This window comes from Uranotaenia lowii, chromosome 2, assembly GCF_029784155.1.
Source record: "Uranotaenia lowii strain MFRU-FL chromosome 2, ASM2978415v1, whole genome shotgun sequence".
Lineage (NCBI taxonomy): Eukaryota > Metazoa > Arthropoda > Insecta > Diptera > Culicidae > Uranotaenia > Uranotaenia lowii.
Genome location: NC_073692.1, coordinates 2,198,369 through 2,269,466, shown reverse-complemented (window position 1 = coordinate 2,269,466; position 71,098 = coordinate 2,198,369). Strand labels below are relative to the sequence as shown.

General features: G+C 36.6%; 6 protein-coding genes across 7 annotated transcripts; 3 read left to right on the top strand and 3 right to left on the bottom strand.

The window, feature by feature from the left end:
- The first annotated feature begins 17,585 nt into the window (after nucleotides 1-17,585).
- Nucleotides 17,586-18,717, top strand: LOC129746480 (protein FRG1 homolog). Its single transcript, XM_055740138.1, has 3 exons — nucleotides 17,586-17,768; nucleotides 17,853-18,443; nucleotides 18,513-18,717. The coding sequence occupies exons 1-3, from the start codon at nucleotides 17,710-17,712 to the stop codon at nucleotides 18,658-18,660; spliced, it is 798 nt and encodes a 265-aa protein (XP_055596113.1). The 5' UTR covers nucleotides 17,586-17,709; the 3' UTR covers nucleotides 18,661-18,717.
- Nucleotides 18,718-19,582: 865 nt separating this feature from the next.
- On the bottom strand, nucleotides 19,583-34,616 carry LOC129746481 (DCN1-like protein 4). Of its 2 annotated transcripts, XM_055740139.1 has the most exons (7): nucleotides 34,495-34,616; nucleotides 34,222-34,418; nucleotides 33,536-33,847; nucleotides 21,616-21,713; nucleotides 21,301-21,554; nucleotides 20,983-21,190; nucleotides 19,583-20,923 (listed from the first exon to the last, which is right to left on the bottom strand). In XM_055740139.1, the coding sequence occupies exons 3-7, from the start codon at nucleotides 33,649-33,651 to the stop codon at nucleotides 20,856-20,858; spliced, it is 744 nt and encodes a 247-aa protein (XP_055596114.1). In that variant the 5' UTR covers nucleotides 33,652-33,847; nucleotides 34,222-34,418; nucleotides 34,495-34,616; the 3' UTR covers nucleotides 19,583-20,855. The 2 variants fall into 2 exon arrangements, with proteins under 2 accessions (XP_055596114.1, XP_055596115.1); XM_055740140.1 differs by lacking the exons at nucleotides 33,536-33,847; nucleotides 34,222-34,418; nucleotides 34,495-34,616 and adding an exon at nucleotides 21,864-22,191.
- A 1,388-nt stretch (nucleotides 34,617-36,004) lies between these two features.
- On the top strand, nucleotides 36,005-36,673 carry LOC129748616 (uncharacterized; the record flags this gene model as incomplete). The annotated part of the gene is made up of 1 exon (XM_055743280.1): nucleotides 36,005-36,673. A coding segment is annotated over one exon (564 nt), but the record flags the coding sequence as incomplete, so codon positions are not given.
- A 301-nt stretch (nucleotides 36,674-36,974) lies between these two features.
- Nucleotides 36,975-38,890, top strand: LOC129748608 (MAPK/MAK/MRK overlapping kinase-like). The gene is made up of 5 exons (XM_055743269.1): nucleotides 36,975-36,996; nucleotides 37,059-37,263; nucleotides 37,327-38,001; nucleotides 38,065-38,185; nucleotides 38,252-38,890. The coding sequence occupies exons 1-5, from the start codon at nucleotides 36,975-36,977 to the stop codon at nucleotides 38,462-38,464; spliced, it is 1,236 nt and encodes a 411-aa protein (XP_055599244.1). The 3' UTR covers nucleotides 38,465-38,890.
- LOC129745067 (uncharacterized) lies at nucleotides 38,525-42,690 on the bottom strand. Its single transcript, XM_055737894.1, has 5 exons — nucleotides 42,557-42,690; nucleotides 42,283-42,487; nucleotides 41,348-42,228; nucleotides 39,121-41,276; nucleotides 38,525-39,057 (listed from the first exon to the last, which is right to left on the bottom strand). The coding sequence occupies exons 2-5, from the start codon at nucleotides 42,377-42,379 to the stop codon at nucleotides 38,973-38,975; spliced, it is 3,219 nt and encodes a 1,072-aa protein (XP_055593869.1). The 5' UTR covers nucleotides 42,380-42,487; nucleotides 42,557-42,690; the 3' UTR covers nucleotides 38,525-38,972.
- A 538-nt stretch (nucleotides 42,691-43,228) lies between these two features.
- Nucleotides 43,229-44,490, bottom strand: LOC129748078 (uncharacterized). The gene is made up of 2 exons (XM_055742550.1): nucleotides 44,394-44,490; nucleotides 43,229-44,334 (listed from the first exon to the last, which is right to left on the bottom strand). Exons 1-2 carry the CDS (start codon nucleotides 44,415-44,417, stop codon nucleotides 43,621-43,623), a joined length of 738 nt encoding a protein of 245 aa, XP_055598525.1. The 5' UTR covers nucleotides 44,418-44,490; the 3' UTR covers nucleotides 43,229-43,620.
- Between the last annotated feature and the right edge of the window lie 26,608 nt (nucleotides 44,491-71,098).

The window sequence follows — 71,098 nt, the reverse complement described above, 5'->3', positions numbered from 1 at the left end:
GTTCAATATTTTAATTACCAATGTGCCCACTACCCAAATCGGCCAACAACATTGACGCGCCGCACTTGTCCACCCCACAGTCCATCCGAAATTGCTGCTGCTGAATGAAAAAAGTGAAAATACCACAGGTCCACAGCACAGGTGAGCCACCGCAATCGATCCGTCTGAATCGGTGTCCGGTTACTGCGTTTAATTTTTCTCTCTTTTTCATTCGGCTTTGGTTTGTTTGCGATCCAATTGTTTTATTTTCAGAAAGGCTCGATATGCGCTTAGCTGCCTGCCTTCACCACATTCATCACACACTCACTTAACCTCCGCTACGCTTTTCTACTCTCTGGGTTTTGCAGCTTAGCTTAGGGGGACATTGTTGTTAGATGCCATTCAAATCCGACCTTGTCCCCGGACGGATGAAACTCGTCAAACACAATTATTGTACATCACTGCCGAAATTCCAACGACACAAAATTTATATTTTCAAGCAGCAGATCTCGTTACATGCTTTCGGTCAAAACCGTCAGGTTTTAAATTCACTTTACTAGGAGCAGAGCGCGCGCGCTTTTTTCTTTGTCAACAAATCGCGAGACAAATGTCGGTTTATTTCCAGGAAACTGCAGTGAAAAAACCTACCACAGGTGTCCCCACGAAAAGCCGGTCTATGTGTAATTCACCGAAGGAAATGCCTAATTCTCTTCTCAGAAATCCAAACTTTCAATTAAAGTCACACTAACACACAAACATCCGATTGGGGGATGAACGAATTTGATTCGATTCCAGGAGGGCCTTCACACGTACGAAACGACGATCCGCACCGGGTCACTCTCCGAACAGGACTGAACCGGCATCAGCCAGCGCTGGCCAAAGGGACCGTCTGTCTGCAATCTCCACTAGAAGAAAAAAGCCCGACCATCCGAGCGCCCCTCGCAAAGTTTATCCTTTACCAATTCCACCCACCCTACTGCTTATCGGGCTACAGTGTGGGTGAAGAGAGGAAAATCCAAACCAACCACCACCCCTGGTTCTGACTCAACTTAACAACAACACGCGCTAAGGTGAGAGCTTCGGCCTAGAAGGACGAAGCGGAAATTCGAACCAAAGAGAGAGAGAAAAAGCGAGCGAAGGAGAGGAAAATCGCGTGTTCCTTGCCGGTGTGTTGAAGGCAAACAACAATGGCTCAGAATGGGGTGGTGAAATGGCAATTTTATGAATGAGAGGGTGGAAAATGACTGCCAGCAACAAAACGTGCAGCGACCGCCAGTTGCTAGCTGAGTGATGTTTGGTACGAACGAGGTGTTTTTTTCTCCCATTTTGCCAGACACGCTACCAAACAAGGTGGCAGAGTATATCATCGGCATCATAATCATCGTCGTCGTCGTCGTCATACTGCTGACTGAGTCTCCAAAAGAAGAAAGAAGGATCATCATCGTTCGAGCGCTTCTGGTTGGTTACTTTTAGGACCAACTGGTCCTGGTGATGGCCGGACGGATGGACCAGCAGCCGGCTTCATCAGCCAAATAACCATGTGAAAAGAGCTGTTGCTGGCTTTTTGATGTTTCAGGCTTTGTGTGATCCGTTTACAGTTTGGATCAACGGATAGCTCTGTACAGTACAGACAGGTTGATTATAAAATCGTATGTAGTCAATGTAGATTTTTATGTAAAAGTTTCAATCTGCATCAGATTTATTTTTTCCAAGTTGGTGTAGAACTACACTTTTTAGGGTTTTGACTTCACATTAGGGAGAATTTCAACAACACTCAGACATGAGAATTCGAAATCCTCAGATTCAGCTAGAAATACATTGGCATGAACCCAAAACAATTGCTCGACTGGTTCTCAAAGTATGTTTTTGACTTCATAATTTTCATAAAAATGTATTCGAAAAAAACTGCAGAACAGTATTTTTAGTGCCTATAGATAAGAATTTTAATCATTTAAATGCATTTAAAAAGATTCATTCATTTTTTTTCATTTTTTGTCAATTTTGTCAATTTTGTCATTTTCGTCGTTTTTGTCATTTTTGTCATTTTTGTCATTATTGTCATTATTTTTGTCATTTTTTTTTTCATTCTTGTCATTTTTTTCATTTTTGTCATTTTTGTCATTTTGGTCATTTTTGTCATTTTTGTCATTTTTGTCATTTTTGTCATTTTTGTCATTTTTGTCATTTTTGTCATTTTTGTCATTTTTGTCATTTTTGTCATTTTTGTCATTTTTGTCATTTTTGTCATTTTTGTCATTTTGTCATTTTTGCCATTTTGATCATTTTTATCATTTTTGTCATTTTTGTCATTTTTGTCATTTTTGTCATTTTTGTCATTTTTGTCATTTTTGTCATTTTTGTCTTTTTTGTCATTTTTGTCATTTTTGTCATTTTTGTCATTTTTGTCATTTTTGTCATTTTTGTCATTTTTGTCATTTTTGCCATTTTGATCATTTTTATCATTTTTGTCATTTTTGTCATTTTTGTCATTTTTGTCATTTTTGTCATTTTGTCATTTTTGTCATTTTTGTCATTTTTGTCATTTTTGTCATTTTTGTCATTTTTGTCATTTTTGTCATTTTTGTCATTTTTGTCATTTTTGTCATTTTTGTCATTTTTGTCATTTTTGTCATTTTTGTCATTTTTGTCATTTTTGTCATTTTTGTCATTTTTGTCATTTTTGTCATTTTTGTCATTTTTGTCATTTTTGTCATTTTTGTCATTTTTGTCATTTTTGTCATTTTTGTCATTTTTGTCATTATTGTCATTTTTGTCATTTTTGTCATTTTTGTCATATTTGATCATTTTGTCATTTTTGTCATTTTTGTCATTTTTGTCATTTTTGGCATTTTTGTCATTTTTGTCATTTTTTTCATTTTTGTCATTTTTGTCATTTCTGCCTTTTTTGTCATTTTTGTCTTTTTTTTTTCATTTTGTAAATTTCGTATTTTTTTTTTATTTTTGTCATTTTGAAAATTTTTGTCATTTTTATCATTTTTGTCATTTTTACCATTTTGGTTATTTTTGTCATTTTTGTAACTTGTATCATTATCGTCATTTTTATAATTTTTGTCATTTTTGTCATATTTGTCATATTTGTCATTTTTGATCATTTTTGTCATTTTTGACATTGCTGTCATTTTTATCATTTTGCCATTTTTCTCATTTTTGTCTTTCATTCATTCTTATCATTTTTGTCATTTTTATCATTTTTTTCATTTTTGTCATATTGGAAATTTTGGCATTTTTGTTATTTGTGTCATTTTGTTCTTTTTTTCATTTTTGTTATTTTTGTCATTTTGGTCATTCCTATCGTTATTATTCCTATCTCATTTTGGTCTTTTATTCATTCTTGTCATTTTTTTTTGTCATTTTTGTCTTTTTTTTCATTTTTGTCATTTTGGAAATTTTTGTCATTTTGGAAATTTTTGTCATTTTTGTTATTTGTGTCATTTCGTTCTTTTTTTCATTTTTTTATTTTTGTCATTTTGGTCATTCCTATCGTTATTGTCATTTTTGTCGTCTTTGTCATTTTTGTCATTTTTGTCATTTTTGACACTTTTGTCATTTTTGTTATTTTTGCCATTTTTGTCATATTTGTCATTTTTCAAATTTTAGTTCGTTTTTGTCATTTTTGATATTTCTGTTACTTTTTCAAATTTTTAGTAATTTTTTTTCAATTTTTTTCATAGTTTTGGCATTTTCATATGTGATGAAAGAAATTAGAGAAACATGAACTATCAAAGAACGAAATAACATAAGCCGTAAATATCATGAAAATTTCGAAAAAGATACAACGGCTCACCGACAGGACTTGAACCTGCAATCTCCGCTTCGGTACAACGGCGCGTTAGCCAATTCCACCACGGTGAACGTGATGGAACCGGCGAACACGAGCAATCGAGCTCTGCCGATCAACTGCTGGACCTTCTATCGAAACACCATGTATATCCCGCATGTGATCTTTCCCTCTATTGATCTCTCTTGTTTCTCTAACCCCACCCATCGACTCGGGATCGGAACCTTGAGCGGCACTGATTGCTTCTTCATCTGACCGTAAGTTGCGGCAAACCCGAAGCAATCGACCATGTGCTCGCTCGGCTAAAATCCCGAGTCGATGGGTGGGGTTAGAGAAACAAGAGAGATCAATAGAGGGAAAGATCACATGCGGGATATACATGGTGTTTCGATAGAAGGTCCAGCAGTTGATCGCAGAGCTCGATTGCTCGTGTTCGCCGGTTCCATCACGTTCACCGTGGTGGAATTGGCTAACGCGCCGTTGTACCGAAGCGGAGATTGCAGGTTCAAGTCCTGTCGGTTAGCCGTTGTATCTTTTTCGAAATTTTCATGATATTTACGGCTTATGTTATTTCGTTCTTTGATAGTTCATGTTTCTCTAATTTCTTTCATCACATATGAAAATGTGATCATTTTCAGGTACAAAGATGTACCAAGCGATTTCATAACATCAGTATTGATTTCAACAGAGCAACACCTCCCTGTGTAACTGGTCTGCTCGGAACCTTGAGCGGCACTGATTGCTTCTTCATCTGACCGTAAGTTGCGGCAAACCCGAAGCAATCGACCATGTGCTCGCTCGGCTAAAATCCCGAGTCGATGGGTGGGGTTAGAGAAACAAGAGAGATCAATAGAGGGGAAAGATCACATGCGGGATATACATGGTGTTTCGATAGAAGGTCCAGCAGTTGATCGGCAGAGCTCGATTGCTCGTGTTCGCCGGTTCCATCACGTTCACCGTGGTGGAATTGGCTAACGCGCCGTTGTACCGAAGCGGAGATTGCAGGTTCAAGTCCTGTCGGTGAGCCGTTGTATCTTTTTCGAAATTTTCATGATATTTACGGATTATGTTATTTCGTTCTTTGATAGTTCATGTTTCTCTAATTTCTTTCATCACATATGAAAATGTGATCATTTTCAGGTACAAAGATGTACCAAGCGATTTCATAACATCAGTATTGATTTCAACAGAGCAACACCTCCCTGTGTAACTGGTCTGCTCGGAACCTTGAGCGGCACTGATTGCTTCTTCATCTGACCGTAAGTTGCGGCAAACCCGAAGCAATCGACCATGTGCTCGCTCGGCTAAAATCCCGAGTCGATGGGTGGGGTTAGAGAAACAAGAGAGATCAATAGAGGGAAAGATCACATGCGGGATATACATGGTGTTTCGATAGAAGGTCCAGCAGTTGATCGGCAGAGCTCGATTGCTCGTGTTCGCCGGTTCCATCACGTTCACCGTGGTGGAATTGGCTAACGCGCCGTTGTACCGAAGCGGAGATTGCAGGTTCAAGTCCTGTCGGTGAGCCGTTGTATCTTTTTCGAAATTTTCATGATATTTACGGCTTATGTTATTTCGTTCTTTGATAGTTCATGTTTCTCTAATTTCTTTCATCACATATGAAAATGTGATCATTTTCAGGTACAAAGATGTACCAAGCGATTTCATAACATCAGTATTGATAGTTTTGGCCTTTCTTCGGTTTACAATCGAATCATTTTTTATTATACTTTTTTCATTTTGTAGTCGAATAGTTTCCAAAATTTCAAAGAGTAGAAATATTATCGATTATGAATCGATCGACTTTGAAGAAATTTAATTTAAAATCTTCTAGATCCAATAACCAAAAAAACAGCTAATCTCGCGCGAGCCTCATACGATGGAAAACAAAGTACGGAGGAAACGGTCCAATTCCAATCACCCATCGTATTTATCCTACAGCATAAAACAGTATCGGAAAAACCCATCACCCCTCGCAATCCCACTTTTGTCCTTAGTCTGCCTACAACCCTCCTGGTATGTTCCACTCTAGGAATGGATAGTGAAGGAAGCGCACTCGAATCCTTGTTTTGTTTATGTTTCGGTCTACGTGCCGAGGTATTAAAAACCGGCTGGCGCGAGTGTTCGATTGCTGTTAGCTGGTTTTACATTTGGGAAACCAACCCAAGTACAAAAAAGCTTCAAGAGAGAGCCCAAGTTTCAATCCAGTCCAGTGGATCAGGAGAAAGAGAGAAAGAGCAAACTTTGAAATGGGTATTTCCTGTGTTTTCTTTTTTCAAAGAATTCGAACTCGTAGTGGGAGGGAGGGAATGATAATATCATCATCGGACAGAAACGATACTTCTGTTTCCGATCTGAAAAGAGGAAGCGGACAGGCTGGAGCGGAAGTTATTCAATCATGATGGAAGAAGGTACTACGAGCACTGTCATTGTTGTTAGTCTGGCCTTCCGATGAGGAATGTTTCAGAATTACCAACTCTCAGGCGAACAACCCAAATTTATCGGATTCGTGATGCAGCGTTGCTCGAATTACCATATCTCAAAAATTTCCTCCGGGTTTAATTCAGCTAGTTTCGTTAGTTTGGTCTAATGAAGGGGTGTTAATTTGATACACATGCGCAACCGGTGCGCCATTTTCACGCGCCAAGTTTAATGGTCTAGGACAGAAGGTTGTTTGATATTCTACATTAGCAGGCACTCGAGCGAGTCTGTTTAATGGGGTTCAAGACACGCGATAACAATTAACTTTTTTTTGGCTCCTCACATGTGTGGTAAGTTTGTGTTGTAACAGGAATCATACTCCCTAATATTGATTGATCGGCTACATGCAAATGTGTCGTTAAGCACTAAAGAGACCTAACTTTTCTTGACGAACTTTCTTTATTCACTAAACACTTATCGTACTTCCACAGCCAGAACTTATGTCTGATCTCGGATCCTCAAATTAACAGAAAACAAATTCTACGTCCAACAGACTTTTAGATCAACATATAATTTTTCTTATCCGGTGAGAGCTTACTGCAATATCGCAAACGGGCTAATCAACACATTCGTTTAAAGATAATTTTATCCACTTGTAAAACCAAAACCACAAGCTTTTAAAACTTTCGGTTTTAAGCCACTCTTCACACATCCTTTTCCTTTTTAAAATAATATGTCAGAAAATTATTATTATTGATCACTGAAACGAAAAAAAAACACGTGCGATGCCATCGGGTCACCGCCTACCTCGTTCCTAAAATTTCTGGACGAACTTTCTTTACTATCGAAATTTGGCTCGAAATAGTTCTAGCATGGAGATCATATTCATACGGCTAAGATGTTGGTAATAATTGGTATAATAAAACTTGCAATCTCTACGCAATTCTAGATGAAATGATTTTGTCAAAAATTACATGCAAGAAAGCAAATTTTACAAATGCTGTTATGAAAATACAAAAATTACAAACATGGAAAATTAATTTAAAAAATGACAAAAAATGACAAAACTGTCATAATGACAAAATTCACAGAATAACAAAAGTTTTAAAAAATGACAAAAGTTTCAAGAACGAAAAGAATGTCAAAATTGATTAAGTTGACAAAAATAAGGAATGAAACGAAAATTTTATATTAAACATAAATCACTGAAATGACAAAAAAAGAAAAGCCAAAAATTTGAAAAATTGAAAAAATGACAAAAAAAATGACAACACTGAAAAAAAGTCACAAAAATGGTCTTTTTAGCACAACATATTGAATAGTTTCATTACAATGTTTCATTACAAAGGCTTCAATAGGAAAGATTCGATCATCCATAAACTTTTGCTTTTCATACACTTTTTCCAACTTGTCGATATGCAGTCATCAGGTATTGAACACTCCAGCTTAGTTTTACTCATTTTTGCATGCATTATTGAGCAATGCGGAAAACTGAAAAACAATATCTTGCTCACAAATGAAGAAAAACTTCTCCTAAGTGCAGCCACCTTTTGGAGCAGTTTTTCCTATGATCCAGATTCTCGTCTCCCAGCACCTATCCTCAGCGGGAAGAACTGTGTTTCAATTGAACCAACTCCAAAGGCTAGCAGCAACTATCCAACCGGTTCCGGATTAATCTCGCTGAAACAAAATCGGAAGAAAAACATGCTTCATAACTGCTTGCTCCCCTCCGAGGTGAGCTGGGAACGGGCAAGAAGAAAGAAGAGAAAAGGTTCCTGTGAAAAGGCCACTCCTGGATCGGAACCAATGGTTTTCTGAAAGCAGAACTGTTTTTTTTTTCTTGTTGGAAGTGTGTAAGGTAGTTTGGTCGAAAGGTGAATTTTTTTTTCGTTTGTTAAACTCGTTTCTTCTAAAAGCTTTAGACAATTTTTTAATGATACAATTTCAATCAGCTATTAACTAGAAAATTTATCTTACCTTAAGAGCCGGCTATCAGTTCACCCACCTTGGAACACATTTTACCGAAAGCAATCGGAACGTGCAATTACTGCCTTGTTTCTACCTGGTTTAATTTGGATGAAAGTTTTGCTTCTTCAACGTTTTAAATCAGGATGAAATTGAAATTGTTTCTACTACTAGCTAGACGATATTTGATAGCAAATTTTAGCCATTCAAATGCGAGGACTGCCACGCCGTCGTCGACCGAGTGCCTTCCACAGGATGTTTCATTCCCCGATACCCGGAAGAAGGTTGATACTCGAAGATCTTTTGAATGGGGTGCTTGAGAAATTTATCTTATCGTTCCAGAAAACATTTGGCGATTCTCTAGCAGAAATAGATAACAAAAACTAATTAACCACATTTAGTATAAATTTGATCGTTTTCCGACTGCAGAAAATCAGATACAAATTATTCAATTTTTTTTATGCCACTCAACTAGTAGGCCACTGTTTTCACAACCAATCACTAAAGAAAATAAACAAAGCCAAATTCGTTCCAGTTTTGTCTTTTGTAAAAAAAAACGTGCTTCTATAACGTGTTTTCATTAGCATAATACAATATATAGTTCAGACAATTCAGAACTATCCGAAACAGTGAATGAGATTTTACATAAGTTAATTGCATATGAAACTTGCAAAAACACTCGAAGTGTGTGAAAATCTAGGTTCGTTCCAGTTCAGTATTTTCATTGCATAGAGCAACCCTCCAGCAAAAAAAACGAAGAATGAATATAACAGTGAGTAAATCCCATCTGCAATCTGAATCTGAAATCTGAATCTGAAATCTGAATCTGAAATCTGAATCTGAAATCTGAATCTGAAATCTGAATATGAAATCTGAAATCTGAATCTGAAATCTGAAATCTGAATCTGAAATCTGAATCTGAAATCTGAATCTGAAATCTGAATCTGAAATCTGAATCTGAAATCTGAATCTGAAATCTGAATCTGAAATCTGAATCTGAAATCTGAATCTGAAATCTGAATCTGAAATCTGAATCTGAAATCTGAATCTGAAATCTGAATCTGAAATCTGAATCTGAAATCTGAATATGAAATCTGAAATCTGAATCTGAAATCTGAATCTGAAATCTGAATCTGAAATCTGAATCTGAAATCTGAATCTGAAATCTGAATCTGAAATCTGAATCTGAAATCTGAATCTGAAATCTGAATCTGAAATCTGAATCTGAAATCTGAATCTGAAATCTGAATCTGAAATCTGAATCTGAAATCTGAATCTGAAATCTGAATCTGAAATCTGAATCTGAAATCTGAATCTGAAATCTGAATCTGAAATCTGAATCTGAAATCTGAATCTGAAATCTGAATCTGAAATCTGAATCTGAAATCTGAATCTGAAATCTGAATCTGAAATCTGAATCTGAAATCTGAATCTGAAATCTGAATCTGAAATCTGAATCTGAAATCTAAATCTGAAATCTAAATCTGAAATCTGAATCTGAAATCTGAATCTGAAATCTGAATCTGAAATCTGAATCTGAATCTGAAATCTGAATCTGAAATCTGAATCGGAAATCTAAATCTGAAATCTGAATCGGAAATCTGAATCGGAAATCTGACTCTGAAATCTGAATCGGAAATCTGAATTTGAAATTTGAATCCTTATTACTGAAATTTGAAATATTAATCTGGAAACTCCCATCTATTACTCTTTCTTTTTTTATATTGAATATTCTCACGTTCATCAGAATCGGAATCGATTAAAACCTTCAACCCACAAGAAAAAATGCCAACAACGTCTAATCGCTATTAGTATTTCAGCTAGAAGTCTAGTGTCGCTTTTGTAATTTATCTTCTGGAAAAGTTTCGACGCCGAGTATGTTGTTCATCCATTTGTGCAACCGATTTGCTGCCCAGTGGGAAACCTTTCACCGAGATGTTGTGTTTGTGTCTGATGAACTGATGTTCCTGAACCCACACACCACGTCCAATCGTCCTTTCGAACTTCTTCTCGAAAACTGAACATATTCCTGGAAGGACCAGGTGACAACTTATTAATTGAAATACCGAAAAGTTGCTCCCTGCCTGACTGTGCTGACATCTGCTGGAGGCGGTCGTTTGTATCGCAAATATATTGGTCTCTAAAACCGGATGCAGCAAAGCAAGACAAGTCTGAATGAAGAAGCAGAAGAGAGTCAAGATAATCAGAAGAAAAATGATCATGATGAGCCAGCCACACGGAGCCAAGTTCCACTTAGCTTAGCTGCTGGGCTTTTCTGTGTTGTAGGACATCTGACCAGCGTAGCCGGCCACCCAGCCAGGGGACGGGAAGACTTTTATAAACTTTGCTTGCACTCTGTGGTTAAATTTTGTACAATTTTCTAATAGAGTCACCAACTTTTTTGGTAGTGGATTCGCGGTAAGGGGGGATGAATGAAGAAAAGTGTCAAAAAGTTGCCGGAAAAGAAATGGATGCGGCTAAAGTTTGTATCGGATGTGGTCGTTAGCCGAGATTCGTTAGCTTCTGGACTCTTCTGAGAAATATGCTAATATGGTTTGGCTGGAAAAAGAATGCTTTTCTGAGTAACACGGTGAGAGGACCGGAAACTGTTTTCCAACTTGGCCAGGTCAAGGTGAATTGTGCGCCGGGGGAATCGTGGATGAATGGATGGGGAAATGTTTTTCGTCAGTTTCAAAACAAATTCGCTTGACTGTTGAATTTTTCGATCGAAACGCGTGATAGGTACTAGGTTAATCTTACAACCTTAACCTTACTTTAAGGCCCATAATGGTACATTTGTCGTCCTCAACAAGATTGCCTTCATAACTAACTGCACTCTAGTGTACAGTAAGAGAATAAATGCACAAAAGCAGTTCCATAGAGAAAAAAAAACCCGGAAGTATTCAACGTCGCGCGTTTATTAATTTCACTCACTTGGTCGCCCATCACCAACTTCAACTTTAAGCGGATGAAAAACTTTTGAATGAGTCCAAAAGTTTTTCTTTCATTTTTGTTTTTTTTTGTTCGTTCGTTTTTCCGTCTACCTACATAGTTCTTTGTGTGCTTTTAACTCTCCTAATTGCACCACACAAACGAAAATGACGACGGGTGCATTGCTGCGGAAGAGACTTTTCAACATTCGTTCTCGTCTCGCAATTTAACCTATTTTCCACACCTTCACATCAAAACAACATAATGATTCGCGGAATTGTGGAGGAAATGAACCAGATGTTAGAATTTTTGTCACCATTTTGAAAGTTTTCGTCGAACATTACTCATAGAGTGTAGGCATGTCTTTAATAATCCTTAAAAGCTGTCGATAAAAAATCATTTTTCTATAAATGAAGGATAAAGTTTAGTATAGTAGAGTAAATAACACATCAGTAGTAACAACACTCTGGATTATTTGCTTTTAATCTTGAACATTGAATGTTAAAAGATGAAATGACAAAACAACTTCAAGCAAAAGTAATTTTAGTCAGTTTTGCCATTTTTGCCATTTTTGTCGTTTTTGTCATTTTTGTCATTTTTGGCATGTATTTATTTTTTCATTTTTGTAAATTTTGTCATTTCTGTCAATATTGTCATTATTATCAATTTTGTCATTATTGTCCTTTTTGTTAGTTTTGGAATTTTTGTCTTTTTTGTCATTTTTGTCATTTTTGCCTTTCTTGACATTCTTGACATTTTTTATCATTTTTGTCATTATTGTTATTTTTATCATTTTTGTCACTTTTGTCACTTTATGTCACTTTTGTCACTTTATGTCATTTTTGTCATTTTTGTCATTTTTGTCATTTTTGTCATTTTTGTCATTTTTGTCATTTTTGTCATTTTTGTCATTTTTGTCATTTTTGACATTTTTGGCATTTTTGGCATTTTTGTCATTTTTGGCATTTTTGGCATTTTTGGCATTTTTGGCATTTTTGTCATTTTTGTCATTTTTGGCATTTTTGTCATTTTTGTCATTTTTGTCATTTTTGTCATTTTTGTCATTTTTGTCATTTTTGTCATTTTTGTCATTTTTGTCATTTTTGTCATTTTTGTCATTTTTGTCATTTTTGTCGTTTTTGTCATTTTTGTCATTTTTGTCATTTTTGTCATTTTTGTCATTTTTGTCATTTTTGTCATTTTTGTCATTTTTTGTCATTTTTTGTCATTTTTTGTCATTTTTTGTCATTTTTGTCATTTTTGTCATTTTTGTCATTTTTGTCATTTTTGTCATTTTTGTCATTTTTGTCATTTTTGTCATTTTTGTCATTTTTGTCATTTTTGTCATTTTTGTCATTTTTGTCATTTTTGTCATTTTTGTCATTTTTGTCATTTTTGTCATTTTTGTCATTTTTGTCATTTTTGTCATTTTTGTCATTTTTGTCATTTTTGTCATTTTTGTCATTTTTGTCATTTTTGTCATTTTTGTCATTTTTGTCATTTTTGTCATTTTTGTCATTTTTGTCATTTTTGTCATTTTTGTCATTTTTGTCATTTTTGTCATTTTTTGTCATTTTTGTCATTTTTGTCATTTTTGTCATTTTTGTCATTTTTGTCATTTTTGTCATTTTTGTCATTTTTGTCATTTTTGTCATTTTTGTCATTTTTGTCATTTTTGTCATTTTTGTCATTTTTGTCATTTTTGTCATTTTTGTCATTTTTGTCATTTTTGTCATTTTTGTCATTTTTGTCATTTTTGTCATTTTTGTCATTTTTGTCATTTTTGTCATTTTTGTCATTTTTGTCATTTTTGTCATTTTTGTCATTTTTGTCATTTTTGTCATTTTTGTCATTTTTGTCATTTTTGTCATTTTTGTCATTTTTGTCATTTTTGTCATTTTTGTCATTTTTGTCATTTTTGTCATTTTTTGTCATTTTTGTCATTTTTGTCATTTTTGTCATTTTTGTTATTTTTGTCATTTTTGTCATTTTTGTCATTTTTGTCATTTTTGTCATTTTTGTCATTTTTGTCATTTTTGTCATTTTTGTCATTTTTGTCATTTTTGTCATTTTTGTCATTTTTGTCATTTTTGTCATTTTTGTCATTTTTGTCATTTTTGTCATTTTTGTCATTTTTGTCATTTTTGTCATTTTTGTCATTTTTGTCATTTTTGTCATTTTTGTCATTTTTGTCATTTTTGTCATTTTTGTCATTTTTGTCATTTTTGTCATTTTTGTCATTTTTGTCATTTTTGTCATTTTTGTCATTTTTGTCATTTTTGTCATTTTTGTCATTTTTGTCATTTTTGTCATTTTTGTGATTTTTGTCATTTTTGTCATTTTGGTCATTTTTGTCATTTTTTGTCATTTTTTGTCATTTTTGTCATTTTTGTCATTTTTGTCATTTTTGTCATTTTTGTCATTTTTGTCATTTTTGTCATTTTTGTCATTTTTGTCATTTTTGTCATTTTTGTCATTTTTGTCATTTTTGTCATTTTTGTCATTTTTGTCATTTTTGTCATTTTTGTCATTTTTGTCATTTTTGTCATTTTTGTCATTTTTGTCATTTTTGTCATTTTTGTCATTTTTGTCATTTTTGTCATTTTTGTCATTTTTGTCATTTTTGTCATTTTTGTCATTTTTGTCATTTTTGTCATTTTTGTCATTTTTGTCATTTTTGTCATTTTTGTCATTTTTGTCATTTTTGTCATTTTTGTCATTTTTGTCATTTTTGTCATTTTTGTCATTTTTGTCATTTTTGTCATTTTTGTCATTTTTGTCATTTTTGTCATTTTTGTCATTTTTTCCATTTTTGTCATTTTTGTCATTTTTGTCATTTTTGTCATTTTTGTGATTTTTGTCATTTTTGTCATTTTTGTCATTTTGGTCATTTTTGTCATTTTTTGTCATTTTTGTCATTTTTTGTCATTTTTTGTCATTTTTTCCATTTTTGTCATTTTTGTCATTTTTGTGATTTTTGTCATTTTTGTCATTTTTGTCATTTTTGTCATTTTTGTCATTTTTGTCATTTTTGTCGTTTTTGTCATTTTTGTCATTTTTGTCATTTTTGTCATTTTTGTCATTTTTGTCATTTTTGTCATTTTTGTCATTTTTGTCATTTTTGTCATTTTTGTCATTTTTGTCATTTTTGTCATTTTTGTCATTTTTGTCATTTTTGTCATTTTTGTCATTTTTGTCATTTTTGTCATTTTTGTCATTTTTGTCATTTTTGTCATTTTTGTCATTTTTGTCATTTTTGTCATTTTTGTCATTTTTGTCATTTTTGTCATTTTTGTCATTTTTGTCATTTTTGTCATTTTTGTCATTTTTGTCATTTTTGTCATTTTTGTCATTTTTGTCATTTTTGTCATTTTTGTCATTTTTGTCATTTTTGTCATTTTTGTCATTTTTGTCATTTTGTCATTTTTGTCATTTTTGTCATTTTTGTCATTTTTGTCATTTTTGTCATTTTTGTCATTTTGGTCATTTTTGGTCATTTTTTGTCATTTTTGTCATTTTTGTCATTTTGTCATTTTTGTCATTTTTGTCATTTTTGTCATTTTTGTCATTTTTGTCATTTTTGTCATTTTTTGTCATTTTTGTCATTTTTGTCATTTTTGTCATTTTTGTCATTTTTGTCATTTTTGTCATTTTTGTCATTTTTGTCATTTTTGTCATTTTTGTCATTTTTGTCATTTTTGTCATTTTTGTCATTTTTGTCATTTTTGTCATTTTTGTCATTTTTGTCATTTTTGTCATTTTTGTCATTTTTGTCATTTTTGTCATTTTTGTCATTTTTGTCATTTTTGTCATTTTTGTCATTTTTGTCATTTTTGTCATTTTTGTCATTTTTGTGTCATTTTTGTCATTTTTGTCATTTTTGTCATTTTTGTCATTTTTGTCATTTTTGTCATTTTTGTCATTTTTGTCATTTTTGTCATTTTTGTCATTTTTGTCATTTTTGTCATTTTTGTCATTTTTGTCATTTTTGTCATTTTTGTCATTTTTGTCATTTTTGTCATTTTTGTCATTTTTGTCATTTTTGTCATTTTTGTCATTTTTGTCATTTTTGTCATTTTTTGTCATTTTTGTCATTTTTGTCATTTTTGTCATTTTTTCCATTTTTGTCATTTTTGTCATTTTTGTCATTTTTGTGATTTTTGTCATTTTTGTCATTTTTGTCATTTTTGTCATTTTGGTCATTTTTGTCATTTTTTGTCATTTTTGTCATTTTTGTCATTTTTGTCATTTTTGTCATTTTTGTCATTTTTGTCATTTTTGTCATTTTTGTCATTTTTGTCATTTTTGTCATTTTTGTCATTTTTGTCATTTTTGTCATTTTTGTCATTTTTGTCATTTTTGTCATTTTTGTCATTTTTGTCATTTTTGTCATTTTTGTCATTTTTGTCATTTTTGTCATTTTTTGTCATTTTTGTCATTTTTGTCATTTTTGTCATTTTTGTCATTTTTGTCATTTTGTCATTTTTGTCATTTTTGTCATTTTTGTCATTTTTTGTCATTTTTGTCATTTTTGTCATTTTTGTCATTTTTGTCATTTTTGTCATTTTTGTCATTTTTGTCATTTTTGTCATTTTTGTCATTTTTGTCATTTTTGTCATTTTTGTCATTTTTGTCATTTTTGTCATTTTTGTCATTTTTGTCATTTTTGTCATTTTTGTCATTTTTGTCATTTTTGTCATTTTGTCATTTTTGTCATTTTTGTCATTTTGTCATTTTTGTCAGTTTTGTCATTTTTGTTATTTTTGTCATTTTTGTCATTTTTGTCATTTTTGTCATTTTTGTCATTTTTGTCATTTTTGTCATTTTTGTCATTTTTTGTCATTTTTGTCATTTTTGTCATTTTTGTCATTTTTGTCATTTTTGTCATTTTTGTCATTTTTGTCATTTTTGTCATTTTTGTCATTTTTGTCATTTTTGTCATTTTTGTCATTTTTGTCATTTTTGTCATTTTTGTCATTTTGTCAATTTTTGTCATTTTTGTCATTTTTGTCATTTTTGTCATTTTTGTCATTTTTTGTCATTTTTGTCATTTTTGTCATTTTTGTCATTTTTGTCATTTTTGTCATTTTTGTCATTTTTGTCATTTTTGTCATTTTTGTCATTTTTGTCATTTTTGTCATTTTTGTCATTTTTGTCATTTTTGTCATTTTTGTCATTTTTGTCATTTTTGTCATTTTTGTCATTTTTGACATTTTTGTCATTTTTGTCATTTTTGTCATTTTTGTCATTTTTGTCATTTTTGTCATTTTTGTCATTTTTGTCATTTTTGTCATTTTTGTCATTTTTGTCATTTTTGTCATTTTTGTCATTTTTGTCATTTTTGTCATTTTTGTCATTTTTGTCATTTTTGTCATTTTTGTCATTTTTGTCATTTTTGTCATTTTTGCCATTTTTGCCATTTTTTCCATTTTTGTCATTTTTGTCATTTTTGTGATTTTTGTCATTTTTTTCATTTTTGTCATTTTTGTCATTTTTGTCACTTTCGTCATTTTTGTCACTTTCGTCATTTTTGTCATTTTTGTCATTTTTGTCATTTTTGTCATTTTTGTCATTTTTGTCATTTTTGTCATTTTTTGTCATTTTTGTCATTTTTTGTCATTTTTGTCATTTTTGTCATTTTTGTCATTTTTGTCATTTTTGTCATTTTTGTCATTTTTTGTCATTTTTGTCATTTTTGTCATTTCTGTCATTTTTGTCATTTTTGTCATTTTTTTCATTTTTGTCATTTTTGTCATTTTTGTCATTTTTGTCATTTTTGTCATTTTTGTCATTTTTGTCATTTTTGTCATTTTTGTCATTTTTGTCATTTTTGTCATTTTTGTCATTTTTGTCATTTTTGTCATTTTTGTCATTTTTGTCATTTTTGTCATTTTTGTCATTTTTGTCATTTTTGTCATTTTTGTCATTTTTGTCATTTTTGTCATTTTTGTCATTTTTGTCATTTTTGTCATTTTTGTCATTTCTGTCATTTCTGTCATTTCTGTCATTTTGTCACTTTGTCGTTTCTGTCAGTTTTGCCATTTTTACCATTTTCGTATTAATTTGTCATTTTTGACATTTTCGTTTTTGTGTTATTTTTCTCATTTTCCATTTAGTCAATTTTTGTTTTTGTTTCATTTTTGCCATTTTTCGGGTTTTATATTGTTTGTTATTTTTGACATTCGACACTATTTGTATTTTTCACACTTTTTTAAAATTTTATTTCTTCTATTTTGCATTTTTTGTTTCTGCTTTATTCCTCTTTTTTTTTGTAGTGTTTTGAATATTCACAAGTTTTTCCATTTTTATAATAATTATAAATATAAATATAAATAATTATAAATTATTTTTATATTTTCTGTAGCCTTTTATTGAGGTTGGTTTTACCGATTTTACCCGTTTTACCCGTTTAGGCACCCCTGTTGTGATGCGATGTTTTTTTTTCAATGTTCTGATTTCAACTTTTGGTCATATTCATTTACTTCGCTATAAAAATAGAATTGCAGTGTAAACAAAAACAGACCAATTTCCCGTGTTGTGTTCAGTTTTTTCCACGAAAATTTGATTTAAAACACTTTAAAATTCACCTTAAATAATTGTTCCTGGTGTTTTCAATGGCAGAATATAGTGGAGTAAAATCTAGCAAGTTGGTTTTAAAGGGAGAAAGCTCCAGGTAAATGCTTTTGATAATATATAAATATTATTTTAAAATGGGTCAGTACCTAGTTATTGCAATTTTATACTTTTCAATTCACAGGGAATCTAAACGGAAGCACAAGAAACACAAGAAGGATAAAGATTCCTCTTCCAAGCGATCTCGGGTAGAAATAGACCAGGATTCTCAAAAGCACGGTGGCTGGTGGAAAATATCAAAAGTTGCCGAAATAACAGGCTCGATTGCTATCCAGTTTGGGAAGCGATCCTACATTAAAGCCCTGGACAATGGCCTGTTTACATTGGGGGCACCTCATGACGAAGGAGACGGACCAGATCCAGAGGAAATCTTCACAGCAGTGTTGATTAACGAAGAGAAGGTAGCCTTCAAATCGGGTTACGGTAAATATCTTAAAGCGGAAAAGGATGGTATGCTGACTGGACGTTCAGATGCCGTCTCGGCTTTGGAACAGTTCGAACCGGTTTTCGAGGAAGCCAAGATGGCTCTGTTGGCTGCGAACGGTTGCTTCGTATCGGTTGATCCAGAGGACGATGCTCTGGTGGCGATAAAGAAAAAAGTCGGTGAAAACGAAATCTGTGTCATTCGAAGCTGTGCGGTCAGGGAACAGAAGAGTTCCAAATCTGTCCCCGTTGAGGAAGAAGGCGACCTCGGTCAGGTGGAGATAAACTACGTGTAAGTAGTTGAAAATTTTAGGATAGCTTTTGGTATTGATTAAAGTTTTAAAAAAATGTCTTTTCACAGGAAAAAGTTCCAGAAATTCCAAGACAAAAAATTGCGAGTAAACACGGAAGACACAACCGAACTGAGACGAGCCCGTGAGGAAGGTGCTCTCCATGAAGCCCTTCTAGACCGTAGAAGTAAAATGAAGGCGGATCGATATTGCAAATAAGTGATAGATAACACATATCTACTCCTAAAAAATTAAAATAAAACAACATACAGATAATTCGTCTTTCCTTGTTTTTATTTTACCCAATCTTTTGTTCTCTCTCACTTTCTTCTGTCATTGATGCACTTTTTTTCGTTATCTCACGCATAACTTTACAATGTTTACCATTTACTTTCTTCGCTAGTAACAAATCGCTTCAACGCGTTAGGCTTTTCTTTGTTCGATCGATACAGATCGACAATATCAAAATTCATTGAACATTTTGTTGGCTATGATGCGACCTCTCTTTTTTCTCAAGATTCTCACTATACAATTTTTGAAGTTCATAAAATGTTCGGTTGTTTGGATCTTACTGTATGATGTCGTCTGTCCATGAGACGTAGCTTAGTTGTTGTGATTAGTGTTCGTAATGGAATTAAGGTGATAAGTTTTGTTTCCTTATTAATTTTTAGAGTAACATGTATTTTTTGCTCGAACCGGTTTGACCGTTGACCAAGACAGGAGGAACCCTAAATGATTAATGATGTCAAGCGTGTTGATGTTCGATTTCCGTTAAATATAAGTAGATATTGTTTTGTCTTAGCTGTGTAGTACCGAAATATAGTTATCTATACTAAAGTCTTCCTGGATTTTCAAGGTGTGTGCCTTTGTTGTAGTGTTATCTTTGAGTTGTAATGCGTCCCACAACTTGTGAGACTAACGTCCAAGTGGTTTCTGCGCTTCGTTTGCCATCATGTGTGCAGATGAATGTCTAATGTTTTTTTGTCAACTAAACGATAAATAATTAAAAGAAAAGGGGACTTCATTTGATTATTTTCTTTAACGGTTTAAGAGTAAACAAAGACAGACGTAGACAAAAACTTTAAGAAACTGCTCAAAACGTCTTGCATCGTCAATGAAAAAAAGTTTATCTGGAAAAACATGTATTGCCTTCGGTTAAAGATATCAATGAAAATGATAACAGAGATTAATGAGGTGTTTGTCCTAAGAATAAAATAAATAGCCTTTTTTTAATATTTGAAAGGTACTGGATTGAAAAAGGAAAAGAATAAAAATTCCTTGATGCTGCCTTTGTATTAAAGTTTATAAAAATAATCGACAAACGTTGAAAATACTCTCATCAAGTATGAATTTCCTGCGAACAACTTGAAAATAGACGTACAAGCAGGTAAACTTAATTTAAAAAAAAAGTTACTGATAAATATTCTACTGAAGAAATCTTTCGACAAAGAAACCAGCTCAAACTACAAAACGATAAAGTTTCGTTGAAAGTCTGTTGTTGTCAATTATAAGAGGAGTTGATTCGATTTCTAGTGGTATTGAGATTTGGAGGAGAACGATAGATCGACATTTAACTAAATCTTTTAGAAGGTTCACACTAACTCGGATGACTTCTTCCACATTAACTTAGTTTAAGGAAATTTCAGTTTTAACCATTAAAATATTCTTATTCCCTCCAATTTACTCCTAGTAGCAGACACCAAAGTCTCAACCTAAATTGCGACTTCGTGAAACCTCTGTTGTTTTTAAAAGAGAGGTTTATAAGTTAAAAAACAATCAATAGATTGTGCGGTTTAAATAAGCGAAATCAGTAGAACGAGACAAAACACGACTTGAGGGAGTTAGAAAACGGTTTTTCTTTGGCTAAGTCCTAAAAAAGTTTCGCCCCTGTGACGATCGGTGGTTAGCACGTGTAAACTTCAGAAGAAGGTGTTTCTCTTAAAAGTGTATACAACTTGTTTATGTGAAAAGAATTTAAAAGAAAAAAGCCTTAAATATGTGAGTAATCATCTCTTGTTGAGACCTGTTTGATCGCATACATATTTTTGCCTAAAGCTGTCTGAAAAGAATGACCGCCGAAAAACCTCCGATTTTCTCATACAAACTACAAAATTTTAAATTATTGCTACGTCTATCTGATTCATCTTTTACGATTAGGAAACACTATGGATTCGCGTGGTAGAAAACTATAGGCTTTTTGTGCTTCAGAACGTCTGTGTATGTCGACAGTAAGTGAAAGGGTACTGATTCAAGATTCCAGTTTCGTTCAGGTGTTGTTCGAGAAGAAAATGGTGTTTCGGGTGTAAATTTGATTGGATGTGTCTGCTCTGTGCTATGATGCTGGCATTTGTATGTTTTTGTTTTTCATCAATCTCCTGATCTGCTACCGGTTTTATAACTTAATAATAGAAGCCTCAGCTAATCGTGGCCTGCATCCGGAAAAGTCTCAACCATTCGACGAATTCGTCTAGCATCACGGGCCCTAAAAACCGAAATTGATTAAGTAAAAAAAGCCAAGAACAACGCTCAAACAATACTCACAGGCACCGTCCACGTCGTAGTTGTTAAGATCATTCGATATAGTACGGGAGAACTCGAGAATGTTACACCATTGATCTTTATTGATCACTTTGTACTTGGACTGCTCCAGGAATTGGGCGAACTGTGTATACAGAGGCCAGTGCTTGCCGAGGAGAAGTTGAAGCATAATTTTTGCTGTATCAATGTCCATGCTACGCTGGTCTTTATCCTGTAATTGGAGAAATAAAAATCTTTTAAAATGAACATTCTGATTGAACCTAAGATCAAGGCTTCATTGCTTAACTAGATCATAATTGATAAAACAATTGATAAACCTACCCGAGCAAAGTCATAGGCATATCTGTAGATCAGCTTGAACGTGTTGGTGTCGTTAAGCAGGTTGCGCATGTGTTCGAGCTTGCCCTGGACCTTGCCGGCGGTGTCGCACTGCAAATCCGTGAGCCCTTTGAGCCACTCGCTCTGTGTGAAGAAGCCCATCTGACGAGCGCCCATTTTATATGCTAGAACCAGCATCGCCACATTCTCCGGCTCAACTCCGATGTCCTCGCAGAACTTTTCCATTCCCTCGGGACCTAAAAAAGACCTCTTTTAGTAAAACACATTACAGCACACTAATGGCATCATACTACTCACCAAGTGTGTCCGGATCGTTCGGTGTTGTGTACTCTCGGAACCAGGTAAGACATCTTTTTTGACTGAAAGCATCATCAACTTTGCTGTATCGTCGTGAGCTGGGAACGAAAACAGAAAACATCGTTACCAAATAGTACACTAGGTCAAATGCGGCTGGCTGACACTTAACACAGGACAATGCGATTGTCGTGGCGAAGCATCAACTACTTAATAATTAAAAACTCTCGCTCGCTCAATGAATGGTTTACTTTTTTTCGCCCATTTTTTCCTTCCTTTCTGAAGCTGCCCCTGCTTATCAGAACTCTCGATTTCACGACGAGTCGTCGTACTGGGAGTTTAATCTGTTGATAATCACTACACAAAGAGAAACCGGGTTGAGTCTTATCACCCGGAGCAACACTTGCAGGTAGAAAATCAAACTCAAACAGTACGAGTTGAGCAAATTTTCAGCCAAATGAGCAGAATTATGATTGCGATGCGATCGTCCCTACTGGTCAGTTGGTTGGGCAACTTAAGACTTGTCGATCATATTGCAGATAAGTGAACAACCGTGCGTTCCTTTATTTTGGCTCTTGCTACTGCTGCTCTTCGATCGCGATTCCGAAACAGTTGCTCTGCTGTCGTAGCTAAAAATACTTATGATTCTCTTTTTTTTCCTTCCCCTTTCTGTCGTCACTTAGATAGTCCATCGCCTGTCTGACTGACTGAATTTTTGTTTTTGAGAGACATACCTATTTAATACTTAGATGGGAGGGAGAATGTCTTTACAGGTAGAAGGTGCCTTTTTAGGTGGCGATTGGGGGATGATGGTATGCATTCTATTTTATTTTCATCTGCTTGACAAATGAAACGCTTTTCGGCTAGGGGTGAAAAAGTCGCGTGCGTCGTTGTACAGCAACGAAAGTTTCAAAATTTGCACAAGATTCAGCGCAAGTGTTAGGTAGGAGCAGACGATGATCACTTTAAGGATTTGAAAAACAATGTTAGGTACATGTTTTTCTCAATTCGACGAAAGATTTCGGAAAATTTGTTGAAAAAAAAAGTTTGTAAAAACATGTGCACTATTTAAACCTCATCTGAAACAGTTTATAAGTTCAAAGAGAATAATATTCTTTCATACGACTCTATGCCATGCTGAAGGACTTTGTAGTGATAGAGTCAAAAAGGTTTGGAATAATTTTTTCCAAAAACCCAAATTCCAATAATTTTTACTTCTAAAGAAAATTCAGACAAAACATAGGAAAATTTTCATTGATTTTGGAACAAATTTCTTGGATTGCAATAGATTTTCGTTTACATCAAAATCTACCCGTATTTTTTTGAATTATAAAAACTTCGTGAAGACGGAAGGACATTGAACAAAAATGGCAAAATATGCCGATTCTATATGCTGTGTCGACTACGGGCACAAATCGTTTGCCTGCAAAGGCACCGATAGAAGTGGTCTGTGTTGGCGGTGCGGTGAAGCCGGCCATCAGGCGGCTAGCTGCACCAAAGATGCAAAATGTCTCCACTGCGAAGACTGCACCTTCGCGGGGATAGAAGCAGTTCAGCTCAACCTCAACCACTGCCACTCAGCACACAGGCTGTTGTGACAGATGGCATACGAGGAAAAGTTGGACGTGGCGTTACTGGCAGACCTCGCATGGCAGTAACTGGGGAACCGATAAAGCCAAACTGGCCGCGATTTGGGTTACAGGAAGATACCCCATACAAAAGGTGATGTCGGCTAGAGAGGAAGGCTTCGTGATAGTCAACGGAATCAACGTGTGTAGCTGCTACGCCCCCCCCCCCCGCCCCCCCGAGGTGGTCTCTGGAGAAGTTTGTTGAAGGTCTCACGGGTGTAAGCCCTGTCGTCATCGGCGGGGCCGTAGAATGAGATAGTCGCTTTACAAACCCCAGGGTTCTGCTTTTACTGGAAGCCCTGGCAACGCTGAACGTAGACCTGGGGAATGTAGGCGATACAAGGACCTACCACAGGGGAGCGAGTCCATCATCGACGTCATTTTCTGTATTTCGGGTTGGACGAGCGACTGGAGGGTAAGCGACGTGTACAGGTAGAAGAGGTACGACAACAGGAGCACGCCTCTGGAAGACAACACAATTTTACCGGAACGTCTTCGTCGAAGTGTTAGATTGGGAACGGAACTTGGAAAACCTGAAGAGGGTACACGTACGCGTATGTGACGTTGCGATGACGAGGAGGGCCAAGCCGAAAGACACTCGGCGACCCGTCTACTGGACTGGTCGCTGATCTGCGTACTAGCTGCCTACGGGCTAGGCGAGGACCCCGTCAGCGAGAGAGGAGCGAAGAGTGCCCTACGCAAGTGGAAGGTCTGCCCTCTGTAGGGCAATCGAGGCGACCAAAAAGGCACGTTACAAGCAACTCTGCGAGGGCGCAAACGACAATTCCTGGGGCGACGCTTACAGAACTTTCATGGCCAAGACGCGGAGCGGGGGTGTGCCGCAGGAAACGAGCCCGAACATACTGCGCGAAATAGCCAACGAGCTGTTCCCACAGCACGGGGAAGTTATATGGCCGGGGGTCCCATAAGACTGGGATACGCGTGAGGAGCAGATTTCGCTAGGGGAACTGCGTGACATTGCTAAGTCCCTCCAGTTCAACAAAGATCCAGGTCCGGAAGGCATCCCTAACGTAGCAGTGAAGGCCGCGCTCATGGAACACCGACTGTTACCCGATAAACAGTTTGATTTTCGGAAAGGCTGAAGCACGGTTATGCCATTCGACTAGTCATCGAAGGGGCAGACGAAGCCAGCCTGAAGAAAAGGAGAGAAGACCGGTGTTGCGCAGTGGTCACCCTTGACGTGAAGAACGTCTTCAACAGCGTCAGTTGGGCAGTGATTGCGTCGTCGCTCATTCGTATGAGGATTCCGGCATATATCTGTAGGATGGTGGAGTGTTACTTCCGTAATCGCCAACTACAGTATATGACCAGTGAGGGACTGGAAACAGTGAGTGTCTCGGCAGGGGTTCCACAAGGATCGATACTTGGCCCGGTATTGTGGAACATCGTTTACGACGAACTGCTGAGACTCCGTCTCCCCACGGGAGTGAGACTTGTGGGATTCGACGACGACTTGGTTCTTCTGGTATCGGGCCTATCATCCGGAGAGGTACAGCTACTCGCCACAGGAGCGATTGAGGAGGTGGAAAGTTGGATGCGCTCCAAGACCCAGATGGTGCTGATCACCAACCTGATTTCAGCACAATCAGGGACGATTGCAGCTGGACCGTGTGCAATTGAATCCAAGCATGCGATCAAGTACCGGGGGATGATGATCGATGACCAGTTGAGTTTTACGGCCCTCTTCGACTACGCCTGCAAAAGAGCGGCAATGGCGACAGCAGCTCTCGCGGGTTTGCGGGTCATGTCGAACAACTCGGCGATCCGCTGCAGCAGAAAGAGAGTCCTGGCGAGCGTGACCTCGTTCATTTTGCGGTACGGAGCGGCAGCCTTGAACAGGCAGAGTAATATGCAGAAGCTCTGCAGCGTGTAGCGGCTGATGAACCTGCGAGTTATCAGCGCATACCGAACAGTGTCCTCCGTAGTTGCTGATGTGGTGCCCATTTCGGTCTTGTTAGAGGAAGTTATCTTCTGCTACGAGCACAGGCATGGCCTCGATGTAGACCTGACAGCACTAGTGGGACAGTTCGGGAGGCGGCCGGTGGGCCCATCGCTTGAGGTGAGGTGGATTTCTGCATGAAGCAGTTCTTGACTGGTCACGGATGCTTCATGCAGTACCACCATCGGTTTGGACACGTGGCCTCGCCATTCTGCCCAACCTGCGGTGACACAGTTGAAACACCAGAACACGTAGTGTTCAACACGAGGTCCGAAGGGGTACGCACTAACATGCTTACCGAATGCGGATCAGACACGACAGCAGACAACATCGTGCGGAGGATGTGTGAGGATGCCAATACTTGGTCAACGATGGGTTCACCCGGATCATGACTGCCCTGCAGAGGATTTAGAACCAACCCCAGTCCGCGACCGGTGTAAGGTGACTCCTTCGTCGGGGAGCATCTGAGTAAAGTGCGTCCGAACCTAGCAGTAAAGCAAACAAAGATAAGAATTTATCTTCTACGTATGCCGAGCTGTTTGATACGTGGCGTGCGTGTGTAGGATATCTCCACCGTTACCGTAGCGGAGTATCCTAAGAGAACGCGCCCGCTGCGACGAAGGCTGCAGGGATAAGACATGACCTTCTACGCAGTCGAACTCGTAGGGGGATTCACGCCGCGAAATCCTCTCGGGTAGAGTGGTCTCACGTCGCCGTCGGATAGGCCACTAGAGGTAGGATGACATCCGCGTCGGGATTCATCTGAGTCGCAGCTGTTCTCGATTCGGCATACGGCAGGCAAAGCGTAGGGTTGCCAGCCAAAGGAAGCGGGAAAGCTGGACCACGGTCGGAGTAGAATGCCCTTTCGGCTGGGCGCCTCAAGGTAGTGTGTGTCCGATCCTATCAGTAAACCATACAAAGATAGGACTTTACCTTCTGCGTTTGCCTAGCTGTTAGGTACGTTGCGAACGTTATGTAGGATACTTTCACTGCCGCGGAGTTTCCGAATAGAACGCGCTCCCTACGACGGAAGCTGTGGGGATAAGATTGACCTTCTGCGCATCGAACTCGTTGGGAAAAGAATATTCACGCCGCGGAATACTTTTGGATAGTGACTTCACGTCGTCGACGTGTGAGTCACTCGAGTCGGTGAAGGTCTACGCCGGGAATCATCCGAGTAGTTTCGTAAAGCCCCGGACGTGTACTGTGACAGGCGCGTGTCCGGGATAAGCTGCTTTCGACCGGCATAAGGACGTACAAAGAGGAGAGGGCCTCAAGCCAAACCAAGCGGAGCCAAGATCTCGAGTCGTTAGAGGAGAGGTTCTTTGTCTTGAATCCGTAACAAGAGGTAGGGTATATATGCTAGAGTTTTGACTTTTTTTTGTCTTTATTAGTGACACTTTACACTTATGAGGCTATTCGTGGGAGTTTTGACTTGAAACCGAGTAAACCGATAAGCGCTTAAGCGCGGTCTCCCATCACGGGTACAGTCTTCGTTGCAGGTGTGGATGGTGTAGGGTCGCCCCTCGGCGAGAAATGTGAAATATTTGAACCGATGTGAAGATTCGGAAAAACTAAGGCGGCCGTGGAAAAACGGAGAGAAAAAGAAAGAGAGTTGAGGCGTACACACGTGGAGTGAAGACACAGAAGACGGTGAATAAACGGATTATAATTGTGAAATTGATTTTGTATTATTTCTTGACATCGAATCCCTACAAACTTGGCGACGAGGATTGAAATAAGGTATGTAAAGCATAAAAGTAATACATAATTGGTGAAAATGTGCCAGAAATGGTGGTATTCTAGATTTTTATTTTCTCTCCCCACGTGGGAACTGCATCAGCAATGCAGGAAAAAATGTTTTTTTTTTTCTTTCACCTTCGCCGCAGCTTACTGCTGGTTGGCAAAAAGGGAAAGTGTGTACAGTGCGAAAATCACAAGAACATTAAATTTAATGTCGTTTTTTTTTTTAATTTAAATGATTGACTGATTTTGACCAAGTGGAAGAAGTGATACAGGAAACAGTTTGGTGAAAGTCATCACTTTCGGAAACACCAGCAGAGGGTTTGCGTGAGCGCAAACCGAGTCCCGTTATGTGGTGATGGGTGAGCAAGTGACTAGTGAGCACAAACGAGGTTGGATAGTGAGATGTTTGCGTGAGCGCAGACGAGGTTCGGTTACGTGAGACGTTTGCGTGAGCGCGAACAAGGTCTGTTATGTTGTGAGATGTTTGCGTGAGCGCAGACAGACTACGATGTCTGAAAACGTTTGCGTGAGCGCATACGAAGTTCCGTTATAAAATGTATCCACCTGACCGTAAGTGAAATCCTGTTTAAGAATACTGCGTGAGCGCAGATAGTTCTTTTAAGCATGAGATTTGCGTGAGCGCAAATGAGATATGTGTGAGCACATAAAATGATAATAATAATAATAATAATAATAAAAAAACAATTATAAAATGTAAAATCTGAAGTTTTATTTATTTTAAGTTATCTTATTCAAAAGAGTATAACACAAAGTTGGTCAATCTGTTTTTTTTTTCTCTGTTAAGAATTAAAAAAAAAAACAATTTTTCAATCATTTTCCAATTATTTGAATTGTACAATGGGATTCTCGCACTGTTAAAAAAAAAAAAAAAGATTTGTTTGTTATATTCAATGAAATTGTTTAAATTTCGTGACTCATGTGTATGGTATGGTTTTACAGATGGAAGATAGTCGACCGGTTCCTCAGTTTCGATGCGAGCAAATTGAAAAGCCGAAATTGTATCGGGAATGGCGCTCTTGGAAAGGCATGCTCGAGTGTTATTTTGATGCGTACAACATTACCGATCAAAAAGATAGGCGGGCGAAGCTTTTACATTTTGGCGGAGCTCAGATCCAACGTGTATTCCAAAATCTCCCTGATCGAGAGAATTTCCCTTTAGTAGCTCTGGAACGGAAATGGTACGATGTTGCAATGTTGCAGATGTTTTGGATAGTTATTTCGAGCCTTGTCGTTTAGATGGAGTTGAAAGAAGGAAAATTCGACATTTTAGACAGAATGATGGAGAACGCTTCGCGGAATTTGTATTGCGTTTGAGGCAACAAGTATCAGAATGCGGTTTTGACAAATTTTCATATGAAACTCGAGAAGTCCTGATCAATATTTTCTTAACTGATGCTATCGTAGAAGGTTGTTCCTCGAATGAACTACGAAAATTATGTTCCCAGAAAGATTTGAGTTTAAGTGAAATTGAAAACATTGGATCTACTCTGGAAGGTTTTGAGAATAGGACAAGAGGGTCGTTCACAAAATTTCCTGCCGTTGATCGTGAAGTAAACAAGATTACTTCAAAGTCTTGGAATAATCAGCATTCAAAGATAATGGATAATAAATCATCTCGTGGTTTTAAGCCATACACTAACTTTCAACAACGAATTAAAAAATGTTTCAACTGTGGATATTCCGATCATTATGCTTCAGCTTCTTTTTGTCCAGCCATTGGAAAAATCTGTCGTTTATGCAAAGGAAAAGGTCATTTTGAATCCTGCTGCCCGAATAGAAAATCCAATAGGCTCAATCCTTATAAAAAGGTGAGGAATATTGAAGAGGAACAACCTAAAGAACCTAAGGATAATCAAATATCTGAAAAACTAAGTGACAAGGATATGGCAAAAAGTTATTATGCTTTCTTTTCCGGAAATGAAACTAATGTCATACATTGTATTGTTGGGAAAATCGAAATAGATATGTTGATAGATTCTGGCTCCGACGTTAATTTGATTCCTGATAATGTTTGGGAGGATTTGAAGAAGCGCAAAATACAAATTTCGGCATGTACAAAAGGCAGTTCAAAGATCTTGAAAGGATATGCAAATAATAATCCACTTGTGATTCTCGGAACATTCACATCGACTGTAGAAGTTGGAAAGCGATCTATATCTGCAGAATTTTTCGTTGTCAAAGATGGTCAACGCTGCATTCTTGGAGATAGAACATCCAAAGAACTCGGTGTTCTTAAAGTAGGCGTAGATGTCTTTAATACTGATGATGCAAGCAAACCGTTTTCCAAAATCAAGGATATTCAGGCTCAAATTCATTTGGACCCAGAATTCAAACCTGTTTATCAGCCATTGAGACGTGTTCCCATTCCTTTAGAAACGGCTGTGAATAATAAGCTTGAGCAACTTTTGGCTAGAGATATAATCGAAGAAAAACATGGTCCAGCTACATGGGTTTCTCCTTTGGTGGTAGTTGGAAAGGCTAATGGAGAACCGAGAATATGTCTAGATCTACGTCGAGTCAACGAAGCCGTTTTACGCGAGAGACACCCTATGCCAGTTGTAGAAGAATACTTGGCAAGATTAGGAGAAGGGAAGTTGTGGTCCAAATTGGATGTGAAAGAAGCTTTTCTTCAGGTGGAATTAGCACCGAAATCCCGCGATGTAACTACATTCATAACAAATAAAGGGTTATTTCGGTTCAAACGGCTTCCGTTTGGCCTTGTGTCGGCTCCAGAAATTTTTCAGAAATGTATGGATCAAATTTTGGCAGGGTGCGAAGGAGCTTTCTGGTATCTTGACGACGTCATCGTTGAAGGTGAAAATCAAAAACAACATGATGAACGAATAAATAAGGTGAATTTATAAATAAATAATAAAATTTCGTTTTCTTGCAACGGGTTCCCTTCTTATCATTAGGTTCTAGGTCGTTTCAAACAGCGGAATGTCGAATTAAATTGGGATAAATGTATTTTTGGCGTATCTGAAATTGATTTCCTTGGACATCACATTACTCCTCAAGGGATTTCTCCGTCTCTTTCTAAAGTTGAAAGTATTTTATCGTTTAGGCAGCCACAAAACGAAAGTGAAGTTCGCAGTTTTCTTGGCTTAGCCAATTATCTCAATAAATTTATCCCTAATTTGGCAACCATGGATGAACCTCTTCGTGAATTGATCAAGAAAAACATAAAGTTCAGCTGGTCTACTTCACATCAACAATCGTTTGATCAAATTAAGGCAGCTATGGCAAAGACTCAAAAGCTTGGATTTTTCAACAAATCGGATCGTACCGCTGTTATGGCAGATGCTAGCCCAATTGGGTTAGGGGCAATATTGATACAGATTGATAAAGATGGTCAAAGTCGAATTGTTACCTGTGCAAGTAAATCCCTCACGGACACCGAAAGACGTTATTGTCAAACTGAGAAGGAAGCATTAGCTATTGTATGGGCTGTCGAAAAATTTCAAATTTATCTGCTAGGCATAAGCTTTGATATACTAACAGATTGCAAAGCTTTAAAGTACATATTTACTGTTAGGTCACGACCTTGTGCCAGGATAGAACGTTGGGTTCTCCGTTTGCAAGCTTTTGATTACCAAGTAATTCATATTCCCGGTGAGAAAAACGTAGCAGATGTTTTATCACGTTTAGCTACAATGAAGCCAATACCATTTGACCCTGCAGAAGAACTATTCATGAATCAAATCGCACTTTCTGCAGCAACATCGGTAGCTTTAAAATGGGACGAAATCGAAAAAGCTTCTCAAGAAGATCCCGAAATCCTTGAAATATTGGAATATCTTGATCAAGGACGTTACGAATTGTTACCTATTTCATTCAAAGTTATTGCTAATGAACTATGCAGATTAAATAAACTGTTGTTACGGTCAGATAAAACTGTTATACCAGCTGCCCTTCGAGAACGAGTGCTGAGAATTGCCCATGAAGGTCATATAGGTATTCGCATGATGAAGCAACATCTTCGCACTTCCGTATGGTGGCCTAAAATGGATGCAAATGTAGAATCATTTGTGAAAAAGTGTCGAGGATGCATTCTTGTATCAAAACCAGATCCTCCTGAACCGATGATCCGAAAAGATCTTCCAAACGCACCATGGGAAGATATCGCCATAGATTTTTTAGGTCCATTACCAAATGGTGAAACTTTATTGGTCGTCGTAGACTATTTTAGCCGTTACGTTGAAGTACGAGAAATGAAACGTACTACTGCAACGGATACTATTCACGAGCTTTCGAAAGTGTTTGCAATATTTGGTGTACCAAATAGCATGAGAGCAGACAACGGTCCTCAGTTAAAATCTGACTGTGAAGAGTTCAGACAATTTTGTGCTGAGTTTGGAGTTCGGTTGGTCAATACTATTCCGAATTGGCCTCAACAAAACGGTGAAGTGGAAAGACAAAACAGATCATTGTTGAAGAGAATGAGAATAGCTCAGGAATTGGGTCAAGATTGGAGAAAGGTTCTCTACCAGTATCTGCTTACTTACCACTCTACTCCTCATACAACTACCGGTCGTTCACCATCAGAGCTCATGTTCGGAAGACGCATAAGGAACAGACTACCTCAGGTGCCACAATTAGTACACGTTGATGAAGAAGTCAGAGATAGAGATCGCGTTCAAAAACAAAAGGGGAAAGAGTATGTTGATGCTCAACGTAAAGCTCGAATTATTTCACTGGACGTTGGAGATCGTGTGATAGTCAGGAGATTTCGCAAAGAAAACAAGCTCAGTACTCACTACGCACCAGAAGTGTTCGAAATAATACGGAGATCTGGAGCGGATGTAACATTGAAATCCATAAGCACTGGAAAAGAATGCAGGCGCAATGTAGCGCATTTGAAGAAATTGGTAGACGAAGAAGATCAAGGTGAGACCGAAGATCATGCTGTGGAAAACTCAACACCCACAACGGAGATCAGGGTAGATCATCAGGAACCTTCGACATCAGAAGCCGTTCAACCCGGAATTAAACGGTTAAGGAAGGAACCACGACATTTCGAAGATTTTGTTACTTATTAAATAGTTAAAAAAAAAAAAGTAAGGGGGGGTTGTAGGGTCGCCCCTCGGCGAGAAATGTGAAATATTTGAACCGATGTGAAGATTCGGAAAAACTAAGGCGGCCGTGGAAAAACGGAGAGAAAAAGAAAGAGAGTTGAGGCGTACACACGTGGAGTGAAGACACAGAAGACCGGTGAATAAACGTATTATAATTGTGAAATTGATTTTGTATTATTTCTTGACATCGAATCCCTACAGATGGTAATTATGGCCAGAGGCCCCAGATGGACTTGATCGCGTATTGTACATAGTATCTAGAGTCGACCAATTGCACCCATGGACCCAGAGTAGCAAACTGGGGGGACTCAGTGGCTCGCCGTGCCTTGGAATGCTATCCGTAAAAAGGATTTACCACCAGGGTGATCAACTATTAAAAAAGACATCCGGTTTGAGTTTCAGAGAAAGGGAGATGATTCTTTTCTCTAAGAAACATAGACCTATTCAACGCCTAGGCAGAACTATTACTCAATCGAGGTGTTTCGAGTATCTTGGGGTGAGTTTGATTCCAAGTGTACCTAGAGAGCCCACATTGAGAAAGGAAAATGCAAAGAATCAATTTTCTATTATATTTTCTACTAGCTCTGTTGATGCGATCCGCTCTATAAGATCAGAAAATCTAACACCGTACTTTCTCGAAAAAAAAAACGAAGTATATTGACCACTTTATTAAGAAGTAGCTTCTCCTTTATCTAGCATTTGCTGTTACCCTCTGTTAAAAGTTTTAATAAATGCTTATTCGGTCATCAACTGCATTCCGTCTTTATTTATGCGGTAAGCCTTTATTCAAACTTTTAAAAGAGAGGCAAGATAAATGCATTACCATTTATTTTATGACAAATGATCTTTATACCAAACGGCGTAGGACCTAAGAAGGGAAATGTAATGGTTACTTTTTTAGGTAGCCTCTGCATTCTTTTGCCACGTCGTGCCAATCTTCCCTAAAATATTTCGATACGTATCTCTCAATTCCCTCAGTTTAGAGTAATATACACTCAGAGGAAAGTAGGTGAGAAGTTCAAGAAAAATTTACAGTTTAGTGTAGGCAGCCTCAAGTTTTCCTGATTCTAATGAGCACAATTGAGTCATGAAACAAAATTGCAATAATATGTAATTATATGATGTAAGATTCAGCTGGCGGTGTTGCTGCTTTTTGTTATTCAGGAAAAATAAGCTTGCAGCTGATTTATCACATTTTTCGACCTTGTGCAATATTCACGATTCCAGTTACTGAATTAAATTTGGCATTCTATACAAAGTATTCACTAATCATCGAGAGATCAAAATATAGTTAAATGTTATATTACAAAAATGTATAGTTAGCCGATAAGTATTATCAAAAATATAGTTCTTTTTTTTTCTTTTAATAATTTTACAAAATCCCTCATGTTTGTGTTTACTAGAAAATACGAATGAATATACTGAATACAACAAAAGTTCCAAGTAATACCATATGCCAGGTCACCCTAGGTGTGCAAAATCGTTTAACTCACCTTTGGCTTTGGCTTTGATAGGCCGTGTTCCTCTGACGCTTGGACGAATGTCGATCATCTTCGCTTGGTCCCATGTCCGGTGCCGCCGTTGTGGACCGGCGTTTGCCTCTGGGCATTTGTTGTGATGCGCGGTGATCAATTTTGAAGGCCGTTCGGAATCCGGTCGAACAATTTCAATTAAGGGATTACCAAAAAACCCGATGGTAGACTAATATCAGAGTTGTGGGGGCAGTCTTTCGGTTTCCGTACAAGCCTAGAACGTTATTACAGGCTGCCTTCCTTCGTCGATTCCACACGCCAGCTCAAAGTGATCTGAAAAATCAACACAAATTATTGCTCTGGGATATATCGATAACATTGTTCTGCGTCATCATATTTAACATGGAAGTTTATTTATTTTATTCAAAACGTCATTTCTCATTTTGCAACGAAGGACTTCGAGCAAAGCAGATACATTTTTCTAAATTGGATCTACATAACAATTTTACGAGTAAAACTATAAAAATGAAGAAAATTATAAGTTTTGTTTTTATGCTAATAAGCAATGACTATCTGGAAGAGAAAAAGACTGCTGGAACGAAGTAGGCGGATCCTGTTTTTTTTTTTGGAAAGCTTCATATTCGCGTTATTTGCGATCTAGCAGAAATGATTTTTTTTTAAATTGATAATTCTACCATATTACTCACCAGTCAAATATGCTTATAATGTTTTTCAAAGTTATTACCAATCCTCCTTTTTTTAGGAAAATTAGAAATTTCTTCCGCAAACACGCGCACCTTGAAATCGAAACTTGGTTCGTCTATCACGGGACAAGAATTCGCCACGAATATACCCAAATCAGTTTCCGACCACGCCGTGCATTTTTCGCGTAGAAAAACTTTAACTGGAAATGTGGAAAATTGTGGAACGAGTCACTTTTGATTTATGCTTAAACGATTGATTCACGAAGAAGACATTACCACTTTTCCTCCTTCCCCTTTCGGATTTTTGGACTTTTTGACAGTAACAACAAAGATATTATATTCAACCAACCATTAGCCCCATTAGCCAGCCATTGGCCTCACTAACGCCTTAATTTTTGAATACGACAAGACCTATGCGCGAAAAGGATGAAGTAATAATTCCGATGGTTTCACACTCAGCAGTTGAACGCGTTGAACGTCAACTTCAAGAGGGATACTCCTGTACGAGGAAGCAGTATAGCACGAGCCGTGCTAACGCCAATTTGTGAGATGCAAATAGTAAACAAAAGCGCGATGGCGTTTCAGACACAGTTAAAAAATAATCAGCCAAATAAACTGGAAATTACAAGTCTCACATAAATTCAATTATTAAAATTAAAAAGAACTTAAATTTAATTTGCAAAAAAAAAAACGTAATCTAATCGTTTTTTGTTTTACGAATAAACTGATTTAAATCCACGTTTCCGGACTATTAAACCTTTTTTTGTTGTTGATGTTGATACGAAACAATCGCGATACTGCAAGACGAAATATTTGAAAAAAGAAAACTAAAAGTGGCCAATTTATGCTTCGGGAATCATTTTTTAATATTTTCGTTCGATAGATAAATATATCGAAATAGATATCACGAAAAGGCGAGCAGAATCGATCTTTCGAATGTTGTTCTCCTTCTACCACCTTCTACCTCCTTTTAATTTTCCACTGCATGTTGCTGTTGTGATAAATTTGCATAAAAATGTAATTTTCAATTTAAGTGATCTGCTCTTTTTATAATAAAAAAATAAATTAACTGTCAACTGCAAAAATGTTTTGTAGTTTAATTTACAAGTTTTAACAAACAGTTCAAACTAGTTGGATCCATAAAAAATGCAGCTTATTGCCATAATCGAACCTATAATTACAAATTACAATTACCTAAAAAATTGAACTATTGAACCAATTACAACTTTCGATGGTTTGTGTTTCAGAATAAATTTCTTATTTACAAATATGTAGGTAAATAAAATATATTTCTGTGAATATAAAATATAATAATTTCAATAATTATTTAAATAATGGCTCAGCCTAACAAAACACTTCGGCATACCAAGGTCATTGAATTACCCCCCTTGCGGCTTACATTAATTCGACCAGACTAGGGCAACCCACTTTTGTTTGATGCTTTGAAGCGCCGTGCACGAGATTTTCAAATCGAACAGTTCGGTCGGCCTCGCAGAATATTCGATTCTGTTTGTTTTTTCCCAACGTTTACCTGCTAGTGATCCTAGTGGTCCCGAAAATTGGCCAGAAAGGAGAAAATGAGCTGAAGAAGGTTTGTTTTATTGCAATGGATTTAGTCTCGTAGTCTACCTGTGAAAGTTAACTACTTTCCCTCCTTGTGTCAGAAATAGACTGGTTCTATTTCATTGAGGAAAACACCAGGTAACAGTTCAAAGTTTTAAATCCTCCCACAATGGCTAGTGAAATTCCGATGACCACCGATCAAAAACCAGTGCCCTTCGATTTCACATCACCTGTTACTCAGGACGATGGTTACCTGTCCCCATATTGTTGCTCCAGTGATGAAGAGCTGGATCGTTCACAAAACCGAGAATTACTGGACGAAATGCCAGCCTTCTCCACACATTCCTTGTCTCCATCCGGAAGATCTCTTTCACCGATTGATATGGAAACTCCATCACCGCCAAGGTATTCCCTTAATTCGACCTACCATAGTGCTTTCGGGACACCGTGTGATAGTCCCAGCCAACAGCCACCTCCAGGAAAAGGTTACGTTACGTTGGAGGAAATAAACGCTCGAATTGGTATGACTCCACCAGATTCCGAACGCAGTCGATCGCGGCTTAACTTGGAAACCATTTTCGAAGGCCAGTTCCTGGAAACTCCACCGAAGAAAGAATTCGAATCGAGAACAAACCAATCGAATCTTCTGCGCCGTTCATTGAGGAATCGGGCACTTTTTGGGGGCGTAGACCCCGTTAGCCAATCGTCGCCTTCGTCCTCGAAGGGTGGTGATATTGAAAACCTATCCGGGCAGTTCGACAGCGCATGTAGGATAATACGCAACTAGATAAATGTAAAGTCGATAATTAGTGAGTGCCTTTGGTTTGCCTGATTTTTTTTTCAGGAAGTTTAAGATTATTATCATTAATATTAGAATTAAACTCGATTGCAACGCAGCAATTATTACTTTTTTTTTGGAAAATAAATTGTTTATTTCAATTTGTAGCAAAGGTTTTCTGGTTTAATAGAAAATTTGAAAGAATTTCTTCGTGAGCTAAGGAACTTCTGAAGACAATTCTGGAAAGCATAAAATTTTCTCAATTTAAAAAAAATCATTAAATAAAAAACAAATTGTAGGATTAGATTAGCAGACTTTGTGAAAAAACTGTTTTGAAAACTTTGATTTCGAGGCCTACTATTAAAAAGTTTTCTTTTAATTATGACAGTTGTATATTTTACCTTAACTTTCGGAAATGCCAGAATTTGAATTGGCAGGTTGGTATAAATTGAAATATGTACTTAAAAATTTCTGATTCTAATTTACTGCCATTTTACAGATTACAAAATCCTAGAGAAGATAGGGGAAGGTTCATTCTCTGAAGTTTATCAGATAAGACAACGGCGCACCGGATTGCATTACGCGGCGAAAAAACTCAACAAATTGTACAAAACCTCAGCTGAGGCCTTAGAATGTTCCGAAATCCAGGTCATGAAAGTCTTAGATTATCACCCAAATGTGGTCAGCTTTGTGGACATTCTTCAGTAATGTTAATCCAATTATTTACTAACGAAAACAACTTAAAGAAACTTTGTCTTTATTTCCAGTGATGAAATTAACGGTACATTAACCCTCATAATGGAACTGATGGACATGAGCATGTACGACTACATCAAGAATCGTAAAAGATGTCTATCGGAAAAACGTGTGAAGCGGTTTCTGTACCAAATCGTCTGCGGGCTCAATCATCTGCATCGAAATGGAATTTTCCACAGAGACATCAAACCGGAAAATATACTTATTAAGATACCTCGTAAGCTCAAAGAAAATGAATTGGTCCAGCTGGCTGATTTCGGTTCAATCTGCCATACCAGCGTTCAACCGCCTTATTCTTCGTACATATCTACCCGGTGGTATCGTTCACCGGAATGTCTACTCACTTCCGGTTATTACGGGCCAAAGATGGACATCTGGGCAGTGGGTTGCTGTTTCTACGAAATGCTGACACTGAATCCATTGTTTCCCGGCGAAAACGAACTGGACCAGTTGCATCTAATTCACGAGATTCTGGGCTCACCTTCACCGACCATGCTGGCAAAGTTTCGAAATTTAAACCAATTGAACTATGACTTTCCCAAGCGTAAAGCAACGGGCTTGCGCAGTATGGTTCCTTTGCTCAGCCACTATGGTGTCGATGTGTTGAACCGCACGTTAACTTACGCACCGGAAACACGGATAAGCGCTGCAAAACTTCTGCAACATTTGTACTTCGAAGATCAGTGGTAAGCACAAACTTTTGTCGTCGATAATGACCTTCATCTGATCGTTTTAATTCCTTTAAATAGCAAAACCAAAAGGACATCACGCTTATCTTCGTCGATGCACAGCTTGGACGAAGTGGGTGATGGTATCAGCGTAAATAACAGTCTCAAATCATCATCCGGGCGACGAAAAGGTACCAAAGGGGTAAGTAGTTGAGCTTTACTCTGTGATTACCGAACTAATGTTTTTCTTCATACATCTCCACAAAAGTCCAACGGTAGCACCGAATCGCTTGATCGATCAATTCGAAGCGGATTCAAGGCTTATCATGGCTCAACAGCCAGTTCAAAGTGTAAACTTTCAGTAGAAATGACTAAAAACAAAAACTTAGAACGAATGTGGGGCATGAATCCAGGTCCTGGCAAGTCTCGTTTGGTTCAACAAATTTATACCGCCAGAAGTAGCGAGCCCACACGAATTTGAAAGCAACTTTACTCTACGCAGGATCTATTTTTTTGCAAGTGACAAGTAACAAGTTCTATATTTTATATCTAAAAAAATATTTATTCTTTTTTGCGTCTAACAACTGTGAATCGTTTTGTTTCTTAGAATTTACATGGTATAGTAGTAAAATAACCCAAATAGAAAATTTAATAACGAATCAACAACTAAAATCAATACGGTTTTCCACGCTTAGCGCTGACTTAGTTGAATGACGAGGTTAATCCTTACGATAAAACTGATTTAATCTATAATCAGGTACACGATATGGATACATACTATACGTTAGACACATCGATTTGTGCACCAAATTATAGATAATTTCTACCGTTGAGCAATGACCAGAGAATGCTAAAACGATTTTAAAAGGATGATCAAATAATATTAACTTATTACAATTAAGCACGAGTAGTGGGAAAAAGGGCGGCATTCTACGTTTCGACATTCAAAATTTAAGGCGTTATCTTTAGCTAGCTTTTTGGTGGTATCCTTAGCATTGAGTCAGTAGCCTTTCCAGCATGTCGGGGTTGTTGTAAAGTTTGATTTTCAAAAATCCTGGATTCAACTCAGAGAACCTGTTAAAACATATGTCATTAACGCACGGCAATTTTTTTTTAAATAACAACGGAAGGACTCACCTCAATCCAAGATCTTTAAGCGTTGCCTGGACTCGATGCTTAATGATTGGTATTCCGTCAGCCGAGTGCAAACCTCGCCCGGTAATGATGAACAATTCCTTGTACTGTTGCTGGCGAGTGCGTAGCTTGCCAGCATGTTCAGCAAGGAAAATTTCCAAACACCTTAGGGCTTCCTCCGAATGTAGGTAGTGCAAATCGAGCACGTCGGAATTGTTTAGCGTTAATTTGTGAACTTCCATGATCGAATTAGAGGCTTTGCTGTTGTACCAATCGATCTTGGTACGGTGAAGTCGTGCGATTTGGGCGTAGTAATCGGCAACTCCAGCCATGCCCCGTTGAATAGCGTTTCGTGCTTTTTCGTGGCATTCATTTTTAAGATCTTGATGATGCTGTGACAGATTACGACATTCTTCTGCCGTTTTGAGGTGCAAGTTGATAGCATCTTCATTGCTGATGCGCGGAGTAGTAGGCAATACAGTAGATTGCGTAGGAAGAGCTTTTTGTTTCTCATTTTCCGCCCGCAAAAGAAGAGCTTCTCGCTCCTTTGCTATTTGGTTACGGAATTCTTCCGGAATGGAGTTGTTTAGAACATTTACAGTATCGTGGAATTTGTTGTTGTGGGCATGCAATATTTCTGTCAGTACTTTTTCTTCTACGCTGGGAAACATTTGAACCAATTTCTGTCGAGTCATCTGAGTAGCTAAATCTTGAGGAACTTGTTTTACCCAGCCATTGGTTTGCTCATTTCGATAAGCCGACATCGCACGTTCCATTTCGATAATATCATTTAGATTTGGTGTATCGGAATCTGCCCTGATATCACGAAAAAGTATTGGATACTTCTGTTTGATTTCCATTTGTTTAGCTATCTGCGCATCTCTTCTCATTGTGAAATGTTTTTCCTCTTCTCGGTAACTGTAGATAGTGTCCATGAATGATAGAAAAAGCTGTTCGGCTATTTCTGTACTTATGTAGACTTTGGTTTGTTCTGGTGTAATATCATCTATCGACAAGTGTTTTGCGCTGTGTTTGTCCTTGAATATGGCATGGAGTTGTTTGATTAGATCTAGTCCTAAATTGACCTCTAATATTTCCGATTTGGTAGGCTCATCTTTAGCCGTATCCTCTGGCTCTTCAAATTCCATTAAAGATTCTTTTGTTATTTTTCCTCCGGCCACTCGAATTTGCTGAAGATGATCCGAGTAGTTGTTTTTCCCCAGAACAACCATTGCTTCCAATTGCTTTTTAGCCCTTTGTAGGTCTTCAGAAAGAGCTTTATCTTTTTTTCTAATCGTACTTCTAGGAGAACCCGAACTTACCGTCGATCTATCTGTATCGCTACTTTGCTCACTGTTTAAAGGCACTTGTGTTGCTATTGGTTCACTACAGTCACATTCGAACGCCATCTGACCACCACCAATCGCCTCATCAAAACCATTTGTCATGCCATCGAATTCGTAAGTCTTCTGCTCTTCCAGCAACAAGTTAGCTGTCCAATCGCCATCACCATTACATTTTTCAAATAAATCCCACAAATAATGAGCTGGAATATGCGGATACAAATTGCATATTTCTGAAAAACTTGAATCTTCATTCTTGCAGCCCCTTTTGTGTTTCACTAATGCTATTCGCTTATTATTGGCTTGCGTACGATCGCTTTTCTTTTCAATCATTTTTATCGGAGTTGTTTCCATTGGAGTTAGCCCTTCACTTGGAACGAAATTTTGTGGCAGTGATTGTTCTTCTAGCGACGTATCTATCTTTGGAACTGTGAATCGTTTTGGTTGCGATTGGTTTAGTTCTATTTTAGACTTTTCCAGCTGCTGGTTAGTAACTGCGTCGGATTGCGCCCAAAAATTCAAACATTCTTCGTCGTAGGGTTTCCATTTATCATCGGTGATGACCGGCCAGTTCCAGTTTTCTTGTAAATTGTCCACATCCAGCAGGTCTTCCTCAGCAGCTGGCAACAAATGTCTTGAAGAAGCGATCATATGTTTTGGTTTTCCTCGAGCTGGCTTTGAAACAAGCTGTCCCGGATTATTGATTTCGAGATTTTCCTTGCTTTCAACGGAATTTTCGTTCGCAGTATCCCAATCGGCTGTTGACCATTCCGGTAATGTTGGCTCTTCTTTTTCGGGAATCTCATTGATTGAATTCTGGAGATGCACAAATTGACGAGTTGAAGAAGAGAATAGAAATTAAATAATTTTGTATGCAATCGACTTACCTGCAAGCTGCCTAGGTCGATTAAATCCTGTCGTATAATAGGAAAGTGTCTCATCCTGGGCAACTCCTTCGAGGCATGTTCTAATTTACATTGGCGATACAAATCGTTAATGTCTCTGAGTCTTTCGTAATTACCCAGCATGGCTTTTATTTTATGTTCTGGCACACCATGTACATTCCTGGCGCCCAATGATCTTGCATTATTTCTCCAATAAGTCACCGGTTCTAGCACATCCAGATAGTACCCGTTTTCTGCTGCAATTTGTACATATGCGTGCATTTCCCAATGTCTCATGTGGGTGTTGTCCACCACTAGTGGACTCCATCCATCCTTTGCCTTAGCTCGAACATTATTTTGGTTGAAGCGATGCGCTTCATCAATTCGATCCGCTTGATACTTGTAAACGCCATTCACCATGAAATAGTCATCCGCACTGAACACATGGTTCCGATAATCCCCATTAGCTAAGGTTTTGTCGATGACTGCCCGAGCTAGAAAAGACTTTCCGGATCCAGGAGCCCCACGCATAAGTACCATTACTCTAAAACCTCTGTTGATAAAATCAACTATGGTTTCAAAATTAGACGGCCATTCTTGTGCATTTGCTGAGCGTTTTGGACCCATTTTTGTAGGCGTCTGTAACTTGTTAACAAAACCTTGATTTTCTTTGTTTTGAAGGAAGGATGCAAATGAAACGGGGCTCATGGCGGAATCTTTTGCCTGAGACATTGTCTTTTTGATCGCACCTGTCGAATTTTTCGGCTCTTCGCGAGTGGGTAATACAGGCCATTGCTGCTCGGCAGTAACTTGTTGTTGTTTATCCCCGACTAAAGGAGATGGTTCGTCATCATGTTTGAGCAACTTTTCAATACAAAGTTCCACTGGAAAGGAATTATTGAAATTATTATATTTTTAGAGGGGAAACGAACTCTTACAGTCATGTCCATGTGCAGATGATATTTTTTGAATGCGTTGGTGGTCAATGTAGTCCCCGAACATCTCCATCAGCTGGGCAAATGTTTCTTCATGCATGTTTTTGGTTCTTTATCAATGCAACAAGCGCAACAAACACAATGAACTTCGAAAGCGAATGATGTGGACGATCCGAAGGTCAAATATTAATTTGACGTTTTAGGGTATCTGAAAGCAAAATTCATAGAATTAATTAGTTTCCCAATTTTTCGGCAGTACCTGGATAGGCAGACTTACATATTTATAAACAATATTTATCGATATCGGTGGTAAATTTTGGAAATAATTTTTGTACCAAATTCACGTTGCAAAATAATAATAAACACATCACTGCTGATTGCACGAAATCATGTTTGGAAATAGAAAGGCGCGAAACTGTCAACATAAAAAGTCAGAGACTGGAATCGATCTATACATTGGTGTGGAAAAAACTGTGACGTCACAGTTATGGGTAGGGTGGTGTCTGCAGTAGGGTTCTATAAGGGGCCGGGGTAAGTCGGGTAAGTAGCCTATACCTACTTACCCCATAAATATTTTCGAAAAATAGTTTGAACATTAATTATGTTGTAATTAAAATCCTAAGATTTTATGTATATTCATCTCGAGCAAACTCCCCATGTCATCAAGTTTTGTAAACTACATTTGGCTCACATTTTTTGAATTTGAAGAAGAATCTTGCAACTCATGGAACCCATCTTCAACTTAATTAGCTATTAAAAGAAGTTTGTATAAGCACTTACAGGCAAGTTTATTAATTTTTTATAATCAACCATTTCAATAAAAAGAGCCAAAAAGAAGTGTTTTTTTATAATTGTAATATTGAATCAAAAACACAAGATTTCGAATTTGTCCCAATTGACATCCGGGGAGGGGTTTGCCAAATATCCACACTTTTCCATGAAGGGGTTTATAAATTCTCTTTTCTGTCCACGTGGTATCTGGATGGCCCCTAAAATATGCTTATTAGTGAATAATTTATTCTTTCGTAGTGAAATTATACTTTTTGGAAGTTAAAGTAATAAAACTATTTAAATTTCCTCAAAACTTTTCATCCTGATTTACGAAATATGTACTTTAATAGAAGAATACGTATTTATTGTTTTATCCAAGATTTCGTTTACATTATTGAAGAATGTTAACATAAATTTTATTCTTTCAAGAAGATATAACCATTATTCTAATGTGATTCATTCACATTTCTACATTCACAACGTAATTGAATCATTTTGTAAGTCATAATATCATAAATATACACAAAAAACTTATCTACAACTTCTGATTACTTCACTAGCACATCAGATTTAAGACTTATCAAAATCTGGCAGGTCAAATGTGGGTAATTCTAGAGGCGCCAGAGCCGGAAGTTCTTCCGAATGAAAATCGATCGCTTCCAAAATTGACCGATCTGCCTCTAGTGTAGCGTTTCCTTTTCTCTGATCGGAGCTCAATCTTCCAGTCCCCTTTCCCGAAGGATTGTTTTCCTTTTCCTTTTCGTACATGCTTAATTTTTCCTTGAGGACTTCGTTTTCCGTGGAACATTCGTCAAAGTTCTGCACCATTTGATGGATCATTATATGGAGTGAATGATTGAGCTTGATAAGATCTTCTAAAGAGGAATTTTTCCTGCCCTCTCCAGCGATAGCTTCCGGTCGAGTTTTGGACAAAGATTCCAACAAAGCATCCGTATCGTCTAAGTTTTTATAAATCGAAAGTTGAAGAACGTGATATTTTTCCATATTTTCCATACGCTGTGCAAGATATTCAGGATTCCGACGACGCTGATATTCTAGGGCTTTCATGTATCGCTCGTACTGTTGCTTTTTGTGGCGTAGAAACTCAACCTGCTTGAGGTGATACTTTCTTTGCAGTTGCAAGGATTCGACAACAATCGCCGAGGTGGGAGAAAGTTTAATGGCCTCATCCAGATTGACCACGGCCTTCCGGTGACTTTCGATGGCTTCATCAAAACGTCGATGTTTGGCATAGTTTTCTGCCTTACGGCCATAGACATGTGCCTAAATTAGTGTTTTTCATTATTACCAATGTAATTGCTAATGTTTGCTTGAACACTTACAATATTTAAATATGAATTTTCCATTTTAGTAGGACGACAACAGTGCGAAGGAAATCAGACATCAATAACACAAAAATCGCTTTGTTTTGAACGAGTACACGCTGAAGCTGAAGTATTCTGAAATGAACAAAAAATAACTCATTTTATTTTATTTGCACAGGGTGGGCATAACATTTTATAATTCGCGCGTGAGTTTTCATTACGTCGTATGAAAAAAATGTAAACTAACAGTTTTATCACAAGAAAAATACAAGAATCGACAGTCGCAACTTTTTTCCATTTAAAAAATTTTTAGTCTGGAAAACATATTCTACATGCGAAACACAAATTTTAAAGTTGTTTTGATAACTTTTGCAGCAGTTTTCTGTGAATTTTAAGCCTTGTCCACACTAGGAGACGGTTCGTCCCGAGACGATTGCTGAGACTTGTTTATGTTTACATCTTGGTTGCTGAAGGTCTCCCATACTTGTCGGGAGACTTGAGACGTGCATCTCATCAAACGTAAACATAAACAAGTCTCAGCAACCGAAATCGCAGTCCAAGTTGCCTGTGTGGACTAGGCTTTAAGATGTTTTATACGACGTAATAGAACGTAATAAAAGCTCACGCGAGAATTAAATTTTTTTTCTTTGTTTTGATGAATGCTATCATGCAACACGACTGCATTTGTCAAAAAATTATCTATTCCTTTCAAAGTTGTGTTGAAACCATCGCAAGCGCACATCCCAAGCAACCAAAAGTCACAAACACGCCTACTTAGCCCCATCATTGATATGAAGTACGTTCTATGCAGCTCAAAATTTAAGTTCTTATTGATTCCTTCAAGTTGAAAAACAAGTCTTAATAATCTTCTATTCAGCTTCCAGCGGCCATCTAATTCAGCTTCAAATAAAATCGCTAAATGAGTAAAAAATCTCTCTCTATCTCAACTGAACCCTTGGCTTCGGCTCATATCACCTTCTCTTGATTATTAACTGTGTTCTGTACCATGATGACACGCATGACACTACATTTCCTAAATATATCGCATCAGAATGGTCATTCAATTACTAAATTACTTATTGAGAAAAAAAAAAACTTACCCGGCTTGAGGATCGAACCCCGACCTTCGTGGTGAGAATCGAACACGCTACCACAAGACCACGCCTGGATGTTGTTCTAACTGAAACTAAAACTCGAAGTGGTGATTTGAATTTGAAAGCACATCAATGCACTTTTTGTGACATACCAAATCTTGATTTGAGCACTTTTGTGCCCTTTATGTGACTTACCATATCCCGTTTTGAGCACTATTGTGCCCTTAATGTGACTTAAGTCCCGTATAACGTACGTATAGATCACTTTTGCAACTTTCAAGTTCGTTAATGAGTACATATTGTTCACTCATGGGAATTGTGCAAAACAAGTCACATACAACGTACATATTAATCACTTTTGCAACTTTCAAGTTCATTAATGAGTACATAAAGTTCACTAAAGGGAATTGGGCAGTTGATTTTCTTTGTCAGCCAATATGTAGCTTTCAATGCCTTCATTCAAGTAAACATGTGACTTTTGGTTGCTTGGGATGTTACTTGGAATTGTCTGCTCGATGTTTCTATTTATATCAATAAATATTTTTTTAAATTCCAATAATTCAGAATATTTTGAATTTATATTCATTACGTTAAAAACGATACAACGATAACTCTGATCTCTCTTCAAAATGTCGAATAAGATACAACGATTTGAAAATTTTGATTGAAAGGGTGTGCTTTATTTTGTAGCGTATACTGTCAGAAGGTCCGATTTGATATTATATAACGCAGCAAATCAATTAAACAAGTCAGAGCTATACAAACATTTTTTTCTGAGCTGTGAATCAAACTTAAGAAATACTTCATTCTGTATCAAATCATTTTAACTTTCTAATCCACTATTTAAAAATTGGCCACTGTAACTGAAACAAATTTGACGATTGATTGATTGAAAATAACGGTTTTATACATTTTTAAAATGTTTCACTATTACCAACAAACTGGCATGAAAAACAAAAGCTGATTTTGGATCTATTCATTACATTTGATTCAAACGAGGATTCAGAATTTACAGCAATTTTCAGAAATTTGAATATTTACCTTTGCAACTATTTCTCACATCACTTAAGGAAGTCTTAGAGTATTTCATTTCAAAGATTTTGATTCATTTAACAATTTTGTTGAACACTGCATAAAGGCTTAACTTATTCTTTAAAGAATATATTATGCATGCAGAAAAAATCCACAATATGAGCGCTAATAATCATAGCAGCTTTGCCTACTAGCGACACGTCGCATACGTCGCGACGTTGAAGATAATAACGACGCACCGCAAGTTTCCTAGGAGACCTGGAGCATGCGATAGATGGTCTAAGGAAAATGTACAGTAAATAACATAAACAATGTTCGAGTACTACATCGAAATCGCCTACTGGACTGAAAAAAGAAAAAAGAAAAAAAGAATGACAGAAACCTCGCTAGTAAAAAATCGTCGCTAGTCCTACTGTCGCTATTCGGTTTGGTGCTATACACATAATATATGATTCAATTTGGGTTGAAACTGTTTTCAAATTTCATCAAAATTACTGTTTTTTTTAATACAAAATTTGGAAAAATTAACAAAAATAAAACTCTAGATGTCAAAAGTACTCTCAGTGTTTAGAAAAGTTCATCATTGAATTAAAACATCTATTTTTAAAATCTTTGTTATGTTTTAGACTTTTGGTTTGAAAAGTGGAAAAAAAAATCTTAATCGAATTTTGACCAAATTTCAAAATTATTTCGAAAACTAGATTAGATAGATAAAAACTAATTGCTTTTTTTTGGATTCAACCCCCTCTAATTAAATTCTATGCACCTCGAAAAAACCGGATATTTTTGCTTTAAATAAAAACATGTTTACATTATTACAGTATATTTGTATCTCACTCTTTTTTCTGTATAATGTACAAATAAAATTTGTAATTTTTCCCAGAGATGGTATGGCAATTAATTTTGTATAGGTATATCTCTTTAAGGGTGTTATTTGTGACACTTCCTCAATAATTGCGGAATTTCCATTTTTTGTAGCATAAATTGGAAAATTTTTCCAGAGAAGTGGAACATTTAGAGGAATTAAATTTACTGGAACATTTTTTTTCCTTGAAGTCTGTTGATGACAACAACCTACAGAAGTACATAAATGTCTGAAGGAGCTTGACAAAACAAATGTTTTCCACTTCCTTCCCAGGGGACCAAATATCGCTGAGCCTTGATGGCAAGCGTTTTTCGTGTTCCGTATATTTACCTTCCCGGGGGCACTTGTTGCCATCTCTGTAGTCATCAAACTGTAGACATACAATCACACATACACAGCAACAGCAACAGCAGTCAGTAGGTCGGTTCAACAACATCATTAGTGTGTTCCAGTGTCGGTCTCTGCTTGCTGCTTGCTCCGGCATCGTATCAGTGTCAAGCAGCCCGGAGAGCTTTTCGTTTCCCGTTTCGGTAGTTAAACCACGTTAAACCACCAACTCTATCTCTGTGAAGCATACATAATAATACCAGATAGGGGAACATGCCCTATTATGCGCCACCTAAGCGAATTGCTCATTTTCTATGTATTCCACTTACAAATTGTTTTAAAAATGGGTGTAATCGCTGAAGAAAAGTGTTTTCTACAAATGCCTATGATTTTTTATTACTCAAATTTCTATAGTTGCTTCAAAAACTTGATTTTTGAAAACCATATTCAAAGCCGCAGAACAAAACTGTGTTGCAAATACGCGCCGCTGTGTATTCAATACGCGCCGCTGTGTATTCAATACGCGCCTAGCAGCCGAACCCACCCGAAAGCAGCCGAAGACCAAAAACACACCAATACTTACAGACACTTTGACTGAAAAGAAAATCAAAATGGACTAATCAAAATTTGAAAAAAAAAATTAAAAGTAGATTTTTGGGCTGAAATAACGCTCAAAATATGGTTTTCTACTTTTGTTCATTTTCAATGAAAATTGGCCTTTTTGAAAAATTAATACTTTTTTCAGCCTACTAAGATTGGCGCGATATAACGAGCGCATGGGCCGTGATAGAACATACCCTTAAAAAGCATACCCTTAACGAGTTCAGTATGATTTTTTAGCATAAAATCATAGTTTAGATTCTCCTCTATCGATGTGTCAGAAAATATTGTCTTATTCGTTTTTCTCTGCTTGGTGACACCTTATTGAAAAGTGTTTAAAAATTTAGATCGAAATGAAGAAAAACCTAAATTGTGGAAATTATCACGACACAGGGGCATTTTAAGGAAAAAATCATACTTGCCATTACCAATCACAGCATTTAAAACAAATTGGTAATATTTTGCCGGCTTAAAATGTTTCAGATTCTTCAAAACAAGAGTGGCGCGTATTAGCCACATGGGGCGTTATATGAACTTTTCCCCTACTATCAGGAGTGGTACTTACTGGCTTCAATTTCACGCCTTCGCACTGTTACACATTGTAAAGGTATCCATACCTAGTTATGGACTACTTGCTAATCCAACCAGCAGCGGACGACGACAGCCTCGAAGCGAAAACAACTTGCTCAAAGCATATGCATTACCGAATTCAAAGCGGTTGCTGAAGCTTAAGGTAATGGCTGGAAAAGTTGACGATGGGGGTATTTACTTGTTATTTTTACTCCGTAAGGACTAAGCTTAGTTTTGCTATATCATATTCGAAGAAGGTAACAATTACTGTAAAACTTAATTCTCAAGCACAAGATATTTCCCACAAGCACTAGTTTTCTCTCTGGAGCCACTATCTATGAACGTGATATTCCAGTATTATTATATTATTAAAAGTTAAAACTGCTTGTATTTTTTTCTGTATACATTCTTTATCTCATCTCCACAGTGCTTTACCAAAAACTCTATTTCAACTTTTGAAACAAAAACTTTCGGTTGGAAAAAGTACAGGAACATTTCTGCAACTTGTGCGAAATTTTATCGGACTTAACAAAAATGACAAAAATTACAAAAAATACAAAAATGACAAAAATTACAAAAAATACAAAAATGACAAAAATGACAAAAATGACAAAAAATGACAAAAATGACAAAAATGACAAAAATGACAAAAAATGACAAAAATGACAAAAATGACAAAAATGACAAAAATGACAAAAATGACAAAAATGACAAAAATGACAAAAATGACAAAAATGACAAAAATGACAAAAATGACAAAAATGACAAAAATGACAAAAATGACAAAAATGACAAAAATGACAAAAATGACAAAAATGACAAAATGACAAAAATGACAAAAATGACAAAAATGACAAAAATGACAAAAATGACAAAAATGACAAAAATGACAAAAATGACAAAAATGACAAAATTACAAAAATGACAAAAATGACAAAAATGACAAAAATGACAAAAATGACAAAAATGACAAAAATGACAAAAAATGACAAAAATGACAAAAATGACAAAAATGACAAAAATGACAAAAATGACAAAAATGACAAAAATGACAAAAATGACAAAAATGACAAAAATGACAAAAATGACAAAAATGACAAAAATGACAAAAATGACAAAAATGACAAAAATGACAAAAATGACAAAAATGACAAAAATGACAAAAATGACATAAAATGACAAAAATGACAAAAATGACAAAAATGACAAAAATGACAAAAATGACAAAAATGACAAAAATGACAAAAATGACAAAAATGACAAAAATGACAAAAATGACAAAAATGACAAAAATGACAAAAATGACAAAAATGACAAAAATGACAAAAATGACAAAAATGACAAAAATGACAAAAATGACAAAAATGACAAAAATGACAAAAATGACAAAAATGACAAAAATGACAAAAATGACAAAAATGACAAAAATGACAAAAAATGACAAAAATGACAAAAATGACAAAAATGACAAAAATGACAAAAATGACAAAAATGACAAAAATGACAAAAATGACAAAAATGACAAAAATGACAAAAATGACAAAATATGACAAAAATGACAAAAATGACAAAAATGACAAAAATGACAAAAATGACAAAAATGACAAAAATGACAAAAATGACAAAAATGACAAAATGACAAAAATGACAAAAATGACAAAAATGACAAAAATGACAAAAATGACAAAAATGACAAAAATGACAAAAATGACAAAAATGACAAAAATGACAAAAATGACAAAAATGACAAAAATGACAAAAATGACAAAATGACAAAAATGACAAAAATGACAAAAATGACAAAAAATGACAAAAATGACAAAAATGACAAAAATGACAAAAATGACAAAAATGACAAAAATGACAAAAATGACAAAAATGACAAAAATGACAAAAATGACAAAAATGACAAAAATGACAAAAATGACAAAAATGACAAAAATGACAAAAATGACAAAAATGACAAAATGACAAAAATGACAAAAATGACAAAAATGACAAAAATGACAAAAATGACAAAATGACAAAAATGACAAAAATGACAAAATTGACAAAAATGACAAAAATGATAAAAATTCCAAAAATGATAAAAATGACAAAAATGACAAAAATGACAAAAATGACAAAAATGACAAAATGACAAAAATTACAAAAATTACAAAAAATTACAAAAATTACAAAAATTACAAAAATTACAAAAATTACAAAAATTACAAAAATTACAAATATTACAAAAATTACAAAAATTACAAAAATAACAAAAATGACTATGGTAGTTTTTGCGAATTTGTATAAAAACTAAGCAATCGGAAGTGAATGTAGAGTAGCTAACTGTCAATCAATAAAGCAAGTCGAATAATAAAATTAGTCCGTTCAAGCCGGGCTTTATTTCAAGATTTCTAGATTACAACATTGGCGACGAGTCGAACCCACATGGACAGAAAAACAGTTTTTCTTCGGTCTGGATAATGCAAAAAGAGTGGATTTAACTGATTCGGTGCGAGTTAAGTATGAATATGGAACGGTTTCAAAATATGAACATGTAGTCCATAATCGTGGTAAGTTAAGAGCAAACGCACCAATACGGGAGTAAACGCGGCCCGGTTTTGCTCATTTCAGCGTAGACACGGTTTTAGGATACACACTCTTTCGCGCACCAGTTGGGTGAGCATCGCGGGCGAGTTTTAATTGTTACACTGAAAAAATGGAATTGAAAAAAAAATGTTCATATAAATGAATTCAAAGCAGTAGTTATTTATTCATTCGAAAATAATTAATTTTTTCAATTTGTATTCAAATATCACACTGGGTTGAATTCTATGCATTGAAGTTTTTATTTAATTTTAAGGCTTTATATAGTAAACAATTGCCTGATAAATTCTTAAATTAGATTCCGACGAACAAGTTCTGATACATGTATATTTTTAGAAATTGTACAATATCGTACGTGAAATATTCATGAAAATTAACCTTATATTGATACTCAATTTGGACCTTAGTGATGAAAGTTACAAAAAAAAACCTTATAACGATATACGTTCACAAATGGTTATAGCACTTATAAACTGTTTAGGAAAGCTTCTGATCTAAACTGTTAAGAGATCTTTAAAGAAATAGCTTCGCACATGGTACCACAGACAGTCATCATAAAACCCAAAGTACATTTCTAGTTAAGGTAACATGCGAATATTGCTATTTTGTTATTTTAACTTGAATTCATCATTTTATTCAACACTTTGTTAGATAAAAAATATCGCCAATAAACATTTGATAGTCTATAATCGAACATACATTTTCTCGATAAATCGTTCGCTGAAATTCCCTAGCACCATTTCTGCTCGAACCGATTTGAGCCGGAATAGAATGCAGCTGTTTATGGTTAAATTCCGATTCCGGAGGGGCCAGCACAATGAATTTTCAAACCCCAAATGGTGGTCGGTGGTTTTATTCCAAACGTGCAACGAGCCACAATTTCTTTCGGCACAGATGATACAGCACTTGATTTCCATTGAGGTATGCAGACAGTATCCGAATGGCGAATAAGACCTAATGAAATCAAAATGTTTTTTAAATAAACAATAACTTTTAACTACGTTTTGTTATCAACTTACCATATTGATTTGTAGCAATTACAGAGATTTACGGCGTGTTCGTAAACTGATTTGTTTGGGTGATGCATCGATTTGTTTGGTAGACGTCAACTTCCAATGCTTTTGCATACAGTTTGTTTAATTTACGAACGCCAGCATAGATAGAAAAAATCACTTCGATAGAACAAATCAATTTATGAACATGCCGTTAGAGCGCAGCATTTTTCGGGACTATTTACAGCGTCTAGATTGAAATCCTTGGGATCTTTCAGTTGCAAATATGAGATTAAGCTAGAGTTCGGAACAAGCCATATTTGTAAGATTCTGGAAGAGAAAAATTCAATTAGTCAAGCCTGGGAATTTATTAAAAATTATAGTTACTTTTTACCGCTTTGTTCGTTGTTGCTGATGCCATGTCTGTGCTTTTGGGAGCTAATACAGCTACCGTTGCACCCGGAATTGAAGTCTCAAGCATCTTCCGTTTTTTCCCGAGTCCTAATTTTCACCTTTTTCTCGCAATGAAATGTAAACAAACTTTACACGCTGAACATAGTTTGTTTAGCTCAGCATTAAACGGTAGATTTTTTTCAGTGCATGTTTGCTCTCGACCCTTTCTAGTGAGCAAATTTGGCGATTTTGTCGGTCCCGACGGCAACGGCCCTATTTTGCTCACCCTCATACTAACCCCCGGTGCGGTATGAAAGTGATTAAACGCGTGAGCATTTTCACTATACTCGCGATTGCTGCGGATGCCCTAAAGTTTCAATACAGAACAGTTATTTGAAAAAAAGTCTCAAAGGAGACGAAAAAGTCTAGGGGATAGGATTTCTACTTGCAGATCAATCCATTTCGGAAATCAAGATAGAATTGGCAACAACTGTTTTCGAAAGGCTGCACGCCTTTATAAGTGTCTACCGATGATGGTGGTCTCGATGCTGTAGGTGATCCAATTATTTTAAGGAGCTGCCGCACAAGATTGGTAAATTTTAATTTTAAAAGAAAGGAAGATGTGGTAGTTTTGCGAATTTGTATAAAAACTAAGTAATCGGAGTGAATGCAGAGTAGCTAACTGTCAATCAATAAAGCAAGTCGAATAATAAAATTAGTCCGTTCAAGCCGGGCTTTATTTCAAGATTTCTAGATTACAACAATGACAAAAATGACAAAAATGACAAAAATGACAAAAATGACAAAAATGACAAAAATGACAAAAATGACAAAAATGACAAAAATGACAAAAATGACAAAAATGACAAAAATGACAAAAATGACAAAAATGACAAAAATGACAAAAATGACAAAAATGACAAAAATGACAAAAATGACAAAAATGACAAAAATGACAAAAATGACAAAAATGACAAAAATGACAAAAATGACAAAAATGACAAAAATGACAAAAATGACAAAAATGACAAAAATGACAAAAATGACAAAAATGACAAAAATGACAAAAATGACAAAAATGACAAAATTGAAAAAATGACAAAATTGACAAAAATGACAAAAATGACAAAAATAACAAAAATAACATCGTGTTCTTCCAATGATTTACTCACTCAGATTTAATCAAAGTTGCTCTCTGGAGCCACCAAACATATCGACTGGAATACTGGCCTGATTCAAATGTGGAGCTGTTGATTTCAGATAAAAAATATTCCATGAACATTCCATGGAAATGCTCTTAACTATTATATGATATTTCTCTTTCCGTTTATTTTGATTTGTGTTAGCAAAAGCAAAACATTTGAGGTTGGAAGAATCAACACAAATCCGCAGTGCGTTGCAGTAAAAGTACCATGTCTCAAATTATCCACTCTGTACCTCCAAATTTTCTATCGCACGATGCCGACTTTCTTTATAACGTGTAAAACGTCCACAAAAATATACCGAGGCGGCAGACATGAAGAGATCAATAGCGTGCTGTAAAACATGGTCGACTTCACCTAATTCGCCTGAGCCGATTTTCCTCCACCTTAGTCAAGTCAGTCTGCTCTGACTATATACGTAAGCTTCTTGAATCATCTGTTCCGTGTCTACCTTCACTCTAGTCCGGAAGTGTTTTAGCACTGCGGCGCTCTGAAGGTACGCGAAAGCCAAAGCAGACATGGAAGAATAAACACAGAAAGGGGGAAAATATTGAAGAAAACCTGATGGTGGCCGGTTTTTATTACACCAGAAAAACGTGAAAAGTGGGCTATTTTTCACGAGTGCATTGATGTATGTAGTAGAACCGATTCCAGCTGGGTGTTTTTTTTTTGCCGTTTTCTCCCTCTCTCGGGCCCCTGAAATTCCAGCCGGTAGAAAAAACCTGACCTCCGGTAAGGGGATTGGAATAAAACCGGCCGGAACAATTAATCAAGCTGAGAGCGTAGTGGGTGAACAATTTTCGTAGGGATAGCATAACTCATTTAAATGGATGTGCAAAACAAATATTACTCGCAAACCTTTTTCTGATTTATAACGGCGCGGTGAAGAAAATGTGATAAAATACAGCTTTTGATCTTGGACAATAGCGATGGCATAAATTACGGCCCACTTTAGATTATCGCATATAACTTGAGTTAAGCGATGACTGATCTTTTAAATAGCATATTTTTAAACCACTACAAGAAAAAGATAATTTAACAAATTGTGTTATTGCAATGTAAAATTTTATAACTGAGACTTTTATTCGGTTCGATACCCTAAATTATTGTTCGATTAGATAAATAAGCCAATCTGAATAAAGAATCTCTTAAACAGAATTAATGTTCTAAAAAGTCCGTGGGCTCCATTAATCCAAGCAATTCGACGTAAGCTCTCTGGTGATTTAAAAACTTCACCAGCAGCCCCATTTAGCAGAAATTATTCCAACTTTATAGACAGCATGAAATCGCACCTCAATGACTCTTTTGCTAATCGCTATGTAAATGAGATGCTAAAATAATGCTACTGAATACTTAAAATATAAACGACCGGTTGACTGGGGCAACCGGTTTCGATCCGCTTCTTGGTCGTGGGACGTTCGTAGGTACTTACTTTAGAGCTAGGCCATTTTCACGACACTTTTAGACATCCTATTGGTACTTTGTTCACACCTTTTCACACCATCTCGCTGATGCTGTTTAACCCTTTTGTGAGGAGGACTTTGATGCTGTGCGAGAAGGTGTGTGGAGTACAAAGTAGGTGAAGTTTTGCCAGACACCTACCTAAACTGGCATAGGAGCAGTCTTTGGTGGCGGAAACACATCGATTGTTGAAAGTTAGTCTCATTGCCGTTTCATTGAAGCATACTTTGAATGGTGTTTTTTTTTCAGGGACAGTATTAACTGGGTTAACTCTAGCACATCCCTTTCATTTAAACGTAAGTTGCTTACCTACCTGTTTTAGAAGAACTTACTGCGTAGTTTTTGAATGAATTATAGATGGAAAATTACTCCTAGCTTGGCAATGAAAATTTTCATCGATATTTGATTAAAGAAAAATGCCATTTGGTTCCATTTCTTTTTATCAGTTTCCAAGTCATTTAAAAAATCATGAGAGTCCTAAATAATCATGAAAGCATTTCTCGTACCCACATCTGTAATCCCTCCATTCCCAAATATGCTCGGGTGGAGGAGTCTCAAATAACTATTTCTTGTTTCCATATACTCTCCCATGCTAAATTTGGCCCTATTTTCTTGTAAAGCTATCGAGTCATGCTACAAATTGTATGAGAACCCCCTGCTTCCCTATTTTTCTCCCCACTGGAATGAAGGAGAATTCTCAAATAAGCATAGAAACATTTCATTTTCCCAAATACCCTTTCATACTAAATTTGATTTCTTAAATATGATTAATTCTTTAGATATGCAACAAATATGTATGAGGCTACCTTTGCCTCATCTATATGTGGTCGGGATTCGACCAGACCGAACTGAACGTCATCAACATTTTTTCGAGGCACTCGAACTTTTCCAGCAAATATTTTCATCAAGAGGCTAAATTTTTTATGTGTAAGAACCAAAATCGATAGTTTTTAATGCAAGGAATTCTTTTCAGTCAAACATGGTCCCTTTTGCAATCTAGAATACGGATTGTACGAGATTCCATTTCGGTTGTTTTTAAATTTTCTCATGGCACTCATTTCGGTCTGGTCGAAACCCCGTCATATATAAAAATGAATGTTTGTTTGTCTGTCTGTCTGTTCCCTATAGACTCGGAAACTACTGAACCGATCATCGTCAAAGTTGGTGTCTGAGGGTTTTGGGGCCGAAGATGGTTTCTATAATAGTTACAAACCCCTCCGACTTAAGGGAGGGCAGGGGGCCTCCTATACAAAATTAACATAAAACATGACACAATCCATACAATTTGTTATCCATTTTCATCAAATGTCCCACACAAACGTATTTTGACATAATTTAATGATTTATTATGGTGGTGGACAGATTTTGGTGTATTTGGACCAAATTTTATTTACAAATATTTTTGTAGGAAAGGGGGGGGGGGGGTTTATTACATATTCATTGTAATATTTTACAATCATTTATTATCAAAACTCGAAAAATTTTTAAAGGATTTGGATCAAATTTGGCACATAATAAAATTCTTGGTGTCATGAGATTATTTAAAGATTTCTGAACGTTTACCCTTTTGTAAATGGGACTCCTATTCAAAATTTACAAAAATATGATTGAAATTGAACAGTTTCGAACAAATTTTGTCAAAAATTGATCAATGTTAGCATTTCAACATGATGAGATGATTTATTTATTTGGCAAACAGGTTTTGATCTAATTATAATTTGATAATTATATGAATTGAAAGACTGTCAGAGTTTTTGGGGTCGGAGACGGTTTCTAAAATACTTTCAAACGCTCCAACTTAATGGAGGGGGGCTCCCATACAAAATCAATAAAAACATGACACAATTCGAACAATTTCCGAAAACTACTGAACCGATCAACTTGAAATTTGGTTGGTCAAGAATGCTTTCTAAAACACTTTCAAACTGAATCTGAATCTAAAAAGAGGGGACTCCCATACAAAATTAACAAAAATTTGACAGAACTCGAAAATTTTCCGGAAACTACTGAAGCGATCAACGTGAAATTTCGTGTGTAGCCGTTTTCAAGACCGGAAACGGTTTCTATGGTTCTTTCAAACCTTTGCCAATCCAGAAACGGGGGAGGGTTGATAAACGTAAGCGTTTTGACATAATGAGATGATTTATTGAAATGACAAATGAGTTTTTACATAATTTGATGAAATATTTTATTGACAGACGCTTCCCATTTTCACGAATGAAGACTCTCATATTCAATTAATGTTACATACATATCATTAACAGAACCAGTGTCTTGGTATTTCCATAAAGTTTGGCACAATTTTTGATAATGTGCAAATTTGCCTGTGTGACTCCGGATCACGTCTTAACTGCTTAACTACGTGCTTGTGATCTTTTTCACTGACGGAGCATCCATTTTTGTCGTTCTTCACCTTCCGGTCGATGGTTAGGTTCTCGAAGTATCGTTTTAGTACTCTGCTGACCGTGGATTGGACGATTCCCAGCATCTTACCGATGTCCCGATGTGACAATTCCGGATTCTCGAAATGAGTGCGCAGGATTAACGCTCTTTTTTTTCGTTCTTTTTCGTTCGACGTCATTTTTCCAAATTTACGAAAAATTGGCAGTGAAGCATGGCCAACGTGATCTATAAACTCTTATCTGATTATGAGCGAAAGCTGAAAATATAGTTCCTGAAAATTAAAATTCTACAGCGTTTTTTCCGTGATGAAATTTGATGTGACACACCCTTATGCTATAGCCATGTGTTATATCATATATTAATCAATTTCCTATTGGTTTGTCCTTACCACAATAGGAACAATTGATCTTTTAAGGAGATCTACTGGGTCCCTATTCGATCCTAAGATGGATTTCAATTGATTATTCGAGCGTGTGAACACTTGTTCAATATCAATCTTTGTCAACTTTGGTCGCAAGTCAAGTGCGTTGACACTGTTGAACCCCATGGACTTTCGTTCAAATTTTCTTCTGAATAAGAGTTAAAATAGTTAGAGATTTCCGTTGACGCAATTTTTCTTTTTTCCTTAGGATGGCTCAAATGGAACTACTTTGATATCCATTTTTCTTAGCTGTTTGTGGAATATATTGAAGCTTCTTTATTCTCCTACAGTTGAAAGAGGAATGGAGTTTATTCAATAATGCCATCTTATGCTGGAATGAATGGTTAAAATTATGACCCTCATGGTAAATATTATTCGGCTTTCTATAAATTGCGAATTGAAGGGGCCTTCATCTTTTTTTACAAGAATATCCACGGAATGGTAATTTCCCGTCTTCTTTTATTTCGCAAATGAATTTGACATGAAGTTCTTCAAGAAAATTGTTGATTATTACACAAAAATGTCAAATATTAACCTTCACAACATTTCGGGTAATAAATCTTGATTTTCAAAAGTCACTTTTAAATATATAAGCAATAAACAGTTCCCACAAGGATGGAGACAGAGGGTTTCCCATTGGGGCCCCCTTTGTTTTTCTACAGAAAAAAATCCTTAATTTAAAGAAGGATTGTCCCAAAGAAAGGTCCACCAATTTCGAGTTTCGAACTTTAAGTTTTTTATCAGCTCTAACCTTGGAAAATAAATTCAATGAATCAATTTATGCACCTTTTTGGCAAAACAGTAGAACATAACCATGATGGAAGTAAAAGGTGGTAAAAGGTTTGAATTCAAAAATCAACTTTCTCCAAGATTGCAAGTAATTTTGACTTCAGAGGAAAAATTAATAAAAGTTTTGGTTTTTGTTTTTTTTTTTCAATTCTGCAAAATACTAAAGTTTAGACGAAATTTTAACAAATTTTAAACCACACTGAATCTTAGATATTTCTTAAAGCATAAGTCAAATTGTTTCGCAGTCTTCAACAAAGTTTTTAAATGAATTGAAATCTTTAATATCAAATACTCGAAGTGTTGGTTCGGATTCGAAACAGAAATCAATCCAGATAGCTGTACTTTTGCACGCTTCAAAGCTGTAATAAAGAGGACAATGTATTTCTGTCTAATCCTCTTAATTTTACTATTTGTGTACATTTTAGTATTCCTACTCACGTATTCCGAACCAAACTTGCATATGCCCGTTAGCACCAACTACCTGTAGTGATTTAGCATTATCAAAGTTAGTCTTCCAGTTTGTTTAGAATTTAGGGTTACTTACAATGGAAACTTATGTTTCGTAAAACTAGCAGCTGGCAAACGACTTATGCGAATTTTGTGGATCTACTCTGCTGGCTAACGATCGTCGGAACACCGATATATTTAGCTATGCTTTCTATGCACAGTGAACGTAGCCTACATATATTGAAATAGGAATATACTTAGCGTGATGCCATTTCTGCTAACACTATCCTCTTACCGAATCCAAATATGATCCGAAGCTATTTCACTGTTTAATTCAATCGCTTATAATTTCTTATTTAAATAATAAATATTCGCACTTGCGAAACTGTAGGAAAGCTACCAAACTCGTGTATAGTCTCAACTCTTCGCACATGATATCAACTCGTGTTTGTAAACATTAATCTAACCGTCACTTCTGGGAGCTCCTGGAACTCACGACACTTGCACCGTTGAACCCAGGGGTATTCTCAACACGAAGACTTTCTTTAGTAATGTCAGAAATAGTTGTAATGTAATTTTTTCAAATAAAAAAATTTAGAAATAATTTTTTTTCAAGACGTTGTATCTCTGAAACTAGAATATCTTCCCAAAATCTGAATCCTTGATTGAATGAAAGATAATCGGTATATAGATTCAAAATCAGTTTTGGTTTTTCATGTTAGTTTGTTGGTTCATGATCTATTTAACTCAAAATCGATCAATTTGAAAATACATAAGTCACAACATTTGCCGCCATCTGATATTTGATCATTGTTTTTACCTGAAACTTCACCGCATCTATACTTGCGCTTAAAAACAAATTAAGGTAAAAATCTTTCCGGAATTCAAGTTTAACTTGAACAGAAATTATAATAATGGAAGAAGTTAGGTGCTCTTTTAACCTAAATACTACGAGCAAACTGCACGCAAGCTGTTGGCAAAACAGCGAATGGAGAAATGTGGGTATATCTACTCATGACAAGGAAACGAGGGTAAAGTTTTTCTCCTGAAGATTCTCCATTCGATGCGACATCGCGTTGACACAAGTCGGAGGGACGTCAGTTTATAAAATTCTTAACTCCTGCTCTTTTTCTAGCATCCATTATTAATTTTCTAATGAGGTTGAGAAAGTTTGCCCATTATCGGCAAAACTACTTGTTAAGAATGTGTTGTGTAGCTTCTCGATTTAACCCGTGTGCGTCGTTTGTGGAATCAATTACATATAAATTTCATTGACGATTGTTTTGCATTCATTATAAATTTTTCTCATAAAGCTCATGTTACTGTAAAACTTCTTTCAAGACTCCTAAAAGATAAAATTTTAAACAATATAGTTCTAAGCAACGATTACGTTTTCTACATTTATGACCGCTGTGATATGCTTCAAAAATACATAACAGCGTCAAAAAAAGATGTTAATAATCCCTTAAAACAATGTTTTTTACTCAGTAGCCTCAGCAATGGAATATTTATCCTATCGAAATGGCAAAGCAACCGCTGAAAATTATTATGGCATAAGTTTTCCCCAAAGCTTGCTTCGATGATTGAAGCAAACGATAGAACCGGTCAAGCGTTACTGTATAAATAAGTCGTCTGTATCGGCCTGGTTGAAAAAGGTTCGTAGAATGTTTTTTCGCTGGCCTCAAACTTGGGGTAAAAGAGTGATAATTTTTATGCTTAGATGGAGAGAAAATGGAAAACAAATTTGATGCGAAGGAAATTTATGCCGGCTGGTTAATGTTGAAGCGAAAGTTCTTTAAGTGGTTGGAAATTTTCGTTATACGTTTCAAGGAGAGAACTTTGCGTGATTTGTCAGCGTAAAAATGTTAAATTTTGCGGCTGAGAGAATTTTAAAAGGGGAGGAATAGAATATAATAGAAAATTCTTGGGATGCGATAATTTAGTGTTAAGTTACTCACTTCCTCAGCGCCTGTGAGAAATTTAAATTTTCCAATAATCGACACTGTTCGCATACCCATTTTGGGCAAACGATGTTGGCAATCAAAACTTATCCGATTGTACACCTCTGCTGTACCATAATTGGATTAACGTCTCAAGTGACCCTCGGAATCACGACCCGAAATGCGATGTGAATTTGGCATCCCCAAATCTGACCACCCGGCCGGTCCTAAAACGGAAAGGATCATATACGCAACCGGTCAATTTTCCGTTCCGTTTGAGTCAAACCTTCTGCTGCTGCTTCATCCGCAGAGCTACATTTTTAGCCGAAAACCCAACTGTCGATTTCCCAACGATTATCCCCATCGAAATGGTAACTTCTTCTCAGAATTTACATTTTTTTTAGTTGTGTTTTGGGTAAACGGTCCAAATGTGGGATAGTTTGCACGATAACTCGTCATGATTATCCAGGATCCGAAACCCATTAATTCATTTCAATTTTTAGCTTTTAATTTTTTAACAAACTTCAAAATAACAACTAACTCTACCTTACATGGGAATATCCCCCCTTTCATTTCCTTTGATTGTATGCGAATTTCGCCTGGCTGCTCACTTCAAAAGCCGGTGCTGCCTATTTGCTCAAAAAAAAGGATCAACTTTTCACTTGAGATTTGATTGATCAACCCGTTTTCCATTATTTGTCAATACTTCATACAGAAAAGGTAAACAGCTTACAATCGCAATCTTTCAATGTGGCGGAATCGGCAGACATCGAAAAGCTTGAACTGATTTCTCTTCCTCCAAGTAGGGTTGAATGACTTCAGGGGATAAAGAACGGGAAATTTTCAGTAGCTCTTTTATTAACATATGAAAAATGTTAAGAAAAGATAAAAAATAGGCAAAAAAAAAAATGAAACGGCTTAACCACACTTAATTATTCGAAAATGAATCCCGCCTATAACAACACCATAATATAATGGGAAAATTGAAAATTGGTTTACCGAATTAAGCTAGCAAAAACTAACATTTTCTTTAACTACAATTTGAGCATTACCAATCCTGTCTGAAAAGGTTAACGTTTAAAAAACGTCGTTTAAGTTGATTTGAAAGTTCTTCTTAAAACAAGAAGTGGTATTTTTTTTTTCAAAAACAAGACACTTTCTAAAGAAGGCCTTCGTTTCAAGTTCGTTGACGTTCTATTTTTTAGCATATCCCACCAAAAGTAAAGGAAACATTCGGAGAGGCACGTCTCAATCGGCCACGTGTCTGGCTGGCGAACCATGTACCGGTAATAATTCAGCAGTGAAAATTGTCAGTGCCCGTGTTTGCTTGGCGGATAAAGAGAGTAGATTTTAACGATGTGAAGACTACGAATGAAATAAACAACGGTACAGATAGGTTTATTCTTAAGCTAGAATTGGTCAAGATACCTATTTGGCGGTCGAAAAAGTTTTCGGGTTTACTTAAACTTTATACTACATTTTAAGGTTGAATCTTCTTATGCTCAAAATGAGTCCGCCACTTTTAATCACAGTCATAATATAAATTTAAAATGTTTTGAGTGAGTATTGATATTGAACGTTTCCAATTTTTAAAATTGATGGTAGAAAGCGGCTTTTATAAGGTGGCTCCAGAGAGTCAATCAACTTTTTAGGTCTACCAAAAGATGTTCCGATAGGAATAGAGAAGTGTGGTGTACTTCACAGTTAATATCTTTTTTTTGTCAAAATCATCTAGAATTAACTTGATATGACTCACACGCTAATATCAAATTCAAAAGGTAGTTTCAAGAGGTGATTTTTTTTAAGGCGATCCAAGACGCTTTGTTGGATTTCATGTCTTTGATTGTCGCTTCAATCTCAGCAAGCGAGGGCGATTCGGAGTTGACGCCATTAATGCGAATAACTGTTAGCTGTGGGTTCTGTTGGCCATCGCTATTCGTGACTCGGAAGAGTTGTTCGAAGTGCTCAGTTCATCGTTTGCGCAGATCTGTTCGATCGGTCAGTAACTGACCTGATCGGTCTTTTAGCAGAATTCTAGTATTAGTCCTTGCACCACTAAGGCGGCGAGAAATGTCATAAAGTAATCGGATATCTCCATTGGCGGCGGATCTTTCTCCCTCTCCGGCTAGGAAGTTTGTCCAGGCTCTCTTGTCTCGTCTACAAGCCAGTGATGTCAACCTTCTAGATTTTTTCTGGATCTTCCAGACTTTTTGGACTTTTGCCAGACATATTTTTAGGTTTCCAGACTTCCAGACTTTTGTCATTTCTTCCAGACATTTCCAGACTTTTGAGATTCGACATGAATTTTCTGACCAAACAGTAAAAATTCAAAATTTTCGTTGCAAAATGGCAGGAAATGATTCGAATTAGTAATTGAAGAGTGAGGAATGCCACGAAGATGTTAGTAAAACAGGAAGTAAAGCATAAAACGTAGTACCACCGACATCACCACAATAGTCTCAGGCATTGATGGTGTATAGAACGTATGATTATGATGAAATAATAAGTGACTGCATTGCGATCTGGCGACTAAAAAAAAAAAGGTCATCTCCTGTAAAGTTCGCTATCCAGACTTTTCCACACTTTTCCAGACATTTTTTCAAAATCTTCCAGACATTTCTGCAAAACCGTTGACATAACTGCTACAAGCTCATTTAACTGCTTTTTCCAGCTCCGCATATCGTAAGTGGGTGGACGTAAGGACGTAAGGACAAGGTGATGGTCAGATGCAATGTCTGCGCTTCTGTTGTTGCGGACATCAAGAAGGCTTCTTCTCTATTCTCGGCTGATGCAGATATGGTTAATTTGATTTTCTGTTCGGCCATCTCGAGGTTCCCAAGTGACCTTATGTGCTGGTCGATAGGGGAAGAGCGATCCACCGATCATAATGTTGTTGTTGCCACAAAAATCTACAAACAGCTCTCCATTTTCGCTCAAATATTCAGTTGTTACCCTTTGGTAAAAAAAAAACTCTCCGGAGCCACTATTTAATTTCAATTCGACAATGTTGTCAATAATAACAAAATAAGACAAAAAACATGATTTATCATTTCAGACTATTGGGTGGTTAATGTAGGTACAACCGGTTTGGTACAGCGGAGAACAAAGAATGAAAATTTATTTTCTCCTATTTAATGACATTACTTTTCATAGCTTACTTATCTTCTAACATTCCTCCTTAAGCTATTCACCCTTATTCTTGTTCGAAAGTTAAACAATTTCGTATTCTTGTTTTCGTTCGAACGAATCAGAGCAGTTCGATCTTTCGAACATAGCTCGTTCGAACGAAATGTTGCATTCTCGTTTCCGATCGAACGTTTTTTTTACTAGCGAGATTTCTGTCATTCGCAGGCTTGTTATTCTTTTTAAAGTCCAGTAGGCGATTTCAATGTAGTACTCGAACATTGTTTACGTTATTTACTGTATATTTTCCCTAGCCCAACAATCGCATGCTTCAAGTCTCCAAGGAAACTCGCGATCCGTCGTTATTATTTTCAACGTCGCGACGTATGCGACGTGTCGCTAGTAGGCAAAGCTGCTATGATTATTAGCGCTCATATTTTTGATTTTTTCTGCATGTATTAGGGTAACGGACTTATTTTGAATCATTGGACCTATTTTGGACCACCTTGTCTAGCTCTCTAATAAAGCAACTAATAATGAAAAAAATTAGTGCATTGCGTTAAGTGCCCGGACTTCACGAATATTTGCTAAATAATTACATAATTATTTGTTTTATAAGAGATCTAGATAAGATGGTCCAAAATTGGTCCTTTGGTCCTAAATAAGTCCGTTACCCTATACCTCTTTCGAACTCGATCGAAAGTATTCGTTTGAACGAACGAACGAACGAACGAACGATTAATTTCATTAAAATTCGGAACTTTTCAAGCTTCGGGCACATCAGTGCTTCCTAATGTGCAACAGCTTTTCGAATCCTTTTTCTTGTGACTCCTTCACAAAATGGTACCAGATATTCAAATCGTTTTGTTCGGTTAACATGATCTAGACCACCGACTCTCATACCAGACGCGATCCTCGTACCATCTGGCTCCGAAACAAAGCAACTGTTAGCCGTAAACGTCAATACCAAATTTCTGTCACAAATCTTGCAGACAGACAAAAAGTGTTGGCAGTTTTCACTATCCTAGACAGCTTTCCTTGCTTGAAGAATCCTTCCTAGGACCTTGTCATGTGACACGTTGCTCCCGAGTCAAAATACCACTCGGAACACTTGACATACACTGTGGCCAGAATGCTGCGCAATGTTCTACTCGACGGTCCTCCGGTGCTCAGAGAATCTTGTTTCTCAGGACAATTCGCATTTGCGTTTCGCATTTGTGAGTCTTCGAAACATCTGGCGGTCACGCCAGATCTCTCTACGAACGAAAATCCGAATCTTCAACTCAAACGTCAAATCCGTATTGCTGTACGGGTGCGAAACTTGGTGCACATATGCGGTGACGACGCGAAAACTGCAAGTATTTGTAAACCGCTGCCTGCGGAATATCATCCTTGCTTGGTGGCCTGGCAACTGGATCTCGAATGAGGAACTACATCGCCGGTGTCATCAAAGGGCGCTAGAAATTGAGATTCGGGAACGTAAGTGGAGATGGATTGGGCACACGCTGCGAAAAGATGAAAACGAGATTTGCAGAGAGACTATAGATTGGAATCCAGAAGGTCATCGAAGAAGATGCAGACCCAGAAATTCGTGGCGGCGAAGTCTAGCCGCTGAAATCCGAACTGTCGATGAGAATTTTGACTGGGACCAGGTGAAGACGCTGCTGGCTCCGGATCGTCAACAGGGGAGGTCTTTTACCACGGCCCTATGCACCGGAGGATCGGCGCGGGATCATTAAGTAAGTAAAAAAGGACAATTCGCAGCAACATGACCCTTCATTTTGCATCGATAGCACCTACCGTTCTTCTTGGCAAACCTATTCCTGCCCCCACGGCGTTTGGGTTTTACTGTTAATATCATCGCCGCTCGATGACGTTCGGCTCGTGAATCTTGTTGCATTTTCACATCTTGTAAAATCTTCATCTTGACCGCATCCGACATAAGCGCCATACATGAAGCTTCCAGACCCATTATCATGGGCTCATAATGGTCTGGCAAGCCCATCAGTAGTAAAGCCGCGAGCCAAGAATCATCCACTTCGGATCTAATTCCTGCCAGCTTGTGCGCCGTTGACATAAGCTGGTCAACGTACAATTCAACGCTGCTACGATTTCTGTAGACGTACTGACGTCAACTGACGCAGCAAACCAATCTTTTGCGTTAAGCCGTTATCCTCAAAGGCTCCCTTGAGGCGCATCCAAGATTCTTTCGAGGTTTTGGCATCCATCAAAAGGCTGTAATTGATGGATTCCATGCTCAGCCATATTGTTGCCAAAGCTCGAAGACTCGTTTCTTCATTCACGGCTTGATCCTCTTTCGGCTCCACGGTGTACCAGGACTCAACACGGATTAGCGTCATCTTCATGGCGAATGCCCAGGTGGCGTAATTTTCTCGCTCACGAAGTCTCTCGATCGTTGTTAGCGCGATTCCAGAGACTTTTCCGCTAACTCCAGTCACTCTTCTTCCGCTTCCTTTCGATCCGTCGCTTCCGTTAAACATCTTGAAACTGTTCCGATGATCCTTTCCGGTTCGGGTGGACTGGGATCATAACCTATTAACGGCCCAATACGGCCCAATGGAAGTACAACCGGTTTGGTACAGCGGGGAACAAAGAATGAAAATCCTATTTAATGAAATCACTTTTTATAGCTTACTTATCTTCTAACACAGGGGTGAGCAACCCGCGGCTCGCGGGCCGCATGTGGCCGCACAATCATTCAGATTGATAATATTAAGCATTTATTATGTCCCGTTCAAGGCATAAATGCAATATTATTTTTTGGCATAACGTAATATTGTAGTTTTTTTTATTCAGCATACATTTATCCAAATGACTCCTACCACTTTAAAAAGCCAAATCCATTAAAGTGAGTTGGAAGAGCAGCCAAAAATTGGATGCTACTCATGATCAATTTCGAGTCCGTTAGTGAAGTCATTTTTGTCGTTGCAAGCAAAAATAAAGTTGTATGATAAAAGATTCGCTCAGCAGGATTGTATCGCAAAAGCCCAACAACATTTACCCAGGAAAAAAGGAAAAAAAAATCTGGAAAAGTGGTTTTCTGAAATTCTGGAGATTTTTAATTCTGGGCATACGTTTTCGGCGAAATGGAGTAAAACCCTTAGCAGATATTTATTTTAAAAGTTATTCTATTCAATTTTTTAAAAAAGATTGATATGTTAGCATTCAAATACTGGCAAAAAAATAGCCTTGGGAAATATTGAAATTAATATTTTTGAATTTTTTTTTTAAATATTTCAATTAATTACGAAAGTTTAATAAAAAAGCCTGGATGATCGATTTTTTTTTACCAACATGTATCAGCTGGCATCGAAGTTGCCGAAAAAAATTTGTTTATAAAAACAATAGACTTCTGAAATTCGGTGATTCTTTGGCGATTTTCTGTGATGCTTTTTTCAGAAACTTTGATAGAAAATTTATAACAAACATTTATAACAAGTTATTTCACTTATAATTCGCATTCCACATTTCCAAAGTCATAGTATAGCTTTAAAGCTCATATCCTTATGATATCTACATAAGATTAAAAATTACGAAAATGTCGAATAAATGTCGAAATTCTAGAATCAAGAAATTAATTTTGAAGACAGTTGTTTAAAAATATATGAAATTGAACATTTTTCTGTAATTTCGACAATCTTGCTCATCATCTTAATGCAATGGTCCAATACAGAACTTCAGTTTAAAAAACGGGGTTTTTTCCTTTTTATAAAATAAAAAATCTAGGCTTAGAGGACAAGTTTTTATTGTGGAAAAAATCACAGAAAGTCAATTAACGATTCAACGTCCAACGCTAAGAAGACGGTGATTTCTTGAAATATATGTTTTTCATATTCTTATTTACCACTGTGGTAAGCTTCAGAGGATTTTTAAATAAAAATGATGACGAAAAGTACAATCTGATTTAACAAAACAGTTGTAAGAACGAATGTTCACCAAGAAGTTCAATTACTTAAAAAATTGATAAAATTCAAAAATGACAAAGATTAAGTAATACACCTTTCCAATATCGGGAATTTAAAAAGTAAAATTTCTGTTAATAAACACGTGAATTCGTTTTATCTTTCCTATTTGAGATTTGTTGCCCGCCGACAACATTTCAAATTTGAAGTGGCCCGTTGGTTCTAAAGGTTGCTCACCCCTGTTCTAACATATAAAGCATAGATCACGTTAAATTAGGACGTATTAAAAAGAGTCTATCTCGGAGCTATGTAAACGAAATAAAAATGTTTTGTACTCAAAATGTAAAGTTTTTATTGCACTTAAAAGGAAAAATAATAAAAAATATTCCGATGTTGTTTTGATGAAATTTTGAACTTTTCGTCGAGTACCACTCATCATAGTTTGGACACCCTATTCGCTGACCTCAGCGGCCATGTTGTTCCACAATCTCTTCATCTCTGTTGCATTCCGAGTCGTCCTACCATTCTTCTTCATCTTCTGCTTGACAATTGCCAAAACTTTTTCAATAGGGCGGAATTGAGGGAAGTTGGGTGGGTTGATTTCCTTTTCGACAAAATCCTCCCGTTGGCCCGATATCACTGTAGTACCTCTTTGCTGTAGAGGCAGCTGGCCAAATCTGGCGGAAAACTTTACTGGTCCTTTGTGAGATCTAATATACGAAAAAAAAAAAACGTTTTTCAAGCACTCCTTCCTTGAACATTTCGGAGTCCATGGTCTTGTTTTTCCCAAAAACCGGGGTTTTTCGTTCGCAGCTGCAAATACATTGCCAGATCAAACACTTTCTTGAAAACTTATCGGCAAGAACGAATTTGAACTTGGCGGGGACATCACCCCGAACAGTGGATTTGTAAAATTTTTGGCCAAGAAGCCGCCCATAATCCATCTTCACGTACGTTTCGTCGTTCATGAGGATGCATTCGTCGTACTTTTTTTTTTTTTTTTTAAATTACAAAAAAGTTAAGCATGCTGAGAACACAATATATTTTATTTTTAGAGCGGAAGAATGTAATAATATCAAAATGAATGTAAGCTAAAATAGTGAATCTCAGTGGAACAAGTGTTCCTTTGAAGAGAACCTTCGTACTTCGTTAGAACCTTGTTGTATAACTTCCGGGCGCGTCCTTTGGCTTCTACATTCTTCAATGTCAGGTTTGGTAGCTTACTGGCTCGATAAGATCGTATTCCTTCGCGCAGACGAATTCTTCTGACGGTGCACCGGTTGGCATTGAATTTCTTGGCGATATCATAGTCCGACTGCCCTGGGTTTACCTTGATCGTTTTTTTCACCTTCAAATGCAGTTTCCGATCCTTAGGTCCACTATAACGCTTGGTATAAACTTGGTAGTAACTTGGTATAAACATCTCACGGATATTTGAACCCGGCCATGTCGGATTTTTGACGTGGGTGTCCAAAATCAATTTTCGTCTCGCGGCTTCCATCACGTGTAACTTTTTTGAAACAAAACGAATCGTAATGAAAATTTCAGCACTGATAGAAGAAACATTTCCGAACAAAGTTACTGTCAAAACATTCCAGATCCGACAACTAGGAGCGCTATGGTATGATAAACAGTGCTTCCGGATTTACGATGATCCATGCTTTACTTTGCCTCATATTCAATTGGTTTTTTTTCTGTTTTTTCGGACGCGGTTGGCGGCAAATTACTTAATCAAAACAGGAAAAGTAACAATTTAATTATACGTACCCCACCATCTAGTTTGTTTTAAGAATTTAAAGGTACTCTTAGTTGATAATAATAAGCAACCATAATTTGTATATTTCGAATGCGATTGCAAGTATTTTGGCAATTTTAAGATAAAAGGTGTTAAATCATACTTCACTGATCGCAAATAAAAACATTGAAATCTACTCCTACGCACAGTTTGTGATTCACCTTTGCATTTGAAGCAGTCACAAAAGGTTATCTTTATTTATCGTTTTACGTTCTTCTTTCAGTATAGTCTAAGCTTCATGCTTTGGCACTAATCCAGTAAACTTGAATGAGGAACAATGCTTACAAAAGTGAACAAAAACATGAAAAACCAAATCGACAGCATTCTTCCTGATCCAATGTTTTTCCTTTCGAAGCAACAAATACGAGAATTGGTTGAACTTTTTTTTTTGTGTGAGCTTAAACAACACGATGTGTGGGACTTACGATGGACGAAAATCTCTCCATGGTTGAGTGGGCAGCATCGGCAACCCACAATCCCGATCTAAATTTCTCGTCAATTATGGGAAACAAAAAAACACCAAAGAGAGGAAGAAAGAACATGGAAAACCATTTGCAGGTCCGACGCATTGTACCAATGTCCTAAGAATCCATTGGCCTTGTTCGTTCAACATCCCTCGATTGGTAGCTTAATGGATCGTGCAGTTGTAATCACATTCTTCCTAATTGGTGAGATATGTTATTCAGCTGATAGAGGATTTCAATACGAAGGATGTTGAAACCTATGACAAGCACAAGAAGAACGAAATGTTGAA

Bases quoted from the DNA above. Each gene is read 5' to 3' on its own strand.
- LOC129748078 (XM_055742550.1), bottom strand. From the start codon at position 44,417: ATGGAAAATTCATATTTAAATATT. The intron at 44,335-44,393 runs GTAAGTGTTCAA...ACACTAATTTAG, and splicing joins AAAATTCATATTTAAATATT to GCACATGTCTATGGCCGTAA.
- LOC129746480 (XM_055740138.1), top strand. From the start codon at position 17,710: ATGGCAGAATATAGTGGAGTAAAATCTAGCAAGTTGGTTTTAAAGGGA. The intron at 17,769-17,852 runs GTAAATGCTTTT...TTCAATTCACAG, and splicing joins TTAAAGGGAGAAAGCTCCAG to GGAATCTAAACGGAAGCACA. The intron at 18,444-18,512 runs GTAAGTAGTTGA...GTCTTTTCACAG, and splicing joins CAGGTGGAGATAAACTACGT to GAAAAAGTTCCAGAAATTCC.
- LOC129745067 (XM_055737894.1), bottom strand. From the start codon at position 42,379: ATGCATGAAGAAACATTTGCCCAGCTGATGGAGATGTTCGGGGACTAC. The intron at 41,277-41,347 runs GTAAGTCGATTG...GTGCATCTCCAG, and splicing joins TCGACCTAGGCAGCTTGCAG to AATTCAATCAATGAGATTCC. The intron at 39,058-39,120 runs GTGAGTCCTTCC...ATGTTTTAACAG, and splicing joins CTTAAAGATCTTGGATTGAG to GTTCTCTGAGTTGAATCCAG.
- LOC129746481 (XM_055740139.1), bottom strand. From the start codon at position 33,651: ATGCCCAGAGGCAAACGCCGGTCCACAACGGCGGCACCGGACATGGGA. The intron at 21,555-21,615 runs GTGAGTAGTATG...GGTCTTTTTTAG, and splicing joins GAACGATCCGGACACACTTG to GTCCCGAGGGAATGGAAAAG. The intron at 20,924-20,982 runs GTGAGTATTGTT...TTCGGTTTTTAG, and splicing joins CTACGACGTGGACGGTGCCT to GGCCCGTGATGCTAGACGAA.
- LOC129748608 (XM_055743269.1), top strand. From the start codon at position 36,975: ATGCCAGAATTTGAATTGGCAG. The intron at 36,997-37,058 runs GTTGGTATAAAT...GCCATTTTACAG, and splicing joins GCCAGAATTTGAATTGGCAG to ATTACAAAATCCTAGAGAAG. The intron at 37,264-37,326 runs GTAATGTTAATC...CTTTATTTCCAG, and splicing joins AGCTTTGTGGACATTCTTCA to TGATGAAATTAACGGTACAT.